The following is a 72,089-nucleotide window of genomic DNA, read 5'->3' on the forward strand; positions in this document are numbered from 1 at the left end:
TCGGCGCACCCTATTTTTGTCTGCCATGCTTTGTTTCTCTGTCCACTCCGACGGAGCACATTTTACGTAGTACAATTTGATCATGGATCACGACGCAAGGTTCCTCTCCGGCGAGAGCTTTCTGGCCATCTTCTCTGCGGGAAGCAATTGCTCCGAGCATGGCCGTGGCGTGGCGAAAAACACCGTCCACGGACCACGGTGCAGACAAAGGTCAGGAGGGCGAGTAATAAAAGCATGGGCGCAGTGAAGCGAGCACAGGAACCCAAGGCGCAAAGCCAGGCAAACACTGACACCCTCCCCCACAATTAATTACAAGCTCCGGACGGACGACTGCGCAGTCCGCCTCCGTCGTCATTCTCCCCGAGACGAGACGAGACGAGACGGCGCACGCATTGGATGCCATTCTAATCTCTCCCCCGCTCCTCCCCTCCCCGCCTCTCCATTATCGGAGGTCGGCGAAACCCCCATTTCCATCCCCTTCGCCGGCCAAAAACAACCAGACAAGTAACAAAAACCAAGCCTTTTTCGTCGCTCCCCCGCCGCTCTGGTCCTGCGCGCTGGAGCGGAGCGCTCGCCTGCCTTCCGGAAGGGGGAAAGTGGGACTGAGAGAGAGCACACCGTACCAGATGGACCTGCTCGCCGCCCCTCGGTAGCCCCGGGCGGACATTGCCGCCTCCCTCTTCCTCCTCCCCGGACAAGAAGCAGAAGCCGCTGGGGGCAATGAGGAAGCACGGGTGGCAGCTGCCGTACCACCCGCTGCAGGTGGTGGCGATAGCCGTCTTCGCCGCGCTGGGCTTCGCCTTCTACGTCTTCTTCCTGCCCTTCGTCGGGAGCCAGACCTCCCAGTACGTCGCCATGGGCCTCTACACCCCGCTGGTGAGCCGACCCACCTTCCCCAACCCCCGCCCCTCCCCAGCTTTCAACAGATCCGGTCCGGTGCCTCCTAACTGACGGACTCACTCACTGACTGCTGCACCAAATCACCTGCAGATTACGTGCGTCGTCACGCTCTACATTTGGTGCGCCGCCACCAACCCCGGCGACCCCGGCATCTGCAAGCCGACCAGGCTGCACTCGAGGCTGGACAAGGAAGGGCGGCAGTCCCACTCCCACTCCCACATGGACTCGGACCACGGCCTTCATGCTGCTGACAACAGCGAGAAGCTGAGCAGCATGCTCGAGAGGAAGGACTCGCCTTCTTGGCCCAGATGCTCTCAACTGCTCTGCTTAGTCTGTTTGCCCTTTTCATGCTTGTTCAAGAGATGCCTCCATCCTGATGACCAGCATTCTGAAGAGAACATGAGCGAGGAGGGCATGTTCTTCTGCAGCTTATGTGAAGCCGAGGTATGGCTAATCGATGTCTCCGGCATATCCAACATTATTGGGCAATTTCGCAACATGTTGTCTTTACATGTTTCCACCAAGTTGTGCTTAGTGTGCCAAGTGCCAATGAATTTGGACTAGATGTCAGGATATTCGATGTAATTTTAGTAGGTTGTAGTCGGACATACAAGATGGTGTGCAGTACTAGTTTGAATCAAATGTTATTGCTACACTAGGTCGCTCTATCTTACGGGGAATGGCATGACTTCTTCACCTTTTTTGCGACATGTCATTACAAACCTTCGTATGTGTTTATGTAGGTTTTGAAGAACAGTAAGCATTGCAGGGTGTGCGACAAGTGTGTTGATGGCTTTGATCACCATTGCAGAGTAAGATACATTTTCAATGTTCTCTGCCCTGTTATTCATATCCCTGCTTCCTTTCAAGAATGCAACGTTCCTATTTTCCCTGATGTTCGTGCTCTCTCACAGTGGCTCAACAATTGCGTCGGGAAAAGGAACTACAAAGGGTTCTTCATTCTAATGTCTTGTGCCGTTCTCCTGGTAAGTGTGGGCCTCTCTATGAGTTGACCACAATGGGATCTCAAAAGTCAAAAGAGTGTAATAAGAACAATGATAGCTACCCTGTAACTGCATTCACCTTCAGTTGCACTGAGATGGGGAAATCATAACTTCATAGCCATCATAACTTATGCAACCAACTAGCAATTGCTTGTAGTTAGATTTTTTTTCCGTGTCCCTTTTATTCTGGTTGATCATTGACAGGTCTCCATGGTTTGTCCACCTTGGGCAGCTTGTGGTGCAGTGGTTGTCAGGAACCCTTGTGATAATTCTCTGCATTGTGAAGCGAGGGGAGTTCTCAAGACAGATTGACACAAAGTTAGGAAGCAGCTTCTCAACTGTAGCATTTGTAATTGTTGTGGTGAGTTCATATAATTTTCCTATCAAGTACATGTTTACTGCACTGAGGCATGAAGCGAAAATTTATTTACAACGTTTAATGTTTAAATTACATATTACTATTCTGATGGTGATACTTTGACTTATTACAGGCTACTTGCACCATACTAGCAATGATCGCGACTGTACCGCTTGCTCAACTTCTGTGCTTCCATATTCTTCTTATCAAGAAGGTAAATCACTTTGAGACTGTCACTGAAGCTGTGGATTTTTTTCATTGTTTCATTTTGAGATGGAGAGGGGGAGGGAGGAGGGGTCCCCATCCTAAATTTTTGAAATCAAAAGACAGCTTCCGGCGTTCCGTGCAAAACATGTTTGGCCATAATTTTGCTGTTGCTTGGTCCTTACTTCCACCTAATCCGAAACAGAGCCAACTCTTATTCCATTTTTCTTTTATTGCCAATTTTTTCGGCATATTTGTGGCTAATAAGACAACATACGGTGACCATCTCCTTTAACTGAATTCAACGAAGTCAGAAAATTATCTGTATGTTGCCAGAAAGTAATATAGCATGCACACAATTTCCAAAACCTGTTATGCCATTCAAGAGAAGTTTGCATTTGTTCATTTTAACATGTCTTTTTCCTGTATAACTTGAGGTTAATTACTATCCTTCTCATATTGGTTTAGGGAATTAGTACGTATGATTACATCATAGCTTTGAGAGAACAAGAGGAAGATCAGCAAGAAGAGGTTGCTGGTCACCAAAGTCCGCAGATGTCTATCATTAGTTCTGTTACTGGATTTAGCACAGCAAGTTCTTTTGGTCCTCTTCATCGTGGTTCATGGTGCACTCCACCACGGTTATTCCTTGAAGATCAGGTATGGACCACAATAATCCATTTCTACCAAGAGCTATAGATAATCAAGTTTGAACACAGATCCTGGATGTGGAAGTGCAGCAAAATATGATGCACTCCATCCATCTGTCAGGGTCTGGTTCGCATCAATTTTCTTATGAATAATGTGCTGTTGTTTCGTCATAAATGAATTATGTCATTTGCTCTCAGTATGAAGCAAACTACTGCCAGATATATAATGTGATTGTCTTTTTAGTTTGAAATAACTACTTGAATTTGCACCTGCTCTCATGTTGTCAGATTAGTAAACAAAGCCTTTCAGTCCCCAGCATGTTGTCAGATTAGCAACTATACTAAATTTGGTTTGAAATAATGTAACAATAGAATAGTTTATTGGTCTGAACCAAAATTAATTTTTTGAATACCCACAGTTAGTATTGCACCAAAGCTCAGGAAGCTTAACTAGTATTGAACAAGAAGTACTAACAAATATGAAGACTTTTTCAAACACGTGCTAATGCTTATCATTCACTTTTTTCTTGCACAGTTTGATGTCATCCCTCCGGAGATTGGCATGTCACAGAACCCTGGAAGCAAGAAGATGAAGGTACTGGAAGGAGCAAGAAGAAGAAACGGAACAGTAAAAATCAGCCCCTGGACACTGGCACGCCTCAACGCCGAGGAAGTGTCAAAGGCAGCCGCACAGGCAAAGAAGAAATCCAAGATTCTGAAGCCAATTGCAAGACAAGATCCTCCGATCATCCACGACAACAGGAGGGGGCGATTCCCCGCTGAACTCTCTCTCGATCCCCTCACAAGGCTATCTGCAAGCGGCACCGAGAGCAACTTCAGTGACGCGGCAATGGAAGCTTCTGCCAGTCTAGCCCCATTGCAGCTCGAAGCGAGGAGCGCTTTCCAGCCAAGCACCGCGGCATCCTCCAGAATCGCCCTCTCGTCGCCTGAGAGCAGCTTCGATTCGCCTGATCTCCACCCATTTCGAGTTTCTTCATGCACCGCCGACGAAATGCTGGGAGTTACGCCGCATGCGGCTCAGAGCCACATCGAGTTCACGAGATCGACGAGCGACGGGTATGAAGCGTCGGGAGGCGAAGACAGTGACCGCATCCCGTCAAGAATTGTTCACAGATCGTCCAACTGGGCTAACTCGCTTCTGCATTCCGGTCAGGCTGGACAGGCGCCTGACCAGCACATGCCATCGTCTGAAGGGTTTCTTAACAACAGCAGGCGAAGCTAGTTATATGTGCTCATCTGACCTACAGAAATGGTAGGAAGAAGCTGCGTGGCGTTGGTATCTGGTGAATCGTTGGCATATGACAGAGCAAAGCTGGGGAAACATTGGTTAATTTGTAATCTAGGGTTAGGTTTTGTTAGTGACGATGTTAGAGCAATGCTCATTTGATGTTAGCTCATGCAAACTGCTAGTGTGTTGCTAACAGTAGCATTGTGGTGTGTTTCGACGGATTGCAGCTGTTAAGCTCAATTCAGTAGAAATTGTCTGATGATCTACCTCTATTACCGCTCGTCTTTACCTTGCCTGCCAATCGGTTGCTGGTAATTATGATGTGATCTACCAATGGCAACCTTGCAAAGCAAACAATGGCGCTACTGAATGCTGAATCATACGAGCACAGAGCCACATTCCAGCAAACAAAGACTTCTCATCAGAGCACAAATACAAATTCCTAAACTCATGTAGGAAGCGCCAAACACAAAAAGAGGGAAAAAAGAGGGAGATAGAACCACAAAGTTCCAAAGTTTGTATGAATCATGAATTAATTTCAGTTCCAGCACATATTTGACTTTCTTCAAGCTATGAAGCGCGCACAAAAATAAAGCAAACACAAGCTCAAGACTCGAGAGAACAGAATATCTATATCTGAACATAAGTACAGAAGAGACGGATAGGATGTAGCTTCTACTTCAACAGCATCCCTCTACAGCTACATATTTGAATCGTCCGGGTTCGCTTATGAAGTTTCTTCAGCCCATACCATGGGACAATTTGCATCTTGGTCTTTGATAAAACCATCCAGGGGTGTAATTTACAAAGGACAGTCACCAGTAAGTAAACAGGCAAAGGGAAAGGCCAGGATGGCACAACTACTTGCTGTTATCCCCAGGGAAGGAAAAAAACTTCAGCTGCTACATCATAAGAAACATAGCGCGAAGTGATACTACACCGGCACTCGTTTCCCTCTGTAACGGTCAAGGAACTGCAAAGCAAGGGAAATCAGACTGGTCAGAATACAAATCAGGCTTCGTAACTCTCAGCAACAAAAAGGAAATGTCTGCTGTGAAATCCATACCGAAGTGACAAATGGTTGTTGAAAAATCCAGCCAAGGATGGGAATCCTTTGCAGGAAAACTGCGAGTGTTGGCCAGAATCCACTGCAATGGAATGCAAATCAGTGTCCATTAAACATACAACAAAACTTGTTATCAGAATAATGGATTTTCTAGTGAACGCATTGGTTTTGCAGATAACTATCAGCATAGCATTGTATAACCTTTTCAGGTTTTGTCCAAACATGAAATGGCAGGTTTTAATCAAGCGAGAAACAATGAAAAAAATCAAACCTGAAGAGCACGATAAAACCATATGCCTCTAAGAGCATGCCAAAGAAAGGCCATCCAATGAGAACCAGGAAAAAGCCTGCGCCAAATGAGATGGTACCCTGTTCATTACATCTGTTAATTATATGATGTAAATGTTGATGGAGAACAACCAAAACAATTTAGTGGTTGCCGAACCTTGTAATTCTTAGGCTTTGTGAAGAACTGCATAGTTGATTTCAGACCAATTGTCAAACCCAAACCTGACAGGAAGAGTATCTGAAAGAATACATGAGAAAAGGTTAACCATATGCATACTAGTCAATTCATCTATTGAAAAGGTCGAGGCGAAGATTGAGAGAAGGAAATTTACATTGCCCATAGCAATAAGCCCCTTGTCAAAGAAGAAAACGATTCCCAGGAAGGAGAAGAATACTCCAAAGCCTGTCAGGCCTAGCCCTATCTCTGATGAAGATAAAATGCATGTCTTGTTAATCATCGAGTGAGAAGAACACATTGTAGTCTAAGCTCCAAAGTACATACCACACTGTACCTAACATTACTTGCATAATGTCACTAAAGCAACAAGCATAAAGCATCGGTGGACTAAAATACCAGAAACATCCGAATTTAAAGGGTTTTGCTGCCCACAGCTAAAAAATCTAACAGCTGATCATTCGCCTGTACTGAACAAGCACAATGGCATAGCCAGTAGCCAATTGGAGACTGGAACAGACCATGGAGCTGGCACCATGTATAGTACTGGGTGTAAAAAAACGTTTCTAAATAATCCGAGTACGAATACCCCAAGGCAAAATTTACACTAATCCGCATCTAATAATTTCACTCTTCCTACAAGGCAGACCCAACTGGTATGATTTTGTCCTAGAGTTTCATATAATGGTCCAGCTCAATGGCAACTAGCTATATGGTGCTAAACTGCCAGGGTAGGGTCAGGGTAATGCACAATCTAATATCGTAGGGTCAGGGTAATGCACAATCTAATATCATATCTACACAGTTGTAGAAACAAACATAATAAACCTCTGATGTATCATAGTCGATTGGGATACTAATAAATATTTGTTGGGAGATATGACATACAGGGTACGTTTCGACACTTCCAGTCTGATAATAAAACAAATTAAATCATCAGAAAAGCAATATAACTGTCTACCACAAGCATGACGAATAAGCTAGCCTTTAGAAGAAATAGAATCCCCGGGACTAAGTAATTTGTCAGTGTTTGTATCATTTGGTGGCATAACTGCAATATGGTAACACATGGAGTAAAAACAGATAAGAAAACCTAGACCAGTTCAAATTCTAGTGCCTAGCGCAAGTTATTATTGTTCCAGATAAATGAAACATACAAGACAAGTTGACAAGAATTGTGCCAGGTGCATACTCTTAAGGTCATTCATCTCAAAGGACACCATCTTAGATGGCACTGGTGAGGAACAGCACACGAAGCCCTGCAACTGCAAACATGTAAATATTAGACAAAACTTTGTGCAAAATAAACAGGACCGTCAGTAATAAGACTTAACAGAGCTCCCGAAGAGCACCGAACCCTAAGTCAACAGGATCAGCGATCGCCATAAGTTTCAAATCTAGAGACGACATGGCATCTCGGTTGCTCAGTGCAGATCAGCAACAGGAGGAGCATGAATTGCCCAACTCGATACACGGAGGAGCGCGGAATTTTGCGCCTGAGGATGTCACCAGAAAACACTTCTAAGAGGTACTAGTATGTGATAATAAACTAAGACGAGCTAGTCTCAGGCGAAACGCCCGTCCCAATTCAAATCGAGCCGACGAACTCTCAAAATTTCGCCGGGCAAATCCAGACCTAAACACGAACAGCCCCCCAGATGACCCCGCCGCGTGCCGACTCGTAGATCGCCACCGCCCCGCATCCACAGATGGCACCTAATCGAGGGGACGCATCACAGACGCCGAGACGACCGGGTAGGGGGGAAACAGAGGACGAACCGTACTACGGCGGCGGTGCCGGCGACGCGGAAGGCGGCGAGGGCCGGCGAGTCGGCGGCTGTTGTCCGGAGGAGTGGGGCGGGGATCTCGGCCCTGCGGGGATTGGGCTCTACGCGTCCGCCTGTGTGTGTGTTCCTTTTTTTTCTGTTCGGGAATGGAGATACCGAGATAGAGAACGGGACGAATGTGATTTATTACCGAATTGTGATGGGGATGACTTGTGTGACTCGGGCCCTTGTGTACACGTGCACTACGGTGGTTTGAACCGTCCGATGGAGAATCTACGGTGCATCAGGTGGATAGGAACGTGTGCGGAAAATTTTGTAGATGACGCCTCGTAACTATTAAAATTTGCTATCCAGTCCAAATGAACCAACACTGCGGCCGAGCATTTTACTCGCTAATTTTTTTTTGCGGGGAAAAAAGGAATTCATTAATTAAGTGGCAGCCATGTTTGCATTACATAGGTCCGGAACCTCGTCCGGCCCGGAATGAAGCCACACCGCAGTGCGCTTCTTTATTCGACCAAAGTTCGCTAAAAAATGACTAACAGTGTTTTGTTCACGCCTCACAAGCTTAACTAAGAATTCACCATGTTCCCGAAGACGCGAAGTAATCTCGCGGATCAACATCATATGCTCCGATCGGTCGCCAATACCTCCTTCAATTAGTTTTACCACTTCTGCGCAGTCCGTTTGAATCACAAAAGGCAGCTCAGACCACTGGGTAGCCAGGGAGATGCCTTCTGAACATGCAGCAAGTTCAGATTCTAGTGGTGATGCACACTGCCTTAACTCACGGCAAGACGAAAAAATAATATCTCCATGTTCATCCCGGAGGACCATGCCAGCTCCTGCAGTTTCGTCCTTGGCAGAAAAGGACCCGTCGATGTTGAGCGCAGCCCAGCCGGCCGGCGGTGCCTCCCATCCAAGTGATGATGGCTTCTCACGCTCAACATGTGATAACAATTTCCTGTTGTACAAAGGCGCAGCTACCATTTTTCCTTTGATGTGATCTCCATGAGGGTACGCCTGGATGGCTAGCAATGAGTTGATATAGCTGGTTAGGAATCTGGTCGAGGCTTCGACCGGCGGTGGTCGTTTGTCGTGGACGATCTCATTCCTCACATGCCAGCAACGCCAAATCGTCATGAGCGTATACATCCGCTCCTCTAGTGACAAGTCTGCGAGCACATGAAAAAGCCACTCTGGCCCAGTGTGCATGACTCGACGGATGTCCGGAATATTCCATTGCCGCGCCATAGCTTGCCACAAGGCGACCGCATGAGGACATCTGCAGAGAGCATGAAAAGTGTCCTCCGATTCGGTAGCACACACAGGACACAAGTTAGTGTTGGGGAACGTTGCAGAAAACAAAAAATTTCCTACTCGTTTCACCAAGATCATCTAGGAGTTCATCTAGCAACGAGTCATTGGATGCATCTACATACCTTTGTAGATCGCGCACGGAAGCGTTCAAAGAACGGTGATGATGTAGTCGAACACGACGTGATCCAAATCACCGATGACCAAGCGCCGAACGGACGGCACCTCCGCGTTCAACACACGTACGGGACGAGAGACGTCTCCTCCTTCTTGATCCAGCAAGGGGAAGGAGAGGTTGATGAAGATCCAGCAGCACGACGGCGTGGTGGTGGATGCAGGGCGTCACAGTAGCAGGGCTTCGCCTATACTACGCGAGAGAGACGTAACGGGGAGAGAGGGAGGCGCCAGGGGCTGGTGTATGAAATCCCTCCTCTCCCCCACTATATATAGGAGGGCCAAGGGGGGTGGTGCGCAGCCTAGGAGATCTGAACTCCTAGGTGCGGCGGCCAGGGGGAGGATTCCCTCCCCCCCCCCAAGGCACCTTGGAGGTGCCTTCCACCACTTGGACTCCTCCCCCATGGAAACCCTAGGCGCATGGGCCTAGTGGGGCTGGTGCCCTTGGCCCATGCAGGCCAAGGCGCACCCCCTACAGCCCATGTGGCCTCCCGGGACAGGTGGCCCCACCCGGTGGGCCCCCGGGACCCCTCCGGTGGTCCCGGTACAATACCGATAACCCCGAAACTTGTCCCGATGGCCGAAACAGCACTTTCTATATATAATTCTTTACCTCCGGACCATTCCGGAACTCCTCGTGACGTCCGGGATCTCATCCGGGACTCCGAACAACATTCGGGTTACTGCATATACTTACCTTCACAACCCTAGCGTCACCGAACCTTAAGTGTGTAGACCCTACGGGTTCGGGAGACAAGCAGACATGACCGAGACGACTCTCCGGCCAATAACCAACAGCGGGATCTGGATACCCATGTTGGCTCCCACATGCTCCACGATGATTTCATCGGATGAACCACGATGTCGAGGATTCAATCAACCCCGTATGCAATTCCCTTTGTCAATCGATATGTTACTTGCCCGAGATTCGATCGTCGGTATCCCAATACCTCGTTCAATCTCGTTACCGGCAAGTCACTTTACTCGTACCGTAATGCATGATCCCGTGACCAGACACTTGGTCACTTTGAGCTCATTATGATGATGCATTACCGAGTGGGCCCAGTGATACCTCTCCGTCATACGGAGTGACAAATCCCAGTCTTGATCCATGTCAACCCAACAGACACTTTCGGAGATACCCGTAGTCTACCTTTATAGTCACCCAGTTACGTTGTGACGTTTGGTATACCCAAAGCACTCCTACGGTATCCGGGAGTTACACGATCTCATGGTCTAAGGAAAAGATACTTTGACATTGGAAAACTCTAGCAAACGAACTATACGATCTTGTGCTATGTTTAGGTTTGGGTCTTGTCCATCACATCATTCTCCTAATGATGTGATCTCGTTATCAATGACATCTAATGTCCATAGTCAGGAAAGCATGACTATCTGTTGATCAACGAGCTAGTCAACTAGAGGCTTACTAGGGACATGTTGGTGTCTATTATTCACACATGTATTACGATTTCCAGATAATACAATTATAGCATGAATAAAGACAATTATCATGAACAAGGAAATATAATAATAATGCTTTTATTATTGCCTCTAGGGCATATTTCCAAAAGTCTCCCACTTGCACTAGAGTCAATAATCTAGTTACATTGTGATGAATCGAACACCCATGGAATTCTGGTGTTGATCATGTTTTGCCCTAGGGAGAGGTTTAGTCAACGGATCTGCTACATTCAGGTCCGTATGTACTTTACAAATCTCTATGTCTCCATTTTGAACATTTTCACGAATGGAGTTGAAGCGACGCTTGATGTGCCTTGTCTTCTTGTGAAACCTGGGCTCCTTGGCAAGTGCAATAGCTCCAGTGTTGTCACAAAAGAGTTTGATTGGCCCCGACGCATTGGGTATGACTCCTAGGTCGGTGATGAACTCCTTCACCCATATTGCTTCATGTGCTGCCTCCGAGGCTGCATGTACTCTGCTTCACATGTAGATCCCGCCACGACGCTCTGCTTGCAGCTGCACCAGCTCACTGCTCCACCATTCAACATATACACGTATTCGGTTTGTGACTTAGAGTCATCCAGATCTGTGTCGAAGCTAGCGTCGACGTAACCCTTTACGACGAGCTCTTCGTCACCTCCATAAACGAGAAACATTTCCTTAGTCCTTTTCAGGTACTTTAGGATATTCTTGACCGCTGTCCAGTGTTCCTTGCCGGGATTACTTTGGTATCTGCCTACCAAACTTACGACAAGGTTTACATCAGGTCTGGTACACAGCATGGCATACATAATAGAACCTATGGCTGAGGCATAGGGGATGACACTCATCTCTTCTATTTCTTCTGCCGTGGTCGGACATTGAGCTGAGCTCAATTTCATACCTTGCAACACAGGCAAGAACCCCATCTTAGACTGATCCATATTGAACTTTTTCAATATCTTATCAAGGTATGTGCTTTGTGAAAGACCTATGAGGCGTCTCGATCTATCTCTATAGATTTTGATGCCTAATATATAAGCAGCTTCTCCAAGGTCCTTCATTGAAAACCTTTTATTCAAGTAGGCCTTGATGCTGTCCAAGAGTTCTATATCATTTCCCATCAAAAGTATGTCATCTACATATAATATGAGAAATGCTACAGAGCTCCCACTCACTTTCTTGTAAACGCAGGCTTCTCCATAAGTCTGTGTAAACCCAAACGCTTTGATCATCTCATCAAAAGCGAATGTTCCAACTCCGAGATGCTTGCACCAGCCCATAAATCGAGCGTTGGAGCTTGCATACCTTGTCAGCATTCTTAGGATCGACAAAACCTTCCGGCTGCATCATATACAATTCTTCCTTAAGGAAACCATTAAGGAATGCCGTTTTGACGTCCATTTGCCATATTTCATAATCATAGAATGCGGCAATCGCTAACATGATTCGGACGGACTTCAGCTTCGCTACCAGTGAGAAAGTCTCATCGTAGTCAACCCCTTGAACTTGTCGATAACCCTTAGCGACAAGCCGAGCTTTATAGATGGTCACATTACCATCCGCGTCTGTCTTCTTCTTAAAGATCCATTTATTTTCTATGGCTCGCCGTTCAACGGGCAAGTCAGTCAAAGTCCATACTTCGTTTTCATACATGGATCCTATCTCGGATTTCATGGCTTCCGGCCATTTGTCGGAATCCGGGCCCGCCATCGCTTCTTCATAGTTCGAAGGTTCACCGTTGTCTAACAACATGATTTCCAAGACAGGGTTGCCGTACCACTCTGGTGCGGAACGTGTCCTTGTGGACCTTCGAATTTCAGTAGGAGCTTGATTAGAAGTATCTTGATCATTATCATTAACTTCCTCCCTAGTCGGTGCAGGCACCTCAGGAACATTTTCTTGAGTTGCGCCGTTTTCCGGTTCAAGAGGTAATACTTCATCAAGCTCTACTTTCCTCCCACTTACTTCTTTCGAGAGAAACTCTTTCTCCAGAAAGAGTCCGTTCTTGGCAACAAAGATCTTGCCTTCGGATCTTAGGTAGAAGGTATACCCAATAGTTTCTTTAGGGTATCCTATGAAGACGCATTTTTCCGACTTGGGTTCGAGCTTCTCAGGTTGAAGTTTCTTGACATAAGCATCGCATCCCCAAACTTTCAGAAACGACAGCTTAGGTTTCTTTCCAAACCATAATTCATACGGTGTCGTCTCAACGGATTTCGACGGAGCCCTATTTAAAGTGAATGCGGCAGTCTCTAAAGCATAGCCTCAAAAAGATAGCGGTAAATCGGTAAGAGACATCATAGATCGCACCATATCTAATAGAGTGCGATTACGATGTTCGGACACACCGTTACGCTGAGGTGTTCCAGGCGGCGTGAGTTGTGAAACTATTCCACATTTTCTTAAGTGTGTGCCAAACTCGTGACTCAAGTATTCTCCTCCACGATCTGATCGTAGAAACTTGATTTTCCTGTCACGTTGATTTTCAACCTCACTCTGAAATTCCTTGAACTTTTCAAAGGTTTCAGACTTGTGTTTCATTAAGTAGACATACCCATATCTACTCAAGTCATCAGTGAGGGTGAGAACGTAACGATAGCCACCGCGAGCCTCAACACTCATTGGACCGCACACATCAGTATGTATGATTTCCAATAAGTTGGTTGCTCGCTCCATTGTTCCTGAGAACGGAGTCTTGGTCATTTTACCCATGAGGCATGGTTCGCACGTGTCAAATGATTCATAATCAAGAGACTCCAAAAGTCCATTTGCATGGAGCTTCTTCATGCGTTTGACACCTATGTGACCAAGGCGGCAGTGCCACAAGTATGTGGTACTATCATTATCAACTTTACATCTTTTGGTACTCACATTATGAACATGTGTAGCATTACGTTCGAGATTCATAAAGAATAAACCATTCACCATAGGAGCATGACCATAAAACATATCACTCATATAAATGGAACAACCATTATTCTCAGATTTAAATGAGTAGCCATCTCGAATTAAACGAGATCCTGATACAATGTTCATGCTCAAAGCTGGCACTAAATAACAATTATTGAGGTTTAAAACTAATCCCGTAGGTAAATGCATAGGCAGCGTGCCGACGGCGATCACATCGACCTTGGAACCATTCCCGACGCGCATCGTCACCTCGTCCTTTGCCAGTCTCCGTTTATTCCGCAGCTCTTGCTGTGAGTTACAAATATGAGCAACGACACCGGTATCAAATACCCAGGAGTCACTACGAGTACTGGTAAGGTACACATCAATTACATGTATATCAAATATACCTTTTGTTTTGCCGGCCTTCTTGCCTGCTAAGTATTTAGGGTAGTTCCGCTTCCAGTGACCGCTTCCCTTGCAATAAAAGCACGCAGTCTCGGGCTTGGGTCCATTCTTTGGCTTCTTCCCGGCAGCTTGCTTGCCGGGCGCGGCAACCTCCTTGCCGTCCTTCTTGAAGTTCTTTTTACCCTTGCCTTTCTTGAACTTAGTGGTTTTATTGACCATCAACACTTGATGTTCCTTCTTGACTTCTACCTCCGCTGATTTCAGCATTGAGAACAACTCAGGAATGGTCTTTTGCATCCCCTGCATGTTGAAGTTCATCACAAAGCTCTTGTAGCTTGGTGGAAGCGACTGGAGGATTCTGTCAATGACCGCATCATCCGGGAGATTAACTCCCAGCTGTGACAAGCGGTTATGTAACCCAGACATAGTGAGTATGTGCTCACTGACAGAACTATTTTCCTCCATCTTACAGCTGAAGAACTTATCGGAGACTTCATATCTCTCGATCCGGGCATGAGCTTGAAAAACCATTTTCAGCTCTTCGAACATCTCATATGCTCCATGTCTCTCAAAACGCTTTTGGAGCCCCGGCTCTAAGCTGTAAAGCATGCCGCACTGAACGAGGGAGTAGTCGTCAACACGTGTCTGCCAAGCGTTCATAACGTCTTGGTTCTGTGGGACGGGTGGATCACCTAGCGGTACTTGTAGGACATAATCTTTCTTAGCAGCTATGAGGATGATCCTCAGGTTCCGGACCCAGTCCGTATAGTTGCTGCCATCATCTTTCAGCTTGGTTTTCTCTAGGAACGCGTTGAAGTTGAGGACTACGTTGGCCATTTGATCTACAAGACATATTTGCAAAGATTTTAGACTAAGTTCATGATAATTAAGTTCATCTAATCAAATTATTAATGAACTCCCACTTAGATTAGACATCCCTCTAGTCATCTAAGTATTACATGATCCAAGTTAACTAGACCGTGTCCGATCATCACGTGAGACGGACTAGTCAACGTCGGTGAACATCTTCATGTTGATCGTATCTTCTATATGACTCATGCTCGACCTTTCGGTCTTCTGTGTTCCGAGGCCATGTCTGTACATGCTAGGCTCGTCAAGTTAACCCTAAGTGTTTTGCATGTGTTCCGAGGCCATGTCTGTACATGCTAGGCTCGTCAACACCCGTTGTATGTGAACGTAAGGATCCATCACACCCGATCATCACGGCATGCTTAGAAACGACGAACTTTAGCAACGGTGCACAGTTAGGGGAGAACACTTCTTGAAATTTTAATGAGGGATCATCTTATTTACTACCGTCGTTCTAAGTAAACAAGATGCAAAACATGATAAACATCACATGCAATCAAATAATAAACGTGACATGATATGGCCAATATCACATAGCTCCTTTGATCTCCATCTTGGGGCTCCATGATCATCTTGTCACCGGCTTGACACCATGATCTCCATCATCATGATCTCCATCATCGTGTCTCCATGAAGTTGCTCGCCAACTATTACTTCTACTACTATGGCTAACGCGTTTAGCAATAAAGTAAAGTAATTTACATGGCGTTTCTCAATGACACGCAGGTCATATAAAAGAATAAAGACAACTCCTATGGCTCCTGCCGGTTGTCATACTCATCGACATGCAAGTCGTGAATCCTATTACAATAGCATGAACATCTCATACATCACATATAGATCATTCATCATTCATCACAACTTTGGCCATCTCATATCACAAACCACTTGCTGCAAAAACAAGTTAGACGTTCTCTAATTGTTGTTGCAAGTTTTACGTGGCTGAATTAGGGTTCTAGCAAGAACGTCTTCTTACCTACGTTAAAGCCACAACGTGATTTGTCAACTTCTATTTACCCTTCATAAGGACCCTGTTCATCGAATCCGCTCCAACTAAAGTGGGAGAGACAGACACCCGCCAGCCACCTTATGCAACTAGTGCATGTTAGTCGGTGGAACCGGTCTCACGTAAGCGTACGTGTAAGGTTGGTCCGGGCCGCTTCATCCCACAATACCACTGAAGCAAGATAAGACTAGTAGCGGCAAGAAAGTTGACAAATCTACGCCCACAACTAATTGTGTTCTACTCGCGCAAGAAGAACTACGCATAAACCTAGCTCATGATGCCACTGTTGGGGAACGTTGCAGAAAACAAAAATTTTCCTACTCGTTTCACCAAGATCATCTAGGAGTTCATCTAGCAACGAGTCATTGGATGCATCTACATACCTTTGTAGATCGCGCACGGAAGCGTTCAAAGAACGGTGATGATGTAGTCGAACACGACGTGATCCAAATCACCGATGACCAAGCGCCGAACGGACGGCACCTCTGCGTTCAACACACGTACGGGACGGGAGACGTATCCTCCTTCTTGATCCAGCAAGGGGAAGGAGAGGTTGATGAAGATCCAGCAGCACGACGGCGTGGTGGTGGATGCAGGGCGTCACAGTAGCAGGGCTTCGCCTATACTACGCGAGAGAGACGTAACGGGGAGAGAGGGAGGCGCCAGGGGCTGGTGTATGAAATCCCTCCTCTCCCCCACTATATATAGGAGGGCCAAGGGGGGTGGTGCGCAGCCTAGGAGATCTGAACTCCTAGGTGCGGCGGCCAGGGGGAGGATTCCCTCCCCCCCCCAAGGCACCTTGGAGGTGCCTTCCACCACTTGGACTCCTCCCCCATGGAAACCCTAGGTGCATGGGCCTAGTGGGGCTGGTGCCCTTGGCCCATGCAGGCCAAGGCGCACCCCCTACAGCCCATGTGGCCTCCCGGGACAGGTGGCCCCACCCGGTGGGCCCCCGGGACCCCTCCGGTGGTCCCGGTACAATACCGATAACCCCGAAACTTGTCCCGATGGCCGAAACAGCACTTCCTATATATAATTCTTTACCTCCGGACCATTCCGGAACTCCTCGTGACGTCCGGGATCTCATCCGGGACTCCGAACAACATTCGGGTTACTGCATATACTTACCTTCACAACCCTAGCGTCACCGAACCTTAAGTGTGTAGACCCTACGGGTTCGGGAGACAAGCAGACATGACCGAGATGACTCTCCGGCCAATAACCAACAGCGGGATCTGGATACCCATGTTGGCTCCCACATGCTCCACGATGATTTCATCGGATGAACCACGATGTCGAGGATTCAATCAACCCCGTATGCAATTCCCTTTGTCAATCGATATGTTACTTGCCCGAGATTCGATCGTCGGTATCCCAATACCTCGTTCAATCTCGTTACCGGCAAGTCACTTTACTCGTACCGTAATGCATGATCCCGTGACCAGACACTTGGTCACTTTGAGCTCATTATGATGATGCATTACCGAGTGGGCCCAGTGATACCTCTCCGTCATACGGAGTGACAAATCCCAGTCTTGATCCATGTCAACCCAACAGACACTTTCGGAGATACCCGTAGTCTACCTTTATAGTCACCCAGTTACGTTGTGACGTTTGGTATACCCAAAGCACTCCTACGGTATCCGGGAGTTACACGATCTCATGGTCTAAGGAAAAGATACTTTGACATTGGAAAACTCTAGCAAACGAACTATACGATCTTGTGCTATGTTTAGGTTTGGGTCTTGTCCATCACATCATTCTCCTAATGATGTGATCTCGTTATCAATGACATCTAATGTCCATAGTCAGGAAATCATGACTATCTGTTGATCAACGAGCTAGTCAACTAGAGGCTTACTAGGGACATGTTGGTGTCTATTATTCACACATGTATTACGATTTCCAGATAATACAATTATAGCATGAATAAAGACAATTATCATGAATAAGGAAATATAATAATAATGCTTTTATTATTGCCTCTAGGGCATATTTCCAACAGTTAGATACTTCAAGGCTACGCGCATGTTTATTAGTCCATGTGGCCAGACAGTTCGTCGCCACCCGCCAAGCAAACACATGCACCTTAGGAGGAGCAGGGCACCTCCACAAAAAAGCCCAGACGGCTCGTCGCCCGTCCGGTGCCCTGCTCGCTGCGACTGAAGATGGACGAAGAAGTTCATCAAGTGCAAGCCGGTACGCGCTCCGAACCGTGAAGATACCATTACGCTCCGGTTCCCAAGCAAGGACATCCTCTTCGAGCCGTGGAGAAGTCCGAATTTTAACAATCTGCTCGACATCTACCGGATTGAAATATTGTTGTAAAAAGTCCATACGCCATGCACCGCGTTCATCCAGCAGCTCAGAAACTCTTCTCAGACGGCATCGCCCCTGCACGGTGATAGGCTTGCCAGAGCCACCGTTCGGGATCCAACGATCTCTCCATATACGAATGGATTGCCCGTTGCCTACCCGCCATAAAATACCATGCTTCAGAAGCTCCAGCCCATGCGCCACTGCTTGCCAAGTTGGTGAAGAGTTGGACGGGAAAACAGTGTCCACAAGGAGGCCAGATGGAAAATATTTAGCTTTCATCACTTGTGCACACAGACTGTCCGGGTTTGAGAGGATTCGCCAAGCTTGGCGTGCCAGCAAAGCTTGGTTGAACAAGCGGAACTCACGGAACCCCATGCCTCCATGTGACTTCGGTCGGATCAGCTTCTCCCATGCACGCCAATGCGTTTTCCGCCGCCCTTTTTCAGCACTCCACCAGAAGTTACGCACCATGCGGGTGAGATCATCACAAGTTGACACAGGCAACATGAAGACGCTCATTAGATATGTAGGTAGTGCTTGGGCAATGGACTTTATTAGCACCTCTCTCCCGCTTTGTGCCAACTTGTGACGCCCCCGATTTAATCGTACACTAATCATACACGCAAACGTGTACGATCAAGATCAGGGACTCACGGAAAGATATCACAACACAACTCTACAAATAAAAATAAGTCATACAAGCATCATATTACAAGCCAGGGGCCTCGAGGGCTCGAATACAAGAGCTCGATCATAGACGAGTCAGCGGAAGCAACAATATCTGAGTACAGACATAAGTTAAACAAGTTTGCCTTAAGAAGGCTAGCACAAACTGGGATACAGATCGAAAGAGGCGCAGGCCTCCTGCCTGGGATCCTCCTAACTACTCCTGGTCGTCGTCAGCGGGCATCACGTAGTAGTAGGCACCTCCGGTGTAGTAGGGGTCGTCGTCGACGGTGGCGTCTGGCTCCTGGACTCCAGCATCTGGTTGCGACAACCAGAATGAAAGGAAAAGGGGAAAAGGGGGAGAAAGCAACCGTGAGTACTCATCCAAAGTACTCGCAAGCAAGGAGCTACACTACATATGCATGGGTAAATGTGTAAAGGGCCATATCGGTGGACTGAACTGCAGAAAGCCAGAATAAGAGGGGGATAGCTAATCCTTTCGAAGACTACGCTTCTGGCAGCCTCCGTCTTGCAGCATGTAGAAGGGAGTAGACTGAAGTCCTCCAAGTATCATCGCATAGCAATAATCCTACCCGGCGATCCCCTCCTCGTATCCCTGAGAGAGAGCGACCACCGGTTGTATCTGGAACTTGGAAGGGTGTGTTTTATTAAGTATCCGGTTCTAGTTGTCATAAGGTCAAGGTACAACTCCAAATCGTCCTGTTACCGAAGATCACGGCTATTCGAATAGATTAACTTCCCTGCAGGGGTGCACCACATACCCCAACACGCTCGATCCCATTTGGCCGGACACACTTTCCTGGGTCATGCCCGGCCTCGGAAGATCAACACGTCGCAGCCCCACCTAGACCAACAGAGAGGTCAGCACGCCGGTCTAAACCTAAGCGCCCAGGGGTCTGGGCCCATCGCCCTTAGCACACCTGCACGTTGCGTGGGCGGCCGGAAGCAGACCTAGCCTAGTGGCGTTCCAGTCCAATCCAGCGCGCGCCGCTCCGTTGCTGACGTCAAGAAGGCTTCGGCTGATACCACGATGCCGGGATACCCATAACTACTCCCGCGTAGATGGTTAGTGCGTATAGACCAAATGGTCAAACTCAGATCAAATACCCAGATCTCGTTAAGCGTGTTAAGTATCCGCGAACGCCGACCAGGGCCAGGCCCACCTCTCTCCTAGGTGGTCGGAACCTGCCCTGTCGCTCCGCCTCAAAGATCCACACAGAGGGCCGTTGGGACAAAGGTCCTTTCAGCCCCCAATCCGTGAATCACTCGCGGGTGCTCCACAAGCCGACCCGTCTTTAGTCACCACATGTATCATGTATAAAGTATATAGTATATACCCGTGATCAACTCCCGAGTGATCACGGCCCGATAGTATAGCATGGCAGACGGACAAGGATGTTGGGCCACTGATGATAAACTAGCATCCTATACTAAGCATTAGGATTGCAGGTAAAGGTAACAACAGTAGTAGCAAGGACAGGCTATGCATCAGTATAGGATTAACGGGAAGCAGTAACATGCTACACTACTCTAATGCAAGCAGTATAGAGAAGAGTAGGCGATATCTGGTGATCAAGGGGGGGGGCTTGCCTGGTTGCTCTGGCAAGAGAGAGGGGTCGTCAACTCCGTAGTCGTACTGGGTAGCAGCGGCGTCGGTCTCGGTGTCTAGCGGAAGAAGAGGGGGGAAGAAACAATAAATATAATGCAAACAGATGCATAACGATGCATGACAAGGCAAGTAACGGTGCTAGGGGTGCCCTAACGCGGTATTAGGTGATACCGGTGAAGGGGGATAACATCCGGGAAAGTATCCCCGGTGTTTCGCGTTTTCGGAGAGATGAACCGGAGGTGAAATGTTGCAGGTTCACTATGCTAGGGACACGTGGCGGACGAACGGGCTGCGTATCCGAATTCGTCTCATCGTTCTGAGCAACTTTCATGTACAAAGTATTTTCATCCGAGTTACGGATTAAAAGATATGATTTTCTAAAGATTTAAATCATTTTCTGATTTTAATTATATATTTAATTCCAACATTATCCAAAACAGTGAATGATGACGCAAGCATGACATCAGAGTGATGTCAGCAGGTCAACTGGTCGGTTGACCAGTCAAACAGACAGGTGGGTCCAGCGGGACCCACATGTCATTGTCTGTTATCTAATTAACCAGGTTAATTAGTTTAGTTAAACAGATTAGTTATGTTAATTAATGAAAGTTAATTAGGTGAAACTAGTTAATTAGGCTAATCTAATTAGGATTAATTAAGTTAATTAATTAATTGATTAATTAATATTTTTATTTAGTTTTTTTAATCCTTTTTTTATCAAACATTTTCAGGGCGTGGGGCCCGTTCGTCAGTGGCACTAGGCCAACCCCGCGGGGCGGGTTAACGGGCGGAACCCCGGGGTCGGGAGCGGGGCGGGCGCCCGTGGAGGCCGCAGCCTGCCTGGGGCGGGGCGAGGCCGGCGGGGCGCCGGCAGCTGCCAGCAGCGGCGAGGGACGAAGGCGCGAGCGGCAGGCGGGTAGCGAAGCGCGGTGCGCAACGACAATGAGCGGCGCAGCAGCGGCGGGGTTCGCGTGGGGCCGCAGATGGCGGGAGGCGCGGCGCGAGCTGGCGGCCTCCGACGAGTAGCGAAGCACGGCCAGCCGTCGGGGATGCGACGGGCGCGCAGGCGCGTCGCGCGCACACCGCGGCCACGGAGGGGGAGGTCAGGGGCGGAGCTGCTCGTGCTAGCGCACGGGGACGAACGGGAGGCGACGCCGGACAGAGAGGGAAGAGAGGAGAGGCGGGCCTCACGTTCGAGTAGAGACCAGGGGGGCGGCGAGGCTTGAGGAAGCCATTGCGGAGGAGGCCAGGGACGACCGACGGAGACGGGGAGGAGGTCCGGCGAGGGAGCGCTCCGACGAGGCCCAGGCGGGGCGGCGAGGCAGTAGCGGACGACGGAGGGCGGGCGCAGGGCGTCGGGGTGGCACCGGGGACGGGCTCCGGCGAGGAGGATGCAGGCCGATGGGGAAGGGCGCCGGCGAGGTCCAGGAGGGGAAGGGGGGGCGACGGCGTTCGGTGGCGATGAGGGCGAGGCGGCGGCGTCGAGCCCGATCCGATCTGGATCAGGGGAGAATGGGGGCGCGCCGTGGGGGGGGGGAAGGGGATCGTGGGGAGAGTGGGGGGATGGGGTTAGGGTTTCTGGCAGTGGGGGGGGGTTATAGCCCGGGGTGGGCCGGCTGGGCTAGGTGGGTTGGCCCAGTTGGGCCACGGCCCAGGGAGGGGGGGGACTTTTCTCTTCTTCTTTTTTTGTTGTTGCTTTGACCTTTTTCGTATTTTCTTTCTTTTATTTATTTTCTCTTGTGTTTCAATTCAGTTTAAAATATTTATGCATTTTATAAAACTGGGTCTCCTACACCACAATTATCTATGTAATATTTAGTACAAACCAAACATTTTTATTTCAATGTTTGAAAACTTTTATTATTTACCAAAGTTTGAATTTGAATTTTGGTCCGGTTTTGATCTAACGACCGATTAGCAACAGTAACGTAGGTAACGTGGCTCCATTAGCGTGGGATTACTGTAGCTTAATTACCCGGGCGTTACAAATCGAGTCACACCACATGATGAACCTCTTTGTAAACTTTTCCTGGATGTTCTGAAAACGACCCTTACTCATACGCCCATTAGGAGTGGGAAGTCCGAAATATTTCTCTTCGAAGCTACTATTCTGCACGTCCAATACACGTACCACGTTATCCTTGTCACCTTGACTGCAATGTTCACCAAAAAGGATGGAGCATTTTTGAGGATTAATTAATTGTCCGGTAGCATTAGCATAAACATCCAGTACTCCCTTGATGCACTGCACCTCACCTTCTGTTGCACGAAAGAACAAAAGTGTATCATCGGCAAACAATAGGTGTGAAATCCCGGGTGCCCTAGGACACACTTTCAGTGGTGAAATATGTGTCTCTTGCGCCTCCTTCTTCAGCAAGGCCGCTAGTCCGTCCGCAACAAAGAGAAAGAGGAATGGTGAAAGAGGATCTCCCTGTCGTAGCCCTCGCGACGGTGCAAATGAATCTGAACGGGCTCCATTAATTTTTACCACGTATCTCACCGAGGTGACACATGCCATTATCCATCTCACCCATCGATGATCAAAGCCCAAACACTCGCTAATTATTAGAAATAACACTCAAAGAGTAAAAAAAGTTAAACACAGTACGGACGCAAACACACATACACCCATTCCTATGAGCACATCTGAGAGACTAAGCCGGCATACTCCCTCCATTTTTATATACAAGGCCACAAACTCAAATTACAGGTATCCATGTAAAATTTAATGTCTGCTTTGAAAGTCAGTTTTTTCTTTTCGTTTATTGGGATCATTAATACCCCACATGCATGCAAGAAAACTGAGTGGAGGAAATAGTTGACTGCCATTATGACTGCATGCATGCAACTATTAAACATGTTGCTACCACAAGAAAATATCATTAATTTTGTCACGATTACTGTTGGTGGCCTTGTATAGATGCAAAACGTATATTTCATAGTGGCTTTGTATATAAAAATGAAGGGAGTATCATCTTCCCACTGAACGTGCATTGCCGAAAATTCTAAAATAAATACGAGCACCAGGATTTGAACCTTGATGGGCCGTGGATATCACTATCCACCTAACCATCCATTTGGTTCACTAAAAGATTAATTTTTAGATATGTAATAATGTATTTTATTGGGTTTTTAAAATGATGTGACAACTAACATGGAACGGAGGGGTGCATAAGAAAATAATTACTCCCTCTGTTTCTAGATATAAGGCTTTTTAGAGATTTTAATGTTGACTATATATAAAGCAAAATGAATGAATCTATATTATAAAATATGTCTATATACATCAGTATGTCACCCATATTGAGATCTCTAAAAGGTCTTATATTTATAAACGAAGGGAGTATGTGAGTAAATAAGAAAATACAGACTTATCTACCATTGTAAGCCCTTAAATCCTTTAAGCGCTCGTTGCGGCAATTTCCAAATAGAACACGCACCAACAACATTACATTTTGTTTCTTTTCTAATAATAAAAATATTTTCAATCAACAACATTATAATACTTCTGTACGAGAATGTTTGTTGTGCTTTTCGAAATTACAAAAACGTCATCAACATTGAACCCTCTTTTGGATATTTAAACCAACCAATTAAAGGCAGATGTTAAAATTGACACAAAAAAGGGGTTCTCCCGTGTGATTTGGTTGTCCGTGCAATCCAAGCATCAATAGCACGAACCCTAATTCATGGACCAAACTTCACCATCGATACAAAGCACCAAACAATTTTCTCCCGCGCCAATCATGAATCCGCCTACGGCAAACTCATGAAATGGACATGGAATTCTATTAAAAACAAAGGAACATTCCTAAACTTTGATGACATACATGGACTTCTACGATCAGTTACAATTCTTGTTTATCATTCACATTCCATTTCTGCTCAGAGTTGGATGGATCTGGGGGCTGCCATGGCACCCCCACTAAATCTGCAGTCTACTTTATATTATACCCTAGACACTATTTTTTCCGACAATATGATGCTATTTTGAGGAGTATTTGCTAGGATTATGATGATATTTAGATTAAATTGCACTATCTGGCACCCCCAATGCTAATATCCTAGATCCGCCACTGGATGGACGGTGGAGGGGGGAGGGGGGGGGTGCATGGTGGAGGCAAGGCTTGGGATAGAAGAACAATATAGAGAGAAGAAACCGGGAGGGGGTGAGGTGATCTGAGAGCAATTTTGATGGGAGGGGTATAAACACAAAATACACACTGTCATTTTCGGGTTTTGACTTTGCATACGGCAAGTTGCCCCGTTCGAATACTCAACATGGTCTAGGGACATTTTATGTGACCCCAGATTCGATGAGAGGGATCAAGCAAAAATCATCACTGTCATGTGGGCGATCTGGACCTCAAGAAACAATATAACTCATGATCGGGCGAGCTTGAATCCTATTATTTCAATGAAAAAGACTAGGGAGGCTTTGGCACTGCTAGAATTACCGGACCAGCATGCAAAGATCCTACCAGGACATGGATGGAGGCCACCTGAGAATGATTGTATCAAGATTAATACAGATGCGGGCCTGTCTGTGGAGGCCAATATATGCGGGCTGGGAGGTGTTGCCAGAACATCTGAATCATTCCTCGGTGCCTGGTGCAAGCCACTCCAGGGTGTTACTGATCCATTGGTGGCGGAGGCGCTAGCTCTCCAGGAGAGAGTGATCTTTGCCCAGCTTCGAGGTTATGTGCGAGTCGAGCTGGAAACCGACAGCTCGGAGGTTGTCCAACTCTGGAACTCGCGCCGTACTTCGCGCTCGTTATTAGCGCCGGTGTTGCTTGATATTGAGGGTTTAGCTTCAAATTTTTCTAGTTTTTCTATTCGTCATGTAAAGAGACACGCCAATGTCCCGGCCCATCTATGTGCTAGGCATGCATGTGCACTAGAGGTGTCGGAGGTTTGGATGAACTCCCCCCCCCTCCCCCCCCCCCCCCCCCGGGTTGCTGGTAACCAGCCTCATGGCTGACTGTGCCGCAGCCTCTTTGACAGATTAATAAAGCTCTCTTTTCCCCGCAAAAAAAAAGAATACTTAACATTAAACTATTTTGTATTATAATCTTGAGAACATGTGCACGTTACTGTTTTTTTTAGAACCGCATGGTATTGATTCGACATTAAACTATTGATTGATGAACATAAGCGTGTTCCTGATGGTATTGTTGATTGTGTGCCAGAACGGTTAATGTTGCACCTTAATCTTATATTTGACTCTCGGGACTTGGGTGCAAGTCTTACATATTTTCCTTGCGATGCTCATCGTTAAAGTTGGAGCTATCGGTTTGCTTGCACGTGTGGCCATCTGTTGACATGTGTCGTCGTGGCTGTTTTGCGGGTTGGCTCCGATGATGAGCTCCATGGTGAAGTCGGAGTCGCTCGTTCGGGGGCAACCGATGGCCACACGTGATGACGATGACACTTGAGACTCCACGGTGGATGCCTTTCTTCCTCGTAGCTCTGTGTTCCATATCGGTGGCCAGGTTAGCCAGTGGTGCCCATATCATGTGGGTCTGGTTGTACCGGTTTTAGCCCGGTTTTCCGTTAACTAACCGGGCAATTCTTACTCCTTAATCAATAACAATAGCAAGTCTTTTGCTTTGTTTCAAAAAAGAAACTTATATTTGACTTAAGGCTGGTCAATCGATACTAAAGCTACGACAAGTAATATGGATCAAAGAGAGTATATTTTTAGAACGATCCAGTCCCCTGGCAACGCAATGCTTAAGCTCCTGTCCAAACACACTTACGTGAAAAGGGATTCAGAAGCAAAGCCCAAGTGGTACAAACCTGAACGAGCTAACCAGTTGGAGCTAACGTCTGATAAGCTGCGTCTGCTTGCACAATCCTCCTTACGCTTACCAGGACTGCATTTCTATTCGAGTAGATGGAACTAGGCAGTCGTGGCATTATCACATCAGCGTCACACAGAGGCGTGGAACCTATCTGCTTGCTAATGACAATGTTAAAAACAACGACGCGACGGGACCCCAGAAGGTCCCCGAAGCATGCCATGTTTATTGTCTGGAACTGAAAGCAAGCGAGATATGGATATAGCCAAGCTCCAGGGAACGTACCTACCAAGCTCGGCAGCTGGACAACACGACTACACAAACTGCAAGCTTCGGGTGGTGGAGTACAGCACTGCTGCTAGTGCTCGTGCTGCATTTCGGTTGAGAAGGCGTCCAAGCAAACTGCAAACTACAGCCACCAGAAAGCTTTGGTATGGTACAACAAACCCCACTTCTGTGAATGAATGATCAAACTCAAAGTAACCAAGCAACCAGCTCACCAGCAAGCACCAATTTCTGCAAAACGTTTGTTGAACTGGATGGATCCAGAAAATACACAGTTATCAAAAAGAAAAAAGAAAAAAAATTGTATCAGTTCATGCAGGTTAAGCGTGGAAGAATATAAGCACCGGCAGTTTCAAGAGAGGTTCCACTTTGGTTCACAGGGCGACCTCTTGCGAATGGAGCATACCAATCATGGAAGACATTATGTCTCCATCTTCAAACTAGTTAAACCATATTTAATTATGTAGAAACTGGCTAAACAACAACGTTTCATGTCAGCCAGACTGGTCGAGAACAAGACGATCGCCATCCAAGAATGACAAGATCTCCATTATTTTGGTCCAACTGATCCTAAGGACAGGTATTAGAAAGCTATAGCATCACCAAACTCGCGAGTGAGACGTTCTCAGTCAAGTGATGGGCAAAAGAAAAGAGAAGCATGCTTTAATCTGTTTATTTTCGCTACAAAATATTGCTATTCTATATCACATCATTTAAAAGATGATGAACTCGAGATTTACTGAAAGCAGAAAGGAGAATAATACTTGGCCTTCACTAGCAACGGCAAGATATGAAGACTCCTTGCTACAAGATAATCGCCAGAGTAGCAAATACTGACTCAAAATGTACAAAAATACCAACTAGTAAAACTCCTTCAATGCAGTGACTGAGACACAATGTTCCTTTCCATAAATTTATGGAAGGACTGAGAGGCACAATGTTCTGATTGGCGTACTGCATATTCAGCAATTAGATAGATGTCTTCATATGCATTACACTACCCGACTGGACTAAAATCACTGATCAGAGTTCAGAGGTTTTGAAACAGAAGGGCTTGACTCTCGAGTCTCAGAATTCGACCAGTAGGTTACTTGAGATGCTTGAGATTTCGATGGTCAGTCAGATATGAATCATTATCCCTTGCTTAAGAGATAGAAAAGGCGAAAGACAGAGCATACTAAAAGTGAGACACAATGCTATGATTGCTCAAACCATAATCATCATTAATCAAATGTGTCCCTACTAGCACAGAAAATTCAAATACAAGCATGATCGGGGTTCAGAACACACTACTGCCATTAGAACGAAGGGTGGATTGCCCATAATTTGGGCCTTGTTCCACACCTTCAGTCTGAAATTATGCTACAGAATTATAAAATATGTATTGATCTGAGAAGCTTGGTGACAGATATTCCGGTCAAATCTTGGATCATTGCCACGACAAGGTGAAGATAATTCTTGTTCACAGATACAAACGGAAGTAATAAACGAACACACTAAAAAAAAGGTAACCAGCAGCTACTGAAAGAACAATAACAGCACAGGCACGCGAACAACCTACAGGCAACTCATCCCAAGCAGAGGCCAACGCCGCACACGAACTCTAGATGCAAATGAATTTTATCTCGAAGCATAATCGAAACGAACGGTTCTCGTCCGGGGCTCAGGCCTCGGAGGTCTCCTCCTTGACGGCGAGCGCCTCCTCGGCCTGCGGCTCGGCCTTGGCGGCGGCGGAGCGGGACTTGACGAAGTCGAGGAGGCGGCGGCTGACCTCCTTGGAGTAGAGCTGCAGCGCCTCGATGCCCTCCTCGACGGAGGCGGCGGCCCCGCCGGTGACGGCGGCGGCGTCGAAGGCCTCGGCCTCGATGGCCCGCGCGGCGGGCTCGGCGTCGGCGGCCGGCACGGCGCCGTAGCGCTTGCAGAGGAGGGTGTCGCCGGCCAGCGTGTCCACCAGGCGCCGCACCACGGCGTCCCGCGTCCGCTGCGTCGGCGGCCAGATGCTGAAGGAGAACGGGGCGGCCTCCTCGGCACCGGCGGCGGCGGCCTTGGGGAGATCGTCGGGGCCCATGGTGCGCGGCGGAGGGGGGGCGGGACTCAAAACCCTAGGCAGGGAGCGGCAGGGGGTGGGTAGGCCGGCCGTTCGGTCCGTTTGCGGTGGGGATTTAAAAGCGGTGGCGATGGGGACGGGGATGGGGCGCGGTGCGGTGGTGCGTCGTTGTAATTGGGGGTTTGTTCGGGGGGTTGCCGTGGCTTCAGGAGAGGAGGCCAGTCCTCTCGCGGCCGCGTGCCACGGAAAGGGGGGGAGGAGGCTGTTCTCTTGTGGAGGAGGATGCGGCGTCGGTGGGTGGCCTTTTTAACGGTGGGTTTGTTGTTGGCCCGTCTGCCGCTTCCTCTCGGTTTTCGTTGGAGGTTTGAATTTCGCAACGTTCGAATCGGGCCGGGAATGGTAGGAAGGAAATCTGGGTGGATCGGGATAAGATCGTGGGATGATGAGATATGATCGGGGAGCATTTATGGCCTTCAATATACGGTATTTTTGAATCGGTTCAATTCCTTCCAATGATAGCAGTGCCACTCTTGGGCTCTTGGACTCGGTAGCTGGGCCTGGCCGTAACTGGTCGGCCTACAACATGGTACGGTGGCACATTATTGACGTGCACGCGGCCCAGTTGCCCCAAGATCAGTCTGTCTCTCTGTTTGCATGGACGCCCCTGTCGTGTCGCCTCTGGAGCTTGGACGCACTCGCATTTCTCCATGCCATCTAGTCGCGAGTGAAGTCTAAAACAAAGCTAAGGTTGTAGAGGCCGATGCAAAAGGAACCCTAACCTTTAAAACCCTGAAGTCCGTACCCCGACCCAGAGGCGGAGCCAGGATTTTTCAAAGCCTAGGGCTAAAACTAACTGACTAAAAATAACGTCAAATGGCATGCACACCAACGTGTTCTAGAAGTATGCCACAAATTCACATTAAAGATGAAATATAAATTCATTATTACCACAAGAGAAAATTCGATAAAACAAATAATTTAACAAAGTGCATTTTTGCAAACATTATGTGGTACCAAATTAATGAAGACTTGCTTAATTCTAGGCCATTGTTTCTTCACTAGCAATAGTAGAAGGACCTGGAGCTGTAAATATAAAATCGAGTATTTAAAATTAGGACAGTGGACATATACTAAAATCAATTGTTCGTATGATATTTTGAGAAAAAATACCATTGTCACGAAGTGCACGAGGTAGTAGCCCCTTGCGTTTTCTCATTTCTTGATAGCATTGTATAATCTTAATATCATCAAAGCTTGCAAATACATCACACTCAATACAGCACACCATACGATGATTCATCCATTCATCATTCATCTTGTTCCGCAACTCAGTTTTGACAATGCTCATAGCTGAGAAAGCTCTTTCTACGGTTGATGTAGCGACAGGCAGAATCAAGGCCAATTCAATGAGACGATATACTAATTGAAAATGTGTGTGCCTATCTGTTTGAACCATCTTCATAGCAAGCTGGCCAAGATCAATGCATCTTAAAAATTCAGTATCAGCTCTAGCTTCAGTGACAAATGTCTCAAGTTGGCCCCTAAGAACTCTGCACTCATATTCTGAGAAATCAGCACCATACATCTGAGCAAGTTCAACCAGCTTATTTATATCAAAGTTGACAAAAGAATTTATTGGGTCAAGACAAGCAATGCATCTCAATAGTTGAGTAGATTTCTCAGCAAAGTGATTGTTGAACTCAACAATAATCTGGTCAAGCACCACATTAAATATTTCATGATTGTAATAATGTAAGTGAGTTACCAATTGGCCGCCGCGACCTCTGGAACGGCCCCCAATAGCTAATGTTTCCATCATGTTTGGAATAATGATGTTATGTTGGAGACAAAAGGCCTTTACCTCTTCAAATAACTCATCCCAATCCTGATGCCTCATCTCATTAAGTTTCTATGATGTGGTCTGAATCAAGCCCATAGCACGAACACCTTTCTGGTTCTTTTTTTGCAAGCACTGTGATAGATCATTAGTTTTTCCCAACAATTTGATCATTAGATGCAGTATAAACACAAACTCAAAGCTCTCCATATGACGTCTCAAACCTCGTGATGTGATTTTTTGTGACGTGTTAGTGGCATCATCAGACATATTTTCCAATACCTCTAGCACTGCATACCACATCTGATGAAGACGACACAAGGTTTTATGATGTGAGCCCCACCTAGTATCACCGGGTCTTGTAAGGTTAGTTTGTTGGTTCTTCCCTCTCCCTGTAAAAATTTCTCCACTCTCCAATTTCTGCACAAGATTATCATGGTGTGCTTGGGCTAATTGATCATGTCGCTTGCAAGAATCATTAACACTATTGACAATCATAGAAGTGTAGCTAAAGAAATCCAAGACAGAAGGACAACACTTGGCAACAATTGTTGGGGAACGTAGTAATTTCAAAAAAAATCCTACGCACACGCAAGATCATGGTGATGCATAGCAACGAGAGGGGAGAGTGTCGTCCACGTACCCTCGTAGACCATTAAGAGGAAACGTTATAACAACGCGGTTGATGTAGTCGTACGTCTTCACGATCGACTGATCCTCAGCACCGAACGTACGGCACCACCGCGTTCAGCACACGTTCAGCTTGGTGACGTCCCGCGAACTCACGATCCAGTAGAGCTCGGGGAAGAGTTTCATCAGCACGATGGCGTGGTGACGATGTTGATGAAGCTACCGACGCAGGGCTTCGCCTAAGCACCGCTACGATATAACCGAGGTGGATTATGGTGGAGGGGGGCACCGCACACGGCTAAGAGATCAACAGATCAATTGTTGTGTTATAGGGTGCCCCTGCCCCCGTATATAAAGGAGCAAGGGGGGAGGCCGGCCGGCCCTCCTAGGGCGTGCCAGGAGGAGGAGTTCTCCTCCGAGTAGGAGTAGGACTCCCCTTTCCTACTCCTACTAGGAGGAGGAAAGGAAGGGGGAAGGGGAGAAGGAAGGAGAGGGAGGAAAGTAGGAAAGGGGGGCGCCCCCCTAGTCCAACTCGGTTTGGGCTAGGGGGGGCGCACGCCCGGCCTCCTCTCTTCCACCACTTGGCCCATGAGGCCCAATACTTCTTCCCCGTATTCCCGTAACTCCCCGGTACTTCGAAAAATACCCGAATCACTCGGAACCTTTCCGATGTCTGAATATAGTCGTCCAATATATCGATCTTTACGTCTCGATCATTTCGAGACTCCTCGTCATGTTCCCGATCTCATCCGGGACTCCGAACTACCTTCAGTACATCAAATCACATAAACTCATAATACCGATCGTCACCGAACGTTAAGCGTGCGGACCCTACGGGTTCGAGAACTATGTAGACATGACCGAGACACGTCTCCGGTCAATAACCAATAGCGGCACCTGGATGTTCATATTGGCTCCTACATATTCTACGAAGATCTTTATCGGTCAAACCGCATAACAACATACGGTGTTCCTTTTGTCATCGGTATGTTACTTGCCCGAGATTCGATCGTCGGTATCTCAATACGTAGTTCAATCTTGTTACCGGCAAGTCTCTTTACTCGTTTACGTAATGTAGTCTTGGGAACCCACTTGACCAAGGCCTTAGGTGCTTCCTCGAATGCATCAATCTCCTCTTGAAGCTTGTGCTTGCCTTTTAGCTTGTGGTCTTGTGGTGGAAGATCATCTTGAGATTGTGTTCCATTGAAAGAAGTAGGATCATACTTCTCTTGTTGAGGAACAAACTTCGTCTTGGGGTATTGATCTTCTTCCCACTCAACTCCATTGGCATTGAACTTTCGTTCAGAACCAACACCTTGATTCTTCTGGTGTCTTCCTTGCTTGCGTACATTTTCCTCAAATTGCTTACTTCCGGCAAGGCTCTTGTAAACACCCTTCTCTATAATTCCCTTCAATAAGCTATCTTCTTGCTCAAGTGTAACTTGGCTAAGAGAATCATTAGTGGAATCAAGAGAGCTACTAGAAGCAACAACATTGGGTTTAGCATGATTGTTGTTACTACCAGATGAAGAATCTTTCTTATTCTTGTTGCTAGATTTAACTTGTGGCATGTAAGTAGACAAGAGTAAACGCTTGGCAATGAGAAGAACTTTTCTTGCGAAGATCATCATTGATTGACTTTAAAAACTCATGTTCTTGCTCAAGGTTGAGCTTTTCAAAGCGTAGCTTATCATGAGTCTTTAAAAGTTCTCGATGATCTTCCAAGGTAGTTTCATGAGCTAACTTAAGAGTGTTTAGTTCTTTAGTTAGGCGCCCAATCTCCTTCCTATCATCGTCATTCGTTTTATCTTGATTATCATGATTAATAGCAAGCTCATCATAGTTTTCATAACTAGAGTTGTCAACAAGTAAATCATCATCTCCTAGCAAATCATCTACATCACTATTGAAATCAACATACTCGGGGTGTGTTACCTTTGGACCTTTAGCCATGAGGCATCTTCCAATTCCTTCATTTGGTGAATCAAATATGTCGTAGGAGTTGGTTGTCACAAGTGCTAGTCCGGGAACACCTTCGTCTTGAGTATATTCGGAGTCGGAGTGATAACTTATTTCGGAGTGATTGTCGGAGTCGGAACCGGATACCCATTCACCAACATGAGCTTGATGTCTTCTTTTTGTGTAGCTCCTTGATGACTTGTCCTTCCTTTCTGATTCCTTGCTTCTCCGAGAGGGTCTTCGTTCATAACGATAATCTCTACTCCTTCTCTCTCTTGATGGTGATTCTTCTCTTCTACTTCTTCTTTTGTAGGGAGAATCTTCTCTTCTTTTGTAGGGAGCCGTACACTCATTGGAATAGTGTCCGGGTCTTCCACAATTGTAGCAATTGCGCTCACGACTAGAAGATCTTTTGTCATTGTAGGACCTTGACTTGGAACTTCTTTCCTTGCTTCTACTCTTGTAGAACTTGTTGAAGTTCTTCACCATTAGACTCAATTCTTCATTGAAGGTTTGCTTCTCACTTGATGATGTGGGAGCATCACAAGAGGCTTTGTAAGCACCACTTGACTTGTTGTGAAGCTCTTCCTTATCCTTGAGTGACATCTCATGAGCAACAATTCTTCCAATAACTTCTGTTGGCTTGAGATCTTTGTAGTTGGGCATCATTTGGATCAATGTGCACATGGTATCATATTTTCCATCCAAGGCTCTTAGGATCTTCTTGATGATGAATCTATCAGTCATCTCTTCACTTCCTAAGCTAGCAATATCATTTGTGATGAGAGCAAGCCTAGAGTACATTTCAGCGACGCCTTCACCATACTTCATTTTGAACTTCTCAAGCTGACTTTGAAGCACATCCGATTTGGATTCCTTGACAGATTCGGTAACTTCGTGCATATCAATCAAAGTATCCCAAATTTTCTTTGCATTCTCAAGACGTCTGATTTTGTTGAATTCTTCAGGGCATAATCCATTGAAGAGAATATCACAAGCTTGAGCATTGTATTGTAGCATCTTCAACTCTTCCGTGGTAGCTTCACGGTTTGGTTCTCTCCCATCGAAGAATTCACCTTGCAAGCCAATACACACAATAGCCCAAACGGCGGGGTTATGTCCAAGAATATGCATTTTCATCTTATGTTTCCAACTAGCAAAATGTGTACCATCAAAGTAAGGACCTCTACGGTGGTAATTTCCCTCGCTAGACGCCATACTCTCCTAGGTTGTGAAACCAAGGCTATGACCACCAAAAGCTATGGAAATCAAAGCAAATGGAGACCAAAGCTCTCATACCACTTGTAGGATCGAAAGTATGTCTAGAGGGGGGTGATTAGACTACTTGACCAAATAAAAATCTAGCCTTTTCCCAATTTTAGTTCTTCGCAGATTTTAGCAACTTAGCACAAGTCAAGCAATCAACCTACACATGCAATTCTAAGAGTATAGCAGCGGAAAGTAAAACAATTGCATATGAAGGTAAAGGGAGGAGTTTGGAGGGTGCAAACGCAATTGGAGACACGGAGATTTTTGGCGTGGTTCCGATAGGTGGTGCTATCGTACATCCACGTTGATGGAGACTTCAACTCATAAAGGGTAATGGTTGCGCGAGTCCACGGAGGGATCCACCCACGAAGGGTCCACAAAGAAGCAACCTTGTCTATGCCACCATGACCGTCGCCCATGAAGGACTTGCCTCACTAGGGTAGATCTTCACGAATTAGGCGATCTCCTTGCCTTTACAAACTCCTTGGTTCAACTCCACAATCTTGACGGAGGCTCCCAAGTGACGCCTAACCAATCTAGGAGACGCCACTCTCCAAGAGGTAACAAATGGTGTGTTGATGATGAACTCCTTGCTCTTGTGCTTCAAATGATAGTCTCCCCAACACTCAACTCTCTCTCACAGGATTTGGATTTGGTGGAAAGATGATTTGAGTGGAAAGCAACTTGGGGAAGGCTAGAGATCAAGATTTATGTGGTTGGAGTAGAATATCTTGACCTCAACACAAGTGTAGGTGGTTCTCTCTCAGAAAATGTATGTTGGAAGTGTAGGCATGTTCTGATGGCTCTCTCCATGAATGAAGAGTGGGTGGAGGGGTATAAATAGCCTCCACAAAAAATCTAACCGTTACACACAAATCACTAAACTCGGTGGGACCGAATCATGAAACTCGGTCAGACCGATTTAGTTCAAAATGTGAATGTTAGGATTCTCGGTGGGACCGACATGTCAACTCGGTGGGACCGATTTTGTTAGGGTTAGGGCATAACGTAATCTCGGTGAGACCGATTACACAAACTCGGTGAGACCGATTTTGGTAATGGACTAACAAAGAGTTGGTCAGGCAAACTTGCTGGGACCGATTCGGTCATCTCGGTTGAACCGAAACATTACGAAAGGGAAACAGAGAGTTTGCATTGCAATCTCGGTGGGACCGATCGCTAATCTCGGTTTGACCAAAACATTACGAAGGGAAACAAAGAGATTACAATCCCATCTCGGTGAGACCGAGATCCCTATCGATGAAACCGAAAAGACTAGGGTTTCTGGCAGTGGCTATGTCAACTGAACTCGATGGCGCCAGATATAAAATTTCGGTGGGGCCGAGTTTGACTTTTGGTTTGGGACATATGTGGATGTGAGAAAGTAGTAGAGGGCTTTTGGAGCATATCACTAAGCACTTTGAGCAAGAAAGCCATTAGGCAACACCTCATCCCCTCTTAATAGTCTTGGCTTTTCCTATGGACTCAATGTGATCTTGGATCACTTAAAATGAAAAGATGTAGAGTCCTAAGCTTTGAGCTTGAGCCAATTCTTTGTCATTAGCATTTTGAGGGATCCACTTTTTCTCATCCATGCCATGCCAATCATTGAGCTTTCCTGAAATGTTTATCTTGAAATAGCATTAGCTCAATGAATTATATGTTGTTAGGAATTACCAAAACCACCCAGGGATAGTTGCACTTTCACTCTCCGGTAGAAACTTTAGGGAACTCTTTGAAGTTCTTTGTGTTGGTTGAATAGATGAATCTGAGATTGTGTGATGCATATCATATAATCATACCCACAGATACTTGAGGTGACATTGGAGTATCTAGGTGACATTAGGGTTTTGGTTGATTTGTGTCTTAAGGTGTTATTCTAGTACGAACTCTTGAATAGATCAATCAGAAAGAATAACTTTGAGGTGGTTTCGTACCCTACCATAATCTCTTCGTTTGTTCTCCGCTATTAGTGACTTTGGAGTGACTCTTTGTTGCATGTTGAGGGATTTTTATATCATCCAATTATGTTATTATTGTTGAGAGAACTTGCACTAGTGAAAGTATGAACCCCAGGCCTTGTTTCCTAGCATTGCAATACCGTTTGTGCTCACTTTTACCACTTGCTACCTTGCTGTTTTTATATTTTCAGATTACACAAAACCTATATCTACCATCCATATTGCACTTGTATCACCATCTCTTCGCCGAACTAGTGCACCTATACAATTTACCATTGTATTGGGTATGTTGGGGACACAAGAGACTCTTTGTTATTTGGTTGCAGGGTTGCTTTATAGAGACCATCTTCATCCTACGCCTCCCACAGATTGATAAACCTTAGGTCATCCACTTGAGGGAAATTTGCTACTGTCCTACAAACCTCTGCACTTGGAGGCTCAACAACGTCTACAAGTAGAAGGTTGTGTAGTAGACATCAAGCACTTTTATGGCGCCGTTGCCGGGGAGGTTAACACTTGAAGGTATATCTTTAGATCTTGCAATCAAATCTTTTAGTTTCTTGTTTTATCACTAGTTTAGTCTATAAAAGAAAACTACAAAAAAATGGAATTAAGGATACCTCATATGTTTCATATTTTTAATATCTTTCATGAAAATAAGGATTCCGATAATTGTGCTTAAGTACTATAAGAATAATGCATTAGAATGTTTGGCACTAAATATTTGAATGATGAGCATGATTGCAATGTTGTTAGTACGGATTCCTTGAATATCCATGATTCTAATGATATGCAAAGCCACAAGCTTGGGGAAGCTATGTTTGATGAAGATGATATTTTTGTCCCCCAAGTTTTGATGAGAAAATTTATTATGATGAAAGCATGCCTCCTATTTATGATGATTATATTGATGAAATTGGATTTGGAGAGGTCATGACTTTATTTAGTGATGAATCCACTATTTCGGAAGAGGTTCCAATTGATTATGAAAACAAAGTGGCTATCTATGATGATTATTGTGATGACATGTATGTTATAAATAATAATGATAACCATGAAACTTGTCATCATGATTTTAGTTTTCAATTAGATTATGTCTCACATGATAGTTATTTCGTTGAGTTTTCTCCCACTATTATGAATGAGAAGAATTTTGCTTATGTGGTGAGTAGTAAATTTTCTATGCTTGTAGATCATGAAAAGAATGCTTTATATGATGGTTATATTGTTTAATTCATTCATGATGCTACTTAAAATTACTATGAGAGAGGAACATATGCTTTTACATATTGCAATAATATCAAGTTTCCTCTCTATGTGTTGAAAATCTTAAAGTTATGCTTGCTTTACCTTCCTATGCAAGTTGATTCTTGTTCCCATGAGTTGTTTTCTCACAAAATCCCTATGAATAGGAAGTGGGTTAGACTTAAATGTGATTGTCATATGCTTTATGATGCACCCGTTATGTTTCAATTCTTATCTTTTATGTGAGCATCATTGAAATCATCATGCCTAGCTAGGGGCGTTAAACGATAGCGCTTGTTGGGAGGCAACCCAATTTTTATTTCTGTTCCTTGATTTTTGTTCATGTTTACTAATAAATAATTCATCTAGCCTCTGTTTAGATGTGGTTTTATGTTTTAATTAGTGTTTGTGCCAAGTAGAACCTTTGGGAAGACTTGGGTGAAGTCTTTGTGATCTTGATGTAAAAAACAGAAACTTTAGCGCTCACGAGTTTTGCTGCCATTTTTTACCGGAGAGTGAGATTAGGTTGATTCTTTTGCAGATGATTAATAGACAAATTCCTCACTCCCAGCAATTTATTTCAGAATTTTTGGGGTTACAGAAGTATACGTTTGATACAGATTACAACAGACTGTTCTGTTTTTGACAGATTGTTTTCATTGTGTTGTTTGCTTATTTTGATGAATCTATGAGTAGTATCGGAGGGTATGAACCATAGAGAAGTTGGAATGCAGTAGATACTACACCAATATGAAATTAGAATGAGTTCACAACAGTACCAAAAGTGGTGATTTATTTTCTTATACTAATGGAGCTTACAAGTTTTCTGTTAAGTTTTGTGTTGTGAAGTTTTCAAGTTTTGGGTAAAGATTCGATGGACTATGGAATAAGGAGTGGAAAGAGCCTAAGCTTGGGGATGCCCAAGACACCCCAAGGTAATATTCAAGGACAACCAAGAGCCTAAGCTTGGTGACGCCCCAGATGGCATCCCCTTTTTCGTCTTCGTTCATCTGTAACTTTACTTGGATCTATATTTTTATTCACCACATGATATGTGTTTTGCTTGGAGCGTCATTTTATTTCCTTTTGTTTTGCTTGCTGTTTGAATAAAATACCAAGATCTGAAATTCTTAAATGTTAGAGAGTCTTCACATAGTTACATAATTATTCGACTACTCTTTGATCTTCACTTATATCTTTTGAAGTAGTTCGTCGTTTGCTCTAGTGCTTCACTTATATCCTTTTAGAGCACGGCGATGGTTTTATTTTCAAGAAATAAATGAACTCTCGTGCTTCACTTATATTATTTTGAGAGTCTTTAGAACAGCATGGTAATTTGCTTTGGTTATGAATTTAGTCCTAATATGGTAGGCATCCAAGAGGGATATAATAAAAACTTTCATATAGAGTGCATTGAATACTATGAGAAGTTTGATACTTGATAATTGTTTTGAGATATAAATATGGTGATATTAGAGTCTGCTAGTTGAGTAATTGTGAAATTGAGAAATACTTGTGTTGAGGTTTGCAAGTACCGTAGCATGCACGCATGGTAACCGTTGTGTGACAAATTTGAAGCATGAGGTGTTTCTTTGATTGCTTTCCTTATGAGTGGCGGTCGGGGACGAGCGATGGTCTTTTCCTACCAATATATCCCCCTAGGAGAATGCGCGTAGTGCTTGGTTTTTGATGACTTGTATATTTTTGCAATAAGTATGTGAGTTCTTTATGACTAATGCTGAGTCCATGGATTATACGCACTCTCACCCTTCCATCATTGCTAGCCTCTTCGGTACCGTGCATTGCCCTTTCTCACCTCGAGAGTTGGTGCAAACTTCGCCGGTGCATCCAAACCCCGTGATATAATACGCTCTATCACACATAAACCTCCTTATATCTTCCTCAAAACAGCCACCATACCTAGCTATTATGGCATTTCCATAGCCATTCCGAGATAAATTGCCATGCAACTTTCCACCGTTCCATTCATCATGACACGCTTCATCATTGTCATATTGCCTTGCATGATCATGTAGTTGACATCGTATTTGTGGCAAAGCCACCATGCATAGTTTATCATACATGTCACTCTTGATTCATTGCCCATCACGGTACACCGCCGGAGGCACTCATATAGAGTCATATTTTGTTCTAGTATTGAGTTGTAATCTTTGAGTTGTAAATAGATAGAAGTCTGATGATCATCATTAATAGATCATTGTCCCGAAAAAAAAGAAAAAAAGAAAGGCCAAAAAAGGCCCAAAAAAGAAGAAAAAAAAAGAAAAAAGGAAATAAAAGGGGACAATGCTATTATCCTTTTCCCACACTTGTGCTTCAAAGTAGCACCATGATCTTCATGATAGAGAGTCTCTTGTTTTGTCACTTTCATATACTAGTGGAATTTTTCATTATAGAACTTGGTTTGTATATTCCAACAATGGGCTTCCTCAAATGCCCTAGGTCTTCGTGAGCAAGCAAGTTTGATGCACACCCACTTAGTTTCTTTTGTTGAGCTTTCATACATTTATAGCTCTAGTGCATCCGTTGCATGGCAATCCCTACTCCTTGCATTGACATCAATTGATGGGCATCTCCCTAGACCGTTGATTAGCCGCGTCGATGTGAGACTTTCTCCTTTTTTGTCTTCTCCACATAACCCCCATCATTATATTCTATTCCACACATAGTGCTATATCCATGGCTCACGCTTATGTATTGCGTGAAAGTTGAAAAAAGTTTGAGATTACTAAAGTGTGAAACAATTGCTTGGCTTGTCATCGGGGTTGTGCATGATGAGAGCATTCTTGTGTGACGAAAATGGAGCATGACCAAACTATATGATTTTTTAGGGATGAACTTTCTTTCGCCATGTTATTTTGAGAAGACATGATTGCTTAGTTAGTATGCTTGAAGTATTATTATTTTTATGTCAATATTAAACTTTTGTCTTGAATCTTTCGGATCTGAATATTCTTGCCACAATAAAGAGAATTACATTGATAAATATGTTAGGTAGCATTCCACATAAAAAATTCCGTTTTTATCATTTACCTACTCGAGCACGAGCAGGAATTAAGCTTGGCGATGCTTGATACGTCTCCAACGTATCTATAATTTTTTATTGTTCCATGCTATTATATTGTCAACCTTAGATATTTTATATGCTATTTTATATGATTTTTGGGACTAACCTATTAACCTAGAGCCCAGTGCCAGTTTCTATTTTTTCCTTGTTTTTGAGTTTTACATAAAAGGAAAATCAAACGGAGTCCAATGGACCTGAAACTTCACGGGACTTATTTTTTGACCAGAAGAAGGCCATGGAGTAAAAGAGTTGGGCCAGAAGAGTCCCAGGCTGCCCACGAGGGTGGGGGGCGCGCCCACCCCCCTGGGCGCGCCTTCCTACCTCGTGGACAGCCCGGAGACACCCCCTGACTTGTTCTCGATGCCAAAACCTCTTATATATACTAAAACTTTCAGAAAGAAACCTATACCAGGAGTTCCGCAACCAGAAGCCTCCGTAGCCACCGAAAACCAATCTAGACTTGTTCCGGCACCCTGCCAGAGGGGGGAATCCCTCTTCGGTGGCCATCTTCATCATCCCGGCGCTCTCATGACGAGGAGGGAGTAGTTCACCCTCGGGGCTGAGGGTATGTAGAAGTAACTATGTGTTTGATCTCTCTCTCTCTCTCTCTCTCTCTCGTGTTCTTGATTCGACAGAGTAAATTGCATAAAACCACCACTTTGAGGGCTAGGTTTGCGAAAAACACTAGGATACAGATTCGCTGCAGAAAGCACCACATCTAGTGTAATTGTTTTGCAAAAACCACTGATCGGCGGATTTGGCTTGGTTAAGCGCGTTTATGACAGATTGGGCCCTTTTTGCCTACGTGGCGTAACATTTCGTGCCAGGTCAATTTTAATATAATTTTACAAACTAGTCCATAGATTTTATAGAGACACTCCTAAATCAAAAAGGGAAAAGCAATCAGCCCACGTTCATCCTCGCAACTGGTTGGTGCGGTCAACGCAGCCAGCATCGGGTGCCTCCTCGCGCAATAGGACAAATCAGGGGAGGGGGCGGCATCCCTCGCCGGATTCGGCAGCCGGCGTTGGGCGGCTCCTCGCGCTGGAGGGCAAATCGGGGTCACGGCGCAGCATCCCTCGCCGGGTCCAGCAGCTCACACTGGGCGTCTCCTCGCGCGGGAGCCCAAGTCGGGGCCGCAATGCGGCATCCCTCGCCGGATCCAGACGAGGTGGCGGTGATGGGGGCCAAATCGGGGCGACAACGTGGCATCCCTCGCCAGAGGTGGCGGCGCCTGGAGCACGTGCACGCACCGACGTCAATGGATCGTGTGTGGTGCATCGAGGGCACCACCACTGTGGTGGAGTGGAGCGGGGAGCGCCAGGGCTGGCTCGAGGTGGGCCCCTACCTGCCTAGTCTCGAGGCCGGCACAGTGTGCGGAGTTGAGCGGCGGCTGCGGCAGGTGCATGGTGGCGACCGACGCCATCGAGTTCGAGGAACGCCGCGGCGGGCACGCGTTATGGGTGTTCGACTTCAAGTCCAAGAAATGGACCGTGGTGCGCCCTCCTCAGCAGCTCGCCGGCTTCATCTGCTCCGACGAGCTACCACTTGCGGCAGCGTGCGGGATCCTCTCCTCGGACGGCTGCGGGAGCGAGGAGACTGGGGAAGGGCCTGGGCGGTATGGGGAAAGGATGTGGGGGTGTTCTTGCTTTTGACCCATCTAGCGCTCTTTGTAAGAAAACGTTACGCCACGTCAGTGAAAAGCGGGCCCCATCTATCATAAACACACTAAACTGAGCCAAATCCGCCAATCAGTGGTTTTTGCAAAACAATTACGCTAGACGTGATGCTTTCTGCAACGAATCTGTATCCTAGTATTTTTCGCAAACCTAGCCCTCAAAGTGGTGGTTTTATGCAATTTACTCGATTTGGCACGATCTTGATGTATCACGAGCTTTGCTATTATAGTTGGATCTTATGATGTTTCTCCCCCTCTACTCTCTTGTGATGAATTGAGTTTTCCCTTTGAAGTTATCTTATCGGATTGAGTCTTTAAGGATTTGAGAACACTTGATGTATGTCTTGCATGTGCTTATCTGTGGTGACAATGGGATATCACGTGATCCACTTGATGTATGTTTTGGTGATCAACTTGCGAGTTCCGTGACCTCGTGAACTTATGCATAGGGGTTGGCACATGTTTTCGTATTGACTCTCCGATAGAAACTTTGGGAAACTCTTTGAAGTTCTTTGTGTTGGTTGAATAGATGAATCTGAGATTGTGTGATGCATATTGTATAATCATACCCACGGATACTTGAGGTGACATTGGAGTATCTATGTGACATTAGGGTTTTGGTTGATTTGTGTCTTAAGGTGTTATTCTAGTACAAACTCTTAAATAGATCCATCAGAAAGAATAACTTTGAGGTGGTTTCGTACCCTACCATAATCTCTTCGTTTGTTCTCCGCTATTAGTGACTTTGGAGTGACTCTTTGTTGCATGTTGAGGGATTTTTATATGATCCAATTATGTTATTATTGTTGAGAGAACTTGCACTAGTGAAAGTATGAACCCTAGGCCTTGTTTCCTAGCATTGCAATACCGTTTGTGCTCACTTTTACCACTTGCTACCTTGCTGTTTTTATATTTTCAGATTGCAAAAACCTATATCTACCATCCATATTGCACTTGTATCACCATCTCTTCGCCGAACTAGTGCACCTATACAATTTACCATTGTATTGGGTATGTTGGGGACACAAGAGACTCTTTGTTATTTGGTTGCAGGGTTGCTTGAGAGAGACCATCTTCATCCTACGCCTCCCATAGATTGATAAACCTTAGGTCATCCACTACTTTCCCACAAACCTCTGCACTTGGAGGACCAACAACGTCTACAAGAAGAAGGTTGTGTAGTAGACATCACCCATCACCGTCCAGCAAGCCTATGATGGAATTACTCACGCACGGCGGTGAGCATCATGAAATTGGTGATGGAGGAAGGTTGGTGATGATGATGGCGATGGATTCCACTCTCCGGAGCCTCGAACGGACTCCAGATCAGCCCTCCCGAGAGAGATTAGGGCTTGGCGGCGGCTCGATGTCATAAAACACGATGAATCCTTCTCTCTGATTTTTTTCTCTCCGAACACAAATATATAGAGTTGGAGTTGAGGTCGGAGGAGCACCAGGGGGCCCACGAGGCAGGGGGCGCGCCCCCACCCTCGTGGACAGGGTGTGGGCCCCCTGGCCTTGATTCTTTCACCAATATTTTTTATATATTCCAAAAATATTCTCCGTTGATTTTCAGGTCATTCCAAGAACTTTTATTTCTGCACAAAAATAACACCATGGCAATTCTGCTGAAAACTGCGTCAGTCCGGGTTAGTTCCATTCAAATCATGCAAGTTAGAGTCCAAAACAAGGGCAAAAGTGTTTGGAAAAGTAGATACAATGGAGACGTATCAACTCCCCCAAGCTTAAACCTTTGCTTGTCCTCAAGCAATTCATTTGATAAACTGAAAGTGATAAAGAAAAACTTTTACAAACTCTATTTGCTCTTGTTGTTGTAAATATGTAAAGACAACATTCAAGTTTTCAGCAAAGATTATGAACTAACCATATTCACAATAACATTTAGGTCTCATGTTTACTTATATCAATGGCATAATCAACTAGCGAGCAATAACAATAAATCTCGGATGACAACACTTTCTCAAAACAATCATAATATGATATAACAAGATGGTATCTCGCTAGCCCTTTCTGAGACCACAAAACATAAATGCAGAGCACCCCTAAAGATCAAGGGCTCACTGGAAATTTTAATTCATGGTAAAAGAGATCCAGTCACAGTGATACTCAATGTAAACTAATAATAATACATGCAAATGACAGCGGTGCTATCCAACTGGTGCTTTTTAATAAGAGGATGATGACTCAATATAAAAGTAAATGGATAAGCCCTTCACAGAGGGAAGCATGGATTTGTAGAGGTGCCAGAGCTCGGTTTTTGAAATAGAGATGAATAATATTTTGAGCAGTATACTTTCATTGTCAACATAACAACCGAGAGATCTCGATATCTTCCATGCTACACACATTATAGGCGGTTCCCAAGCAGAATGGTAAAGTTTATACTCCCCCACCACCAACAAGCATCAATCCATGGCTTGCCCGAAACAATGGGTGCCTTCAACTAACATCAATCCCGAGGGAGTTTTGTTTGCAATTATTTTGTTTTGATTTGAGCATGGGACTGGGCATCCCAGTGACCAGCCATTTTCTCGTGAGTGAGGAGCGGAGTCCACTCCTCTTGAGAATAACCCACCTAGCATGGAAGATACAGACATCCCTAGTTGATACATGAGCTATTCGAGCATACAAAACAGAATTCTTATTTGAAGGTTTAGAGTTTAGCACATACAAATTTACTTGGAACGATAGGTAGATACCGCATATAGGAAGGTATGGTGGACTCATATGGAACAACTTTTGGGGTTTATGGAATTGGATGCACAAGTAGTATTCCCGCTTAGTACAAGTGAAGGCTAGAAAGAGACTGGGAAGCGACCAGCTAGAGAGCGACAACAGTCATGAACATGCATTAAAATTAATCAACACTGAATGCAAGTATGAGTAGGATATAAATCACCATGAACATAAATATCGTGGAGGCTATGTTGATTTTGTTTCAACTACATGCATGAACATGTGCCAAGTCAAGCCACTCGAATCGTTCAAAGGAGGATACCACCCTATCATTGAAGGAAATATGCCCTAGAGGCAATAATAAAGATATTATTTATTTCCTTATTTCATGATAAATGTTTATTATTCATGCTAGAATTGTATTAACCGGAAACATAATACATGTGTGAATACATAGACAAACATAGTGTCACTAGTATGCCTCTACTTGACTAGCTCGTTGAATCAATGATGGTTATGTTTCCTAACCATAGACATGAGTTGTCATTTGATTAACGGGATCACATCATTAGAGAATGATGTGATTGACTTGACCCATTCCGTTAGCGTACTCCGAAGGTGCTCTACAGGTGTCTCCGAAGGTACTTGTTGAGTTGGCGTATTTCGAGATTAGGATTTGTCACTTCGATTGTCGGATAGGTATTTCTGGGCCCACTCGGTAATACACATCACTATAAGCCTTGCAAGCATTGTAACTAATGAGTTAGTTGCGGGATGATGTATTACTGAACGAGTAAAGAGACTTGCCGGTAATGAGATTGAACTCGGTATTGAGATACCGACGATCGAATCTCGGGCAAGTAACATACCGATGACAAAGGGAACAAGGTATGTTGTTATGCGGTTTGACTGATAAAGATCTTCGTAGAATATGTGGGAGCCAATATGAGCATCCAGGTTCTGCTATTGGTTATTGACCGGAGATGTGTCTCAGTCAAGTCTACATAGTTCTCGAACCTGTAGGGTCCGCACGCTTAAAGTTCGGTGACGATCGGTATTATGAGTTTTTGTGTTTTGATGTACCGAAGGTAGTTCAGAGTCCCGGATGAGATCGGGGACATGACGAGGAGTCTCGAAATGGTCGAGACTTAAAGATTGATATATTGGACGACTATATTCGGACATTGGAAAGGTTCCGAGTGATTCAGGTATTTTTCGGAGTACCAGAGAGTTACGGGAGTTCGCCGGGGAGTAGATGGGCCTTATTGGGCTTTAGGGGAAAGAGAGAGGAGAGGCTGTGCACCCCCCAAGGCCTAGTCCGAATTGGACTAGGGGGGGGGGGGCGACGCCCCCTCCTTCCTTCTCTTCCCTTTTCCCTTTCCTTCTCTCCTACTCCTACTACTTGGATGGGCTCCTAGTTCTACTAGGAAAGGGGGAATCCTACTCCCGGTGGGAGTAGGACTCCCCTAGGGTGCGCCATAGAGAGGGTCGGCCCTATCCTTCCTCCACTCCTTTATATACGGGGAGAGGGGCACCCCTTGTAGACACAACAATTGATCATTGATCTCTTAGCAGTGTGCGGTGCCCCCCTCCACCATAATCCACTTCGATCATATCGTAGCGGTGCTTATGCGAAGCCCTGCGCCGGTAGCATCATCATCACCGTCACCACGCCGTCGTGCTGACGAAACTCTCCTATGAAGCTTTGCTGGATAGGAGCTCACGGGACGTCATCGAGTTGAACGTGTGCAGAACTCGGAGGTGCTGTGCGTTCGGTACTTGGATCGGTCGGATCGTGAAGACATACGACTGCATCAACCGCGTTGTGCTAACGCTTCCGCATTCGGTCTACGAGGGTACGTGGACACACTCTCCCCTCTCGTTGCTATGCATCACCATGATCTTGTGTGTGCATAGGAATTTTTTTTAAAATTAATACGTTACCCAACAGTGGTATCAGAGCCTGGTTTTATGCATAGATGTTATATGCACAAGTAGAACACAAGTGCGTTGTGGGCGATACAAGTCATACTGCTTACCAGCATGTCATATTTTGGTTCGGCGGTATTGTTGGATGAAGCGGTCCGAACCGACATTACGTGTACGCTTACGCGAGACTGGTTCTACCGACGTGCTTTGCACACAGGTGGCTGGCGGGTGTCAGTCTCTCCAACTTTAGTTGAACCGAGTGTGGCTACGCTTGGTCCTTGAGAAGGTTAAAACATCACTAACTTGACGAACTATCGTTGTGGTTTTGATGCGTAGGTAAGAACGGTTCTTGCTCAGCCCGTAGCAGCCACGTAAAACTTGCAACAACAAAGTAGAGGACGTCTAACTTGTTTTTGCAGGGCATGTTGTGATGTGATATGGTCAAGACGTGATAAGATATAAGTTGTTGTATGAGATGATCATTTTTTGTTGAAGTTATCGACAACTGGCAGAAGCCTTATGGTTGTCTCTTTATTGCCTAAGATGCAAGCGCCAAATAATTGCTTTACTTTATCGCTATGCGATAGCAATAGTTGCAAGAGCAATAGTTGGCGAGACGACCATGTGACGACACGTTGATAGAGATCAAGATGATGGAGATCATGGTATCATGTCGGTAACAAATGAAGATCATGACAGTACTTTAGAGATGGAGATCAAAAGCACAAGATGATGATGGCCATATCATGTCACATATTTTGATTGCGTGTGATGTTTATATTTTATTCATCTTATTTTGCTTAGTTCAACGGTAGCTTTATAAGATGATGTCTCACTAAATTTCAAGGTAAAAGTGTTCTCCCTGAGTATGCACCGTTGCCAAAGTTCGTCGTGCCGAGACACCACGTGATGATCAGGTGTGATAAGCTCAACGTTCATCTACAACGGGTGTAAGATAGTTTTGCACACGCAGAGTACTCGGGTTAAACTTGACGAGCCTAGCATATGCAGATATGGTCTCGGAACACGGAGACCGATAGGTCGAGCGTGAATCATATAGTAGATATGATCAACATAGTGATGTTCACCATTGAAAACTACTCCATCTCACGTGATGATCGGACATGGTTTAGTTGATATGGATCACGTGATCACTTAGATGATTAGAGGGATGTCTATCTAAGTGGGAGTTCTTAAGTAATATGATTAATTGAACTTAAATTTATCATGAACTTAGTCATGATAGTATTTGCATATCTATGGTGTAGATCAATAGCTCGCACATAGCTTCCCCGTTTATTTTTGATATGTTCCTAGAGAAAAATAAATTGAAAGATGTTAGTAGCAATGATGCGGATTGGATCCATGATCTGAGGATTACCCTCATTGTTGCATAGAAGAATTATGTCCTTGATGCACCGCTAGGTGTTAGACCTATTGCAGGAGTAGATGCACACGTTATGAACGTTTGACAAAGCTCGGTATGATGACTACTTAATAGTTTAGTTCCCCATGCTTTACGGCTTAGAACCGGGACTTCGAAAACGTTTTGAACAACACGAAACATATAAGGTGTTCTAAGAGTTGAAATTGGTATTTCATACTCATGCCCATGTCGAGAGGTATGAGACCTCTGACAGTACTTTGCCTACAAGATGGAGGAGAATAGCTCAACCAGTGAGCATGTGCTCAGATTGTCTGAGTACTACAATCGCTTAAATCAAGTGGGAGTTAATCTTCCAGATAAAAAGGTGATTGACAGAGTTCTCTAGTCACTATCACTAAGTTACTAGAACTTCATGATGAACTATAATATGCAAGGGATGACGAAATTAATTCCCAAGCTCTTCGCGGTGCTCAAATCGGCGAAGCTAGAAATCAAGAAATAGCATCAAGTGTTGATGGTTAACAAGAACACTAGTTTCAAGAAAAGGGAAAAGGGAAAGAAAGGTAACTTCAAAGAAGAATAGCAAGCAAGTTGTTGCTCCCATGAAGAAGCCCAAATCTAGACCCAAGCCTGGAACTGAGTGCTACTACTGCAAAGGAAATGGTCACTGGAAGTGGAACTGCCCTAGATACTTGGCGGATAAGAAGGATGGCATAGTGAACAAAGGTATATTTGATATACATGTTATTGATGTGTACTTTACTAGTGTTTATAGCAAACCCCTCGGTGTTTGATACTGGTTCAGTTGATAAGAGTTGTAACTCGAAACGGGAGTTTGCAGAATGAATAGAAACTAGTTAAGGGTGAAGTGACGATGTGTGTTGGAAGTAGTTCCAAGAATGATATGATCATCATCGCACACTCCCTATACTTTCGGGATTAGTGTTGAACCTAAATAAATGTTATTTGGTGTTTGTGTTGAGCATGAATATGATTTGATCATGTTTATTGCAATACTATTATTCATTTAAGTTAGAGAATAATTGTTGTTCTGTTTACATGAATAAAACCTTCTATGGTTATACACCCAATGAAATTGGTTTGTTGGATCTCGATCGTAGAGATACACATATTCATAATATGAAGCCAAAAGATGCAAAATTAATAATGATAGTGCAACTTATTTGTGGCACTGACGTTTGGTTCATATTGGTGTAAAGCGCATGAAGAAACTCCATGCTGATGGGATTTTGGAATCACTTGATTATGAATCAGTTGATGCTTGCGAACCATGCCTCATGGGCAAGATGACTAAGACTCCGTTCTCCAGAACAATGGAGCGAGCAACAAACTTGTTGGAAATAATACATACTGATGTATGCAGTTCGATGAGTGTTGAGACTCGCGGTGGGTATCATTATTTTCTGACCTTCACATATGATTTGAGCAGATATGGGTATATCTACTTGATGAAACATAAGTCTGAAACATTTGAAAAGTTCAAAGAATTTCAGAGTGAAATGGAAAAACATCATAACAAGAAAATAAAGTTTCTATGATGTGATCGCGGAGACGAATATTTGAGTTACGAGTTTGGTCTTCAACTAAAACAATGTGGAATTGTTTCACAAATTCATGCCACCTGGAACACCACAATATAATGGTGTGTCCGAACGTCATAACCGTACTTTATAGGATATAGTGCAATCTATGATGTCTCTTACCGATTTGCCACTATCATTTTGGGGTTATGCATTAGAGACAGCTATATTCACGTTATATAGGGCACCGTCTAATCCGTTGAGACAACACCATATGAACTATGGTTTGGCTAGAAACCTAAGCTGTCGTTTCTTAAAGTTTGGGGTTGAGGTGCTTATGTGAATTTTTTTTATCTTGATAAGCTCAAACCCAAGTCGGAGAAGTGCGTCTTCATAGGATACCCAAAAGTAACTGTTGGGTACACCTTCTATCACAAATCCGAAGGCAAGATATTTGTTGCTGAGAATGGATCCTTTTTAGAGAAGGAGTTTCTCTCGAAAGATATTTGTAACTTCATGAGGTAACTGTACCTGCTCCCTTATTGGAAAGTAGTTCATCACAGAAATATGTTTCTGTGACTCCTACACCAATTAGTGAGGAAGCTAATGATGATGATCATGTAACTTCAGATCAAGTTACTACCAAACCTCGTAGGTCAACCAGAGTGAGATCCGCACCAGAGTAGTAAGGTAATCCTATTCTGGAGGTCATGTTAATTGACCATGACGAACCTACGAACTATGAGGAAGGGATGATGAGCCCAGATTCCGAGAAATGGCTTGAGGCCATGAAATCTGAGATGGGATCCATGTATGAGAACAAAGTGTGGACTTTGGTTGACTTGCCCAAAGATCGGCAAGCAATTGAGAATAAATGGATCTTCAAGAAGAAGACTGACGCTGACGATTATGTTATTGTCTACAAAGCTCGACTTGTCGCAAAAGGTTTTCGACAAGTTCAAGGGATTGACTACGATGAGACCTTCTCACCCGTAGCGATGCTTAAGTCTGTCACAAAAGTATATGTGAATGACATATTGTTGATCGGAAATAATGTAGAATTTTCTGGAAAGCATAAATGAGTTTTTGAAAGGAGTTTTTTCTTTTCAAAGAAAGACCTCGGTGAAGCTGCTTACATATTGAACATCAAGATCTATAGAGATAGATCAAGACGCTTGATAAGTTTTTTCAATGAGTACATACCTTGACAAGATTTTGATGTAGTTCAAAATGGAACAGTCAAAGAAAGAGTTCTTACCTGTTTTACAAGGTGTGAAATTGAGTAAGACTCAAAGCCCGACCACGATAGAAGATAGAAAGAGAATGAAAGTCATTCCCTATGCCTCAGCCATAGTTTCTATAAAGTATGCCATGCTGTGTACCAGATCTATTGTACACCCTACACTGTGTTTAACAAGGGAGTACAATAGTGATCTAGGAGTAGATCACTGGACAACGGTCAAAATTATCCTTAGTGAAATAAGGATATGTTTCTCGATTATGGAGGTGACAAAAGGTTCGTCGTAAAGGGTTACGTCGATGCAAATTTTGACACTGATCCAGATGACTCTAAGTCTCAATCTGGATACATTTTGAAAGTGGGAGCAATTAGCTAGAGTAGCTCCGTGCAGAGCATTGTTGACATAGAAATTTGCAAAATACATACGGATCTGAATGTGGCAGACCCGTAGACTAAACTTCTCTCACAAGCAAAACATGATCACACCTTAGTACTCTTTGGGTGTTAATCACATAATGATGTGAACTAGATTATGACTCTAGTAAACCCATTGGGTGTTGGTCACATGACGATGTGAACTATGGGTGTTAATCACATGGTGATGTGAACTATTGGTGTTAAATCACACGGCGATGTGAACTAGATTATTGACTCTAGTGGAAGTGGTATTTATTTCCTTATTTCATGATAAATGTTTATTATTCATGCTAGAATTGTATTAACCGGAAACATAATACATGTGTGAATACATAGACAAACATAGTGTCACTAGTATGCCTCTACTTGACTAGCTCGTTGAATCAATGATGGTTATGTTTCCTAACCATAGACATGAGTTGTCATTTGATTAACGGGATCACATCATTAGAGAATGATGTGATTGACTTGACCCATTCCGTTAGCTTAGCACTTGATCGTTTATTATGTTGCTATTGCTTTCTTCATGACTTATACATGTTCCTATGACTATGAGATTATGCAACTCCCGTTTACCGGAGGAACACTTTGTGTGCTACCAAATGTCACAACGTTACTGGGTGATTATAAATGTGCTCTATAGGTGTCTCCGAAGATACTTGTTGAGTTGGCGCATTTCGAGATTAGGATTTGTCACTCCGATTGTCGGAGAGGTATCTCTCGACCCACTCGGTAATACACATCACTATAAGCCTTGCAAGCATTGTAACTAATGAGTTAGTTGCAGGATGATGTATTACAGAACGAGTAAAGAGACTTGCCGGTAACGAGATTGAACTAGGTATTGAGATACCAACGATCGAATCTCGGGCAAGTAACATACCGATGACAAAGGGAACAACGTATGTTGCTATGCGGTTTGACTGATAAAGATCTTCGTAGAATATGTGGGAGCCAATATGAGCATCCAGGTTCCGCTATTGGTTATTGACCGGAGACGTGTCTCGGTCATGTCTACATAGTTCTCAAACCCGTAGGGTCCGCACGCTTAAAGTTCGGTGACGATCGATATTATGAGTTTTTGTGTTTTGATGTACCTAAGGTAGTTCGGAGTCTCGGATGAGATCGGGTACATGACGAGGACTCTCGAAATGGTCGAGATGTAAAGATCAATATATTGGACGACTATATTCGGACATGTAACGCCCACGATGCGGCTATATCTCCCACGTGTCGACGCACCACTTAGAGGCATAACCGCATTGTAAGCAATGTCGCAAGAGGGGTAATGTTTACACATCCCATGTAATCAATAAGGAAAGAGATACATAGTTGGCTTACAATCGCCACTTCACACAATACATGAATAAAGCATTACAACATCCAGATACAATCAAGGTCCGACTACGGAACCAAAATAGAAGAAGACCACCCTAATGCTACAGATCCCCGATCGTCCCAACTGGGCTCCACTACTGATCAACTGGAAACGAAATAACATAACGAACACGAACTTCATCGAGCTCCTTCTTGAGCTTGGTTGCGTCACCTGCACGGTATCATCGGCACTTGCAAGCTGGTTTTCGAAGTAATCTGTGAGTCATGGGGACTCAGCAATCTCACACCCTCGCGATCAAGACTATTTAAGCTTATGGGTAGGTAAAAGATATGAGGTGGGGCTGCAACAAGCACTAGCATATATGGTGGCTAACATATGCAAATGAGAGCGAGAAGAGAAGGCAAGGCACGGTCGAGAAACTATGATCAAGAAGCGATCCTAGAACAACCTACGATCAAGCATAACTCCAACACCGTGTTCACTTCCCGGACTCCGCCGGAAAGAGACCATCACGGCTACACACGCTGTTGATCCATTTTAATTAAGTTAAGGCTTAGGTTTTCTACAACCGGACATTAACAAATTCCCATCAGCCCATAACTGCGGGCACGACTTTCGAAAGTTCAAATCCCTACAGGGGTATCCCAACTTAGCCCATCACAAGCTCTCACGGTCAACGAAGGATATTCCTTCTCCCAGGACGGCCTGATCAGACTCGGAATCCCGGTTACAAGACATCTCGACAATGGTAAAACTAAACCAGCAAAGCCGCCCGATGCACCGACATCCTGATAGGAGCTGCACATATCTCGTTCTCAGGGCAACACCGGATGAGCACTACGTACAGCTAAAACCAGCCCTCAAGTTTCCCCGAGGTGGCGCCGCAAGTGACTCTATTTCGGACCAACACTTAGAGAAGCACTGGCCCGGGGGGTTAAATAAAGATGACCCTTGAGCCTGCAAAACCCAAGGGAAGGTGGTAGATTGTTAGTGCAAATGGTAAAACCAAGGTTGGGCCTTACTAGAGGAGTTTTATTCAAGGCGAACTGTTAAGGGGTTCCCATTATAACCCAACCGTGTAAGGAACGCAAAATCAAGGAACATAACACCGGTATGACGGAAACTAGGGCGGCAAGAGTGGAACAAAACACCAGGCATAAGGCTGAGCCTTCCACCTACCAAGTACATAGGTGCATTAATTAAATAAGAGATATTGTGATATCCCAACAAAATATCCATATTCTAACAAGGAACAAACTCCAACCTTCACCCGCAACTAGCAATGCTATAAGAGGGGCTGATCAAAGCGGTAACATAGCCAAACAACGGTTTGCTAGGACAAGGTGGGTTAGAGGTTTGACATGGCAATATGGGAGGCATGATAAGCAATTGGTAGGTATCGTGACATAGGCATAGCAAAAGAGCGAGCATCTAGCAAGCAAAGATATAAGTGATTTCGAGGGTATGGTCATCTTGCCTGAGATCCCGCAAGGAAGAAGAACGAGTCCATGAAGAAGACAAACAGACGTAGCCGAACGGATCCTCACAACTCCGGAACGAAACCGAAGCTAATGAGAGAGGCAACCCGGAAAGAAGCAAGCAACATAGTAAACAACCATCACATAAACATGGCATGATGCACAACCAAGTATGATGACTGTCCGGTTGAATGATACATGGCATGGCATGACAAAGGGCACAAACAAAACTACAAGTTAAGTGGAGCTCAATATGCAACGAGTTGCATATTGACGGAACACCACATCAATTATTTAGTTCTCTCTCGTTAATGTACCCATCAATATTAAATGTTGTTAAACATGGCAAGAGGTGAAACATGAGTAAAATACACAGTTAGGCATTTTAAATGAGGTCGGAAACAACAACAATTCTGGTAAATCCCCATATGCATTTAGCAATCTGGTGCAACAACAAATTTAAACATTTAAAGGTTATTATCATGATGCGGATGATGTTTGCAAGTTTTATGCAATTTTATTAAAAGTTGATAAGAGCATGATATGAAGCATTTGTCATCATGGTGGAAATGAAAGGGGTGCCACGGCGACGATAACGAAACGGTGCCACGGCAACGTTCCGGTTCCAACAACTCATTGAGACGTCGGTGCAAAAAAAAGTGTGGCAGGAGCGTGCAAAATATGGTGGGGTGATCCCGGTTACCGGGTGTCCCATGAGACGACGGTAACAAGGCAAAAGAGGGGCAACGTGCATCGACAATTCGAGCATGGAGCAAGCACGAGCATCTCATACATCACACATGCATTAGTTCACGGGCGATCGTCTCAGCGGTTATACCTTTCGGAGCGTGCATTATCAGAACGGATCAAGTTCGTAGCGGAAGTAGGCATTCTCGCGATGGTAGTGGAAGTAGTGGTACATGTTCATTTCGGATAGGAACTTGATGAATCCACGGTCGACGGTAGTTGTACACATGATGTTAGGGTACTTGTCGGTCCGGGTCTGGACGGTCTTGTTTTTGCGACGGTAGTCGTACTAGTCGGCGGTAGTGGAACTTGACGAATCCGAGCTCTTCGAGGGTCGTCGTGGTACTCGTTCACGTTGTAGTCATACATGTTCAAGAAAAAACTTATGCGGTGTTGTGGAACTTGGCAACATGCCCGTCGACGGTAGTTGTTCTCGTATCCTCGTGGTACTTGGCGATATCCGTGCATAGAGGTACTTGGCAGTCTTGTGTAGACGAACTTGAGGTACTCCGGGGCAGAGGAATCAACGTTGCAACGGTGGTCTCGACGTAACCAGATCGAAGCAAGGCCTAGGGGTTTCGCGCATCGCAGATCGAAGCAGCGGTCGTACTCATCCTCCCGCGAGCAGAGACGAGGGCACCATGAAGACCTACGAGGAGCAGCAACAGCAAGGGCGTCAAGGAGGCCTAGCGCGGCGCCGGAGTCGGGAACGGGTGGAAAACGAGGTTCCCCGACAGCAGGGACGTCATCTGGCGATCCCTGGCCCGGCGGCTCGATGCAGGGCGCGGGAGGAGGCTAGAAGGCGCGGCGGCGGCCTCCTGCAAGGTCACCTGGATGGCGATGCGCGGGGCTTAACATCAGCTTGGCGCGAGCGCTGGGGCCGCCGGAGTTGTCCCCTCTGGTGGTGGCGCGGGGAGGCATGGCGCTCGAGGTCGCCGATGTTCGACAGGGACCGTAGCGAAGGAGCCGAACGGAGGGAGCCTCTGGTGTCCGACAGGGTCGCGGTAGTGGCCTCCGGCGAGGGGGGTTCTCCCGATGGAGACGGCAAAGGAAACGGACGCAGGGAGCTCCTCTCCCTGGCAGCAACATGTGGCGGCAGCACGGGAACGAGGGGGGGAGATGGGGATCGGGGGAGAGCGAGGAGATGGGAGTCGGGCGGCGCGTGCTATCTGCCTTCTCTGGCGGCGCAAGGGGAAAGCAAGAGGGAGAGCTGGGGATCGGGTAGGGTTAGAGGAGTTAGGTGGGCCGGAGTTGGATGGGCCTATAGGCCAGCTGGGCTGACTTTCTCTCGCTCGCTCTAAAGAACAAAAGAAAAAAAACAAAACAAAGATAAGAAAGAAAAAGAAAGAGAGGTTAGGGTAAAAAGTTGGACATGTGGATAATTTTTACAGACTCGTAAAAATGTGCACGGTCCATGAAAATTAGGGGAGACATGATTGAAAGATGTCATTCACACTCATTTGAATTTAAATCAAATGGGTTGGATTAGGGCTTGGTTATAGAAGTGTCTAAAAATGTTGAGGTTTTAGGAGGAGCCTCGATAAAGAGATGAGAGATATTGGAAAGGTTTGAAGGTCAAACTCGAAGAGGAATAGACATGGGAATTATTTTGCATGTGTGTTACGACGATTCCAAATTAATGGAATATTTAATATAGCTCCCTAATATCGGGAAGATATGTTATAAAGAGAATCACCATATGAAATCCCTCGGTTTAAATGGACTGAAAATCCATACAGTTTATTTATCTGAGTTGCAAAAGATTTATGAGATGATGACATGATGCAAAGCAAAAAATAAAAGGGCAGGCACAAATGAAACACACGGCGAAACCCGGAACATATGGAAGGCATCTGAAGCTCTGATCTTGGGGCATCACAACACTCCACCACTACGAGAGGATCTCGTCCCGAGATCTAGTATGGCACCGGAGAGAAACGGAAGAGGAAGAGAAAAGGTAAAACTAAGTTGCTTCTTTGACAAACAAGTGAAACCAAAGAACCTTGAAAGTTTAAACCATCTCGAGAAAAGAATACAACGGAGATGAACAAAGTTGAAAGCACTCCGTTAGGAAAGAGGAACAAGGAAGAACAAATTGGGGCAGCACTCCGGTTGAAAAGTGTGAAGAAACTTTATAAGATGAAAAGAACTTGAGCAGCGGGCACACACTCCGGTTAAAAGGATAAGCAAGAAAAGACCATGATCTTCACAATTCGAGATGATGATTGAAAAGAGCAACATCGCAATGCCTCCGGAAAGAAGAATAAAAGATGTATCATTGGAATAAAAAAATAGAGAAGAAAATGCCAACTTCTGCCACAAAAAGCCTTGAGAAGGCATCCTTAGGAGAAGGGTCGAACGGAGTTGTTGGAAAACCAACAACGAAAAGAGTAAGCTTGTAGTGGCATTATGGAAAACATCTCAAAAACTTGAGGTGAAAACTTGCCACAAACAGAAACAATTGCTTTGATTGATATGAACAAGAAGACGAGAAACTTATTTCACTGGGAGGATAAATGAAGAACTTGGGTCATTTATGAGCACCATAAATAGCAACAACCCTTAGGGAAGGCTTTAGATGAAACATAACACAAGATAACTCCAACGAAGAGATTGGTGGATTTAAAATATCTCATTCTTGACAATAAGTGAATCATGAAACACGAGCTCAAATTGTCAAGAATGACATAACACCAGCCCAAAAGATAAGAAAGAAAGAATTGCACTTCGGAATGCAAGATGAAGAACACTCGAGCTCCTTTGAAAAGAATCTCGATGAACACTTCGAGAAGGAAATAAATCCTTGATGAACCATCATGTAGAACCTCCATGAAGAACTCCGGTAACAAAAGGATGATCAAGACGGAAGGAAAAAGAAGTTGAAAACACAAGGTGAAGCCTTGCGATGATTTAGATGGAGCTTCGCGACGAGATAATGCAGAAAAACTTGGAACTTTGGAAAAGAAAGATGAACAAAAGAAATCAAGAATTTTGATGAACCTTCGGAATAAGGAATTGAATTTACTCAATGAAACAAGAATAAGAATTACATTATGCTTATCCTTCATCAATTTAGATTGATGATAAGTAACGGATTTGGCATACTACTTATTCTCGTAGAAAGGATTAAGATAGATATAGTGCAAACTTGAGGAGGTCTTCAACGATCCGTCGGTAGAATTTGGAAAGCACGAATGCATTGATATGATAAATGAAGGAAGAAGAATCTTGGAAGAACCACCGTAAGAATTGAAAAAAACGAATGAAGTAAAGGGATGAATCACCGGTAAGAATTAGAGAACGAAAGAAGATACTTGAGGAAATCTAGATACATGAGAACGAAGGGATCACGAGCTCATTAGAGATCACTTGAACGATGCACCGGTAAGATTAGGAGAAAGAGAGCTGAAAGCTGAGAATGAATACTTCTGAGGTGATGGGCTCCGGAGAATCGGACTGAAAAGACTCCTGAATTTCTTCGCATGTGTGAAAAGAATTTTCACAAACGAAAACAATTATGAGAGGATGGCATCAACTTGAACCATGAATCTTTGAAAGAACGGGTAAGGATTAAAGAGGAACTCTTCTTAGGTCTTCGAATGCATAGAATGATGATGAGAAAACACCACCATGAATTGTTGAGACACTCCGGAATAAACAAGAATATAAAGGCTGAATCAACAATGAAAAGAATTTTGAAGATCTTGGAGAAAGGCATTTGACTGATGATAATTCCTTCTTACATCAAACTTCGGAAAGAAATTTGAGGATAGCTCCGGGAAAATAAGAAGAGTCAGGTAAGATCCTGGGAAAAGACCTGTGGGTTAGGGCCCACTCAAGAGAAACACAGTTGAAATGAATTGAAGAGTGATTGCACCGGTTGAATTAAATGGCTTGAATGAGATAACATCCTCGAAAGAGCTTGAACGAAAGCAGAGTGGAAACACGAATCTTCGAGATATCTTGAGCACTCCGTAACAAATGAACAACAAGTGGGGAATGATTATGAGGTGCACCGACATGAGAAGACATTTGAAACGAGGAAAAAGATATGATCAATAACGCTTGAATTGAATCCACCGGAGAAGAAAAAAAACAAAGAATGATGAACTAGTAGAACATCTTCATGAGAACCACCGGATAAGAACATTGACGGAAAAGAATGGATAGACTTCACATCAATAAAAGGATACTTGAATAAAAATTCCGAGTCTTTGAATAAAAGGGGTGGGAGGGTGGGAAAACAAATGCAACTTGGGACGGATGAAACAAACACCGTGTCACGCCCTCGATGCGGCTATATCTCCCACATGTCGAAGCACGACTTAGAGGCATAACCGCATTGAAAGCAATATCGCAAGTGAGGTAATCTTCACACAACCCATGTAATACATAAGGGAAAGAGATACATAGTTGGCTTACAATCGCCACTTCACCCAAATACAAGAATAAAGCATTACATCATCCAGATACAATCAAGGTCCGACTACGGAACCAAAATAAAAGAAGACTACCCCAAAAGCTACACAGATCCCCGATCGTCCCGACTGGGCTCCACTACTGATCAACTAGAACGAAACAACACAAAGGACAAGATCTTTCTCGAGCTCCTCCTTGAGCTTGGTTGCGTCACCTACACGGTTTCATCGTCACCTGCAAAATGGTTTTGGAAGTATCTGTGAGTCACGGGGACTCAGCAATCTCACACCCTCGTGATCAAGACTATTTAAGCTTATAGGTAAGTCAAGGTATGATGTGGAGCTGCAGCAAGCGACTAGCATATATGGTGGCTAAACATACGCAAATGAGAGCGAGAAGAGAAGGGAAAGCATGGTCGAGAAACTATGATCAAGAAGTGATCCTAGAACAACCTACGTCAAACATTACTCCAACACCGTGTTCACTTCCCGGACTCCGCCGAGAAGAGACCATCATGGTAACACACGCGGTTGGTGTATTTTAATTAAGATCAACTTTAGGTTTTCTACAACCGGACATTAACAAATTCCCATCTGCCCATAACCGCGGGCACGGCTTTCGAAAGTTCAAATCCCTGCAGGGGTGTCCCAACTTAGCCCATCACAAGCTCTCACGGTCAGCGAAGGATATTCCTTCTAGCAGGAAGACCCGATCAGACTCGGAATCCCGGTTACAAGACATCCTCGACAATGGTAAAACAAGTCCAGCAAGACCATCCGCTGTGCCGACAAATCCCGATAGGAGCTACACATATCTCGTTCTCAGGGCACACCGGATAAGCTAAGCGTACGGGAGCCAACGTAACCCAAGTTGCCAAGGGACGGCCCCGCACGGTGCTCTGGGTTGGACCAACACTTAGAGAAGCACTAGCCCGGGGGGTTAAAATAAGATGACCCTTGGGCTGGCCGACCCAAGGGAAAGAAAAAGGCTAGGTGGCAAATGGTAAAACCAAGGTTGGGCCTTGTTGGAGGAGTTTTATTCAAGGCGAACTGTCAAGGGGTTCCCATTATAACCCAACCGCGTAAGGAATGCAAAATCCGGGAACATAACACCGATATGCCGGAAACTAGGGCGGCAAGAGTGGAACAAAACACCAGGCATAAGGCCGAGCCTTCCACTCTTTAACAAGTATATAGATGCATTAATTAAATAAGAGATATTGTGATATCCCAACAAAATATCCATGTTCCAACAAGGAACAAACTCCAATCTTCACCTGCAACTAACAACACTATAAGAGGGGCTGAGCAAAGCGGTAACGTAGCCAAACAACGGTTTGTTAGGACAAGGTGGGTTAGAGGCTTGGCTTAACAATATGGGAGGCATGATAAGCAAGTGGCAGGTATCGTAGCATAGGCATAGCAAAAGAGCGAGCAACTAAGAAAGCAAAGATAGAAGTGATTTCGAGGGTATGGTCATCTTGCCTGAAATCCCACAAGGAAGAAGAATGAGTCCATGAAGAAGACAAACGACCGGAGTCGAACGAGTCCTCACAAATGCGACATAATCGGAACCAACCCGAAGAAGCAACACCGGAAAGAAGCACACAACATAGTAAACAAACCACACACGAACATGGTATGATATGCGGGATGCGGGATGTGATGCATATGCATGATTTGGAAAGGAATGATTGAACCTGGCCTCAACTTGGAAATCCAAGAGTGCCACTGGAAAGGTGAGGTGATTTCGGTTGAAATCGATATAAAGATCACCGGAATCGGATGCACGGTTTGGAAATGGCAAGCGAAACAAATATGGCAGCAGTCTGCGATAATCAGCAAGTAGCCATCTAGATGCATCAAGATAAATATGCTACAGCACTCAAACATGGCAACAAAATACATGGCAGGGATCCACTCATGAAGCTTGACAAAAGATGAACACTGAGCTATGGCTAGTTCATCCATTAACAGGTTCAAACAAGCATGGCAAAAGTGCAAAAGATAACAGGTTTCAGACTTAGTGAAATTAACACAAGTCTGGAATTTATCATCAGAAAGCAAACTTTAGAGCATGAGAACTACATGCTACAGGAACTTAACATGGCAAAGCAAGGCATGGCATGGAGCTACTCAAAGCACTTAACAAAAGTCCCTTAGTGACCTTGAGCCAAAAGGTATCATAAAATACAATTGCAAGCATGTGAACATAACAAAAACATAAACAGATTCAGACTTAGTGAAAAACTGGAGCATGCAAAACAGTTAACGAGTAGGCATGTTTACGAGCTCGATGCACTCACTACAGAGCATGGCATGACAAACTAAGCATACACCCATCAAGAATACATGGCATAGAAGCTATACATGGCAAGAACAACATCATATCATGCATGGATCAATAGCAACATCCTCGGCAAAATCGCTAAACGTGTCAACAATCTGCCAGGATTCACTTTATAGCAAAAGTAGAGCTCGATTGACTCAATCTAGGGTGCTCCATAAATGCAAACAAAGACATGGATGGATAGAGCACCACAATGTTAACAAAACATCCATACTGATCATCCTCAAAAGAGGCACGGATCACTAGGAAACAACATGAACATATGGCATAACAACAAAACGGAACAAGGACTTAGTGAAATTCTAAGTCCCTGAAATCAGCATTACCGATTACGCTACTTTGCAAGCTTGTGCTAGTCACCACAAATATCACAAAAATACATGGAAAGCACCTCTGTAAAGATGGCATGGCATATAACAGAACACATGTAGAGCTTAGGATCATAGCATGCACACGTTAATCATGGCAAAAATGACAAATAGCTATTTGCTGAAACAGATCTGACAAATTCATCACATAGCCCTCTTCCAACAGAATTTCGGACATCAAGATGAGCTCAAATGGAAATGATGCAATGAGATGAAATGATGTACTCGTCGAGACGAACATTTTGATATGCTACACGCTCAAAACGGAGCCACGTATGATGAGTTATGATGCGATGAAAATGCCCAAAAATACTGGAATCTTGGGGACTTAGTGAAATTTGGACCTCTCAGGAAAAAGTCAATGCGGGACCGGATGAAGCGGGACGGCGCGGTGCGGATCCGAGATGGGTGTTTGGTTCGAGGATGGATGGATCTCATCCCGTCTTCTCCGGCGAGGTACCGAACTCCGGCGAGCATGGCGCGGGGCGGCGCCGGGCGGTGGAGCTCCGGCGAGCGGCGTGGGGGCGGCGCCGTTGGACGACGCCGGCGAGGGGGTCCGTGGGCGGCGGTGGAAGGCGACCGGCGCGGCGACGCGGATGGCGGCGCCGGCGAGAAACCCGAGCGGCGGCGGGCGGCGGCGCAGATCCGGCGGAAGCCGCGGCGGCGGCGATGCGCGGGCCCGGCGCGGTTCCGGTGACGCGGGCGGCGGCGGGAGGCGATGCCGGCGAGCGCGGCGAAGGCGGACGAAGTCCAGCGACAGGGGCATGCTCCGCGAGCGAAGGCGGCTGCCGGCGATGACTGTGGCGGCGCCGATGATGGCGGTGGCGGCGCCGGGCGGCGGTCGGCGGCGGGGATCAGCGCCAGGGGCGCGAAGGAGCGAGCGCTCGGGCGGCGGCGGTTCGGGCCCGGGCGGGCCGGCTCTGGGCACCGCGGGCCCGCGCGGTGGAGAGAGGCGGCAGTGACAAGTGGCGGCGCCTGAGTGGAGGAGAGGGGCGGCGGAGCTGACGTGGTGCCTTTTGATTGGACGGAGTGAGGTGGCGGCGGGGTGGATGCGTCCGCCGGCGGGCGGACATGTCCGGCGGCGCGGAGAGAGGTGAGATGTAGGGTTTCGTCCGCGAATTTGAAAGGGTTGCACAAATATATAGGTAGAGGGAGCTAGGAGAGTCCAAATGAGGTGCGGTTTTCGGCCACGCGATCATGATCGAACGACCGAGATGATGGAGGAGGTTTAGGTGGGTTTTGGGCCACTTTGGAAGGGTGTTGAGCTGCAACACTCACAAGGCCTTTTCGGTCCCTCGGTTAACCGTTGGAGTATCAAACGAAGTCCAAATGGCACGAAACTTGACAGGCGGTCTACCGGTAGTAAACCAAGGCCGCATGACAAGTCTCGGTCCAATCCAAAAATGTTTAACACCCGCACACGAAAAGAGGTAGAAAGGGACACTGGGTGACATAGGAGCGCCGTATTGCAAAATGGACAACGGGGAAAAAGCTCGGATACATGAGACGAACATGTATGAAAATGAAATGCACATGATGACATGATATGCAATGCATGACACGCAAGCAATGACAAGGCAACAGCAGCGAATAACTGGAGGACACCTGGCACATCGGTCTCGAGGCGTTACACACCGTTGAGAAGAAATGAGATTGGATCTTGCAAAAGTTGAAGTGATCAGATCCACTTGAAGGGAAGCTCACTGGTTGAGAAGAAATTGAAATGACAAACTCGATGATCGAGAAGGATTAGTGTTCACATAGGAATATTAGAACATCGTCTAGGAAAGGTATGGAATCAACACTTGACATCGAAGCAACTCGAATACCACAAACCAAAACAAAAATAAAGGATTGGCTTGCAGAATAAGCCGGAACAAACATATGATAGAGATTTCGTCCGAAGTTTTCGTGGTGGGGCCTACACGGGCTCGATCGTACAACACCATCATGTACAACGCAGTGCACATGACATACGAAGCATCCCCGAGTCAGCATAGCCAAGGACTCTTTAAGACACAACGAGACCACTGTAAAACCAACCGTGGATAGGCGGACCACTAGACGTCGAACCCCAATCTCATATCATGCATCTGTCGGAAAGATATCCTAAGAGCTACTTGAATTCCCACTTATAAACTCCCGAAACTGTCTGGTCATGCAATCAGGTGTTGGGGATACAGGGGAAGCATAATATCTCATCCAAAACTAGCAAATCCTACATCCAGCTGTATCCATCCTTCAACACATAACCAAGAAACCTTCGGAAATCATTTACCTCAACCTTCGAAAAGCATCCGTTATACGAGTAATGGCAATACTCCCGAACTCCCGCCCCAGTACTGGGTGGCGTCGAGGTTATCTCACCAACAACTGCATAAAAGAGATTTTCGATGTTGGCGAAACTCAGGTATTCCAGAACTGCAATGATAAAATTGTGACGACAACACCTCGGAGCTCAACTCCCCGGGACACTGCCACAACCCCTAAATGTCAGGAGGCACCAAGAACAATGTTCTCGTCACAAAACCATCGGAACGATTCCAAGATACCCGCGTGATCCTAAAATTTTTTATGAAATTTGAGAAGAGAAGAGTCAATACTCTACGTTAGGATGCCTCACCAGAGTGACGAAGGGACTGAGGAGTAAAAAGAATCCTACTCTCCGATATATATAATCCTAAAAGACTCAAAAAAAATTCTAGACTCAACAACGCCAGCGATTCGATCAAGTAGGGGGCTCCTAAGTCGGGGAAGGCTCTGATTACCAACTTGTAACGCCCATGATGCGGCTATATCTCCCACGTGTCGAAGCACCACTTAGAGGCATAACCGCATTGTAAGCAATGTCGCAAGAGGGGTAATCTTTACACATCCCATGTAATGAATAAGGAAAGAGATACATAGTTGGCTTACAATCGCCACTTCACACAATACATGAATAAAGCATTACAACATCCAGATACAATCAAGGTCCGATTACGGAACCAAAATAGAAGAAGACCACCCCTAATGCTACAGATCCCCGATCGTCCCAACTGGGCTCCACTACTGATCAACTGGAAACGAAATAACATAACGAACACGAACTTCATCGAGCTCCTTCTTGAGCTTGGTTGCGTCACCTGCACGGTATCATCGGCACTTGCAAGCTGGTTTTCAAAGTAATCTGTGAGTCACGGGGACTCAGCAATCTCGCACCCTCGCGATCAAGACTATTTAAGCTTATGGGTAGGTAAAAGATATGAGGTGGGGCTGCAACAAGCACTAGCATATATGGTGGCTAACATATGCAAATGAGAGCGAGAAGAGAAGGCAAGGCACGGTCGAGAAACTATGATCAAGAAGCGATCCTAGAACAACCTACGATCAAGCATAACTCCAACACCGTGTTCACTTCCCAGACTCCGTCGGAAAGAGACCATCATGGCTACACACGCTGTTGATCCATTTTAATTAAGTTAAGGTTCAGGTTTTCTACAACCTGACATTAACAAATTCCCATCTGCCCATAACCGCGGGCACGGCTTTCGAAAGTTCAAATCCCTGCAGGGGTGTCCCAACTTAGCCCATCACAAGCTCTCACGGCCAACAAAAGATATTCCTTCTCCCAGGACGGCCCGATCAGACTCGGAATCCCGGTTACAAGACATCTCGACAATGGTAAAACTAAACCAGCAAAGCCGCCCAATGCGCCGACATCCTGATAGGAGCTGCACATATCTCGTTCTTAGGGCAACACCGGATGAGCGCTACGTACAGCTAAAACCAGCCCTCAAGTTTCCTCGAGGTGGCGCCGCAAGTGACTCTGTTTCAGACCAACACTTAGAGAAGCACTGGCCCGGGGGGGTTAAATAAAGATGACCCTTGAGTCTGCAGAACCCAAGGGAAGGTGGTAGGTTGTTAGTGCAAATGGTAAAACCAAGGTTGGGCCTTGCTGGAGGAGTTTTATTCAAGGCGAACTGTCAAGGGGTTCCCATTATAACCCAACCGTGTAAGGAACGCAAAATCAAGGAACATAACACCGGTATGACGGAAACTAGGGTGGCAAGAGTGGAACAAAACACCAGGCATAAGGCCAAGCCTTCCATCCTTTACCAAGTATATAGGTGCATTAATTAAATAAGAGATATTGTGATATCCCAACAAAATATCCATGTTCCAACGAGGAACAAACTCCAATCTTCACCTGCAACTAGCAACGCTATAAGAGGGGCTGAGCAAAGCGGTAACATAGCCAAACAACGGTTTGCTAGGACAAGGTGGGTTAGAGGTTTTACATGGCAATATGGGAGGCATGATAAGCAAGTGGTAGGTATCATGTCATAGGCATAGCAAAAGAGCGAGCATCTAGCAAGCAAAGATAGAAGTGATTTCGAGGGTATGGTCATCGTGCCTGAGATCCCGCAAGTAAGAAGAACGAGTCCATGAAGAAGACAAACGGACGTAGCCGAACGGATCCTCACAACTTCGAAACGAAACCGAAGCTAACGAGAGAGGCAACCCGGAAAGAAGTAAGCAACATAGTAAACAACCATCACATAAACATGGCATGATGCACAACCAAGTATGATGCATGTCCAGTTTAATGATACGTGGCATGGCATGACAAAGGGCACAAACAAAACTACAAGTTAAGTGGAGCTCAATATGCAACGAGTTGCATATTGATGGAACACCACATCAATTGTTTAGTTCTCTCTCGTTAATGTGCCCATCAATATTAAATGTTGTTAAACATGGCAAGAGGTGAAACATGAGTAAAATACACAGTTAGGCATTTTAAATGAGGCCGGAAACAACAACAACAACAATTCCGGTAAATCCCCATATGCATTTAGCAATCTGGTGCAACAACAAATTTAAACATTTAAAGGTTATTATCATGATGCGGATGATGTTTGCAAGTTTTATGCAATTTTATTAAAAGTTGACAAGAGCATGATATGAAGCATTTGTCATCGTGGCAGAAATGAAAGGGGTGCCACGGCGACGATAACGAAACGGTGCCACGGCAACGTTCCGGTTCCGACAACTCATCGAGACGTTGGTGCAAAAGAAAGTGTGGCAGGAGCATGCAAAAGATGGTGGGTGATCCCGGTTACCGGGTGTCCCACGAGACGACGGTAACAAGGCAAAAGAGGGGCAACGTGCATCGACAATTCGAGCACGGAGCAAGCACGAGCATCTCATACATCACACATGCATTAGTTCACAGGCGGTCATCTCGGCGGTTATACCTTTCGGAGCGTGCATTATCGGAACTGATCAAGTTCGTAGCGGAAGTAGGCGTTCTCGCGACGATAGTGGAAGTAGTGGTACATGTTCGTTTCAGATAGGAACTTGATGAATCCACGGTCGACGGTAGTTGTACACATGACGTTGGGGTACTTGTCGGTCCGGGTCTGGACGGTCTCGTTTTTGCGACGGTAGTCGTACTAGTCGGCAGTAGTGAAACTTGACGGATCCGAGCTCTTCGAGGGTCGTCGTGGTACTCGTTCATGTTGTAGTCATACATGTTCAAGAAGAAACTTATGCGGTGTCGTGGAACTTGGCAACATGCCCGTCCACGGTAGTTGTTCTCGTATCCTTGTGGTACTTGGCGATATCCGTGCGTAAAGGTACTTGGCAGTCTTGTGTAGACGAACTTGAGGTACTCCGGGGCAGAGGAATCAACGTTGCAACGGTGGTCTCGACGTAACCAGATCGAAGCAAGGCCAAGGGGTTTCGGGCATCGCAGATCGAAGCAGCGGTCGTTCTCATCCTCCCGTGAGCAGAGATGAGGGCATCATGAAGACCTACGAGGAGCAGCAACAGCAAGGGCGTCGAGGAGGCCTAGCGTGGCGCCGGAGTCGGGAACGGGTGGAAAACGAGGTTCTCCGGCAGCAGGGAAGTCATCTGGCGATCCCTGGCCCGGCGGCTCGATGCAGGGCATGGGAGGAGGCTAGAAGGCGCAGCGGCGGCCTCCTGCAAGGTCACATGGATGGCGATGCGCGGGGCTTGACATCAGCTCTGCGCGAGCGCTGGGGCCACCGGAGTTGTCCCCTCCAGTGGTGGCGCGGGGAGGCACGGCGCTCGAGGTCGCCGACGTTTGACAGGGACCGTAGCAAAGGAGCCAAACGGAGGGAGCCTCTGGTGTCCGGTAGGGTCGCGGTAGTGGCCTCCGGCGAGGACGGTAGGGTTAGAGCAGTTAGGTGGGCCGGAGTTGGATGGGCCTATAGGTCGGCTGGGCTGACTCTCTCTCTCTCTCGCTCTAAAGAACAAAAGAAAAAACAAAATAGAGATAAGAAAGAAAAAGAAAGAGAGGTTAGGGGAAAAAGTTGGACATGTGGATAATTTTTACAGACTCGTAAAAATGTGCATGGTCCACGAAAATTATGGGAGACATGATTGAAAGATGTCATTCAAACTCATTTGAATTTAAATCAAATGGGTTTGAACTAGGGCTTGGTTATAGAAGTGTCCAAAAATGTTGATATTTTAGGAGGAGCCTCGATAAAAGAGATGAGAGATATTGGCAAGGTTTGAAGGTCAAACTCGAAGAGGAATAGACATGGGAATTATTTTGCACGTGTGTTATGATGATTCCAAATTAATGGAATATTTAATATAGCTCCCTAATATCGGGAAGATATGTTATAAAGAGAATCACCATATGAAATCCCTCGGTTTAAATGGACTGAAAATCCATACGGTTTATTTATTTGAGTTGCAAAAGATTTATGAAATGATGACATGATGCAAAGCAAAAAATAAAAGGGTAGGCACAAATGAAACACACGGCGAAACCCGGAACATATGGAAGGCATCGGAAGCTCCGATCTTGGGGCGTCACTGGACATCGGAAAGGTTCCGAGTGATTCGGGTATTTTTCGGAGTACCGGAGAGTTACGGGAGTTCGCCGGGGAGTAGATGGGCCTTATTGGGCTTTATGATGAAAGCATGCCTCCTATTTATGATGATTATATTGATGAAATTGGATTTGGAGAGGTCATGACTTTATTTAGTGACGAATCCACTATTTCGGAAGAGGTTCCAATTGATTATGAGAACAAAGTGGCTATCTATGATGATTATTGTGATGACATGTATGTTATAAAGAATAATGATAACCATGAAACTTGTCATCGTGATTTTAGTTTTCAACTAGCAAAAGAGCCCGTGCGTTGCAACGGGAGAGAAAACATAACACACGCTCTTAACTCAACAACCATCACTCAAGACCACTATAGGTCAATCTTCTTTATTTTTTGCGAGGCATCATATATGTGTTGCCGCTTATCCTCCTTCTCACCCTCGCCGGCGATGGCCTCGGTGTTCACACAAAACAACAAAAAACATGTGTTGAAAATGGTTAATCCTACGACATCTCTCTCTCCCTCTCTCTCTCTCTCACTCTTGCGATGAGAAATCTGTTGTTTTCCCCTGCGACATTTTTCAGAGGTATGCATGTGTAGTTATCGATGTTTTCTTTTCCCTATATGGTTATAGTGGGGTGTTTATTTGCAATCTGGATAGCCGCCGGTATGAAAAAAAATGGATGTTGCGCTATAAATTATAAGTTTGCTTCCATAACAATATTTCTAAAATATTTAACAGGATAAATTAACATCATATTTAGATTCCACACATTTTTCTAATAAAATTTCATATATAATATGTTAAAATCAAAGTTACTGTTTAAAAGATATAGATAATCTAGAAAATCATTTGGTTTGACTCAAATATATTCCAAAATAATATTTAAAAATACTTAACAGGTAAAAATAATCTCATATTCATATTCTACATATTTTTCTAATCAAATTTCATATATAACATGTTTAAATCGGAGTTACGGTTTAAAAGATATGGATGATTTTAAAAAGCATTTGTTTGACTTAAATATGATCCGCGGATGAATTATCTAAAACATTAAGGGGGTTTTCGAAAAATGTAAAATAACGGTTCGGGTGTGACTTAAATCCGGACGGCGGGTTGATTTCAAGAAAAGACACGAACTTTTGTGTAAAATACGAAAATAACGATTCGTTTTAACTTAAAAACATGACTGCGGGTTGAATTCTCTGAAATAGAGGGACATTTCTGAAAAATGCTATGACGGACGAAAGAAACCCAATTTGCTTTATTATTAGGTAAAGATTAGATTATGCCTCACATGCTAGTTATTTTGTTGAGTTTGCTCCCACTATTATGAATGAGAAGAGTTTTGCTTATGTGGTGAGTAGTAAATTTTTTATGCTTGTAGATCATGAAAAGAATGCTTTATGTGATGGTTATATTCTTGAATTCATTCATGATGCTACTGAAAAATACTATGAGAGAGGAACATATGCTTTTACATATTGCAATAATATCAAGTTTCCTCTCTATGTGTTGAAAATCTTGAAGTTATGCTTGCTTTACCTTCCTATGCAAGTTGATTCTTGTTCCCACGAGTTATTTTCTCACAAAATCCCTATGAATAGGAAGTGGGTTATACTTAAATGTGCTTGTCATATGCTTTATGATGCTCCCGATATGTTTCAATTTTTATCTTTTATGTGAGCATCATTGAAATCATCATGCCTAGCTAGGGGCGTTAAACGATAGCGCTTGTTGGGAGGCAACCCAATTTTTATTTTTGTTCCTTGCTTTTTGTTCCTGTTTAGTAATAAATAATTCATCTAGCCTCTGTTTAGATGTGGTTTTATGTTTTAATTAGTGTTTGTGCCAAGTAGAACCTTTGGGAAGACTTGGGTGAAGTCTTTGCGATTTTGCTGTAAAAAACAGAAACTTTAGCGCTCATGAGTTATGCTGCCATTTTTTACCAGAGAGTGAGATGAGGTTGATTATTTTTGAAGATGACTAATATACAAATTCCTCACACCCACCAATTTATTTAAGAATTTTTGGGGTTACAGAAGTATACGTTTGATACATATTACTACATACAGTTCTGTTTTTGACAGATTCTGTTTTCATTGTGTTGTTTGCTTATTTTGATGAATCTATGAGTAGTATCGGAGGGTATGAACCATAGAGAAGTTGGAATGCAGTAGATACTACACCAATATGAAATTAGAATGAGTTCACAACAGTACTAAAAGTGGTGATTTATTTTCTTATACTGACGGAGCTTACGAGTTTTCTGTTAAGTTTTATGATGTGAAGTTTTCAAGTTTTGGGTAAAGATTCGATGGACTATGGAATAAGGAGTGGAAATAGCCTAAGCTTGGGGATGCCCAAGACACCCCAAGGTAATATTCAAGGACAACCAAGAGCCTAAGCTTGGGGATGCCCTGGATGGCATCCCCTTTTTCGTCTTTGTTCATCGGTAACTTTACTTGGAGCTATATTTTTATTCACCACATGATATGTGTTTTGCTTGGAGCGTCATTTTATTTTATTTTGTTTTGCTTGCCGTTTGAATATAATACCAAGATCTGAAATTCTTAAATGTTAGAGAGTATTCACATAGTTACATAATTATTCGACTACTCTTTGATCTTCACTTATATCTTTTGAAGTAGTTCGTCGTTTGCTCTAGTGCTTCACTTATATCCTTTTAGAGCACGGCGATGGTTTTATTTTCAAGAAATAGATGAACTCTCGTGCTTCACTTATATTATTTTGAGAGTCTTTAGAACAGCATGGTAATTTGCTTTGGTTATGAATTTAGTCCTAATATGGTAGGCATCCAAGAGGGATATAATAAAAACTTTCATATAGAGTGCATTGAATACTATGAGAAGTTTGATACTTGATAATTGTTTTGAGATATAAATATGGTGATATTAGAGTCTGCTAGTTGAGTAATTGTGAAATTGAGAAATACTTGTGTTGAGGTTTGCAAGTACCGTAGCATGCACGCATGGTAACCGTTGTGTGACAAATTTGAAGCATGAGGTGTTTCTTTGATTGCTTTCCTTATGAGTGGCGGTCGGGGACGAGCGATGGTCTTTTCCTACCAATATATCCCCCTAGGAGAATGCG

General features: G+C 44.9%; 3 protein-coding genes and 1 pseudogene across 4 annotated transcripts; 1 reads left to right on the forward strand and 3 right to left on the reverse strand.

Moving 5' to 3' along the window:
* The first annotated feature begins 254 nt into the window (after positions 1 to 254).
* On the forward strand, positions 255 to 4,645 carry LOC125552538 (putative protein S-acyltransferase 22). The gene is made up of 8 exons (XM_048716140.2): positions 255 to 876; positions 991 to 1,344; positions 1,644 to 1,712; positions 1,815 to 1,886; positions 2,137 to 2,265; positions 2,396 to 2,476; positions 2,935 to 3,126; positions 3,652 to 4,645. Exons 1-8 carry the CDS (start codon positions 721 to 723, stop codon positions 4,357 to 4,359), a joined length of 1,761 nt encoding a protein of 586 aa, XP_048572097.1. The 5' UTR covers positions 255 to 720; the 3' UTR covers positions 4,360 to 4,645.
* Positions 4,646 to 4,861: 216 nt separating this feature from the next.
* LOC125552540 (vesicle transport protein GOT1) lies at positions 4,862 to 7,869 on the reverse strand. Of its 2 annotated transcripts, none has more exons than XM_048716141.1 (7): positions 7,674 to 7,869; positions 7,087 to 7,159; positions 6,052 to 6,143; positions 5,877 to 5,957; positions 5,703 to 5,800; positions 5,432 to 5,513; positions 4,862 to 5,338 (listed from the first exon to the last, which is right to left on the reverse strand). In XM_048716141.1, the coding sequence occupies exons 2-7, from the start codon at positions 7,115 to 7,117 to the stop codon at positions 5,300 to 5,302; spliced, it is 423 nt and encodes a 140-aa protein (XP_048572098.1). In that variant the 5' UTR covers positions 7,118 to 7,159; positions 7,674 to 7,869; the 3' UTR covers positions 4,862 to 5,299. The 2 variants fall into 2 exon arrangements, with proteins under 2 accessions (XP_048572098.1, XP_048572099.1); XM_048716142.2 differs by having other exon boundaries at positions 7,087 to 7,153; positions 7,674 to 7,860.
* Positions 7,870 to 27,903: 20,034 nt separating this feature from the next.
* On the reverse strand, positions 27,904 to 28,816 carry LOC125554070 (MFP1 attachment factor 1-like). Its single transcript, XM_048717683.2, has one exon. It carries the CDS (start codon positions 28,558 to 28,560, stop codon positions 28,156 to 28,158), a length of 405 nt encoding a protein of 134 aa, XP_048573640.2. The 5' UTR covers positions 28,561 to 28,816; the 3' UTR covers positions 27,904 to 28,155.
* Positions 28,817 to 29,578: 762 nt separating this feature from the next.
* Positions 29,579 to 30,874, reverse strand: LOC147976449 (uncharacterized; annotated as a pseudogene).
* Between the last annotated feature and the right edge of the window lie 41,215 nt (positions 30,875 to 72,089).

Source organism: Triticum urartu, chromosome 4A (genome assembly GCF_056163025.1).
Source record: "Triticum urartu cultivar PI428250 chromosome 4A, HENAU_Tu73, whole genome shotgun sequence".
Lineage (NCBI taxonomy): Eukaryota > Viridiplantae > Streptophyta > Magnoliopsida > Poales > Poaceae > Triticum > Triticum urartu.

Coding starts and splice junctions, on each gene's coding strand:
- LOC125552538 (XM_048716140.2), top strand. CDS start 721: ATGAGGAAGCACGGGTGGCAGCTGCCGTACCACCCGCTGCAGGTGGTG. Junction 1,713..1,814: donor GCTTTGATCACCATTGCAGA/GTAAGATACATT, acceptor GCTCTCTCACAG/TGGCTCAACAATTGCGTCGG. Junction 3,127..3,651: donor GGTTATTCCTTGAAGATCAG/GTATGGACCACA, acceptor TTTCTTGCACAG/TTTGATGTCATCCCTCCGGA.
- LOC125552540 (XM_048716141.1), bottom strand. CDS start 7,117: ATGGTGTCCTTTGAGATGAATGACCTTAAGA. Junction 5,958..6,051: donor GGCTTATTGCTATGGGCAAT/GTAAATTTCCTT, acceptor GTATTCTTTCAG/ATACTCTTCCTGTCAGGTTT. Junction 5,514..5,702: donor GGTTTTATCGTGCTCTTCAG/GTTTGATTTTTT, acceptor ATTCCATTGCAG/TGGATTCTGGCCAACACTCG.
- LOC125554070 (XM_048717683.2), bottom strand. CDS start 28,560: ATGGGCCCCGACGATCTCCCCAAGGCCGCCGCCGCCGGTGCCGAGGAG.